We start from the raw sequence: 72,089 nt of genomic DNA on the forward strand, positions 1-72,089 counted from the left end.
CAATTTGTTTCTACCAGTTTTTGATTGTAGATCTCGTTTTGGTAGATGCTTGTAGAGTTAGAAGTTCACAGATTTCACATGAGTAACTTACAAAACTTCCAAGTGCTTCTAAAATGTAATTAGGGTTTTTCTTTTATACCTTGTACTATTGAATTAAAACCCTAGATGTTTTTGTGGGCTTAGGCTTGATTTAAAATTTGTAGAATACAATTTTCAATTGGTCGATCCTATCTTCGATCAGTCGTGCTTCATAGAATCTGAACTCTTCTTTCTACAGCTTGACAGTTCTTGATATTTGACTTGAACAATCGTGAGCAATGTTTAATACATAATCTATACATGCTTTTATTCTCGGTTTGCCAACATACATAAATTTAGAAAACTAAACATTTAATCTTAAGTATTTTGAACCTAACATTATGTGATTATCTCGCATTATATTAAAGAGTGTGCTATGTATGGTATAATTTGACACATTTTCCCTTAAAGTTATTATGACTTTTGAGTAGAGTTTGTGGTGTACATTTCTATTAGAATCTCATCCTCTTTCCCTCCCGTGTGTGTATTTTTATCTCTAAAAAAAATGTTAACGAAAGAGAGTAATTATCTCAAATTAATTAAGAGAGTATATTTTGTGTAGTATAACTTTTTGCTTCCTCCCTTAAAATTTGTGACCATGCTTTTTAAAAAGGAATTCATGGTGTGCCTTTGTGTTAGAATATTATTTTCTCTCCCTTGTGTGTTGGTGTGAGTATATTTCTTAAAAAAAAAAAAAAAACTATGAAAATGAACAAAATACTCAACGAAAAAGTAAAATATATTATATCTAAATAAAACCGCATTAGAACGTGGGCATGTATACTTCTTAACTCTCATACATATCTATTATTTTAAATATATGTTTGGGTAAATTACGTATTTGGTCACTGCCCTGTACACCATATTTCAATTTGATCTTTATCCTTTCAATTGTGTCAATTTGATCCATAAAAACCAAAATAAAAAATTAGCTTCCGTTGATGTGATAATAAACTAAAATTTTATTTTGGTCGTTTGCCATGTTAGTAATTTTCATTTAATATATAACGGTAGAGGCTAAATTGACACAACATTAAAAGGTTAGAGACCAAATTGACACAATTGAAAGATTAGAGATCAAATTGAAATATGGTGTAAAAGATAGGAACCAGAACCAAATATCTAGTTTACCCTATATGTCTTTTACTTTGTTTTAACTAGATTATCTTGACATGTACTTTGTCATTTAATATTTACAAATCTTTAATTATTGCGTTATTCAAGCAAAAAGAATGCCTCAATCATTCATTTTTTAACTAGTATGTAACCCACGCGTAAGTTGTAGTGGCACTATTAATGTTAGCTTGAGTTATTAAACATATAGAATATTAGTTCATCTAGGATATTTGGAGATATTAAAATGGTTTTTCTTTGCAATTTTCATGATATTGGTTATACCAAGTTTCTTGGTACAATGCTATTACATATATAATTTAAAAAATCACTATTAGATACTACATATACAATATCAATTCACAATCATTGTCCATGAAATTCTACTAAATACAATACAAAATAAAGGAATAAATTGGTCCAATAGTATCTCCTAAATTGAATAGAGATAGGTGCATGAGATCGTTTTGCTCAATTACAATTTGTTATGTCCAAGATCTTCGCATATAAAATATTAGAATAAAAACAACATAAAAAAATATATGCTCATTAGTTCAAAGAAAAAAACAATAGCGAAAATCTAATTTGTATGTAAAGCTAACTAAAGAAAAGGCTAAAAGAAAACTATCTAAGCTATCAAGATTTAGGCTTGAAGTTGTTGTATTTACCACCTGCTCGATCATCATCATAAGCTTGAAATCTATGCCACCAATTGAAAAAACATACCAAATAATAATGCCACAATTAAAAGATAAAAAAAAATACGATGAATATATATTTACCACAATTGACATCTTGAATAGATGACTTATGAAGTCACTTAAGTCCATTGGTCTTTATAAATCATTTGAAAGAATATTCATGAACATTTTTTAAGAAATAAAAGAAAAGAATTTTGTATTAACGAAATTGTTCCATAACAAAGACAAAACGTTTTTGCTAGTAATTATTCCAAAATTACATGCATCACTATGTTTCAACAATTTTTGGAAAGAAAACCACAAAAATTTCTTTGGCCATCCCTATTCAATCAAACCAAACACAAACTATTAAAAGAACTAAAAGATCAGCAACCTTTTCCAATAGCTACACTTCAACATCCATCTGTACATACAGCATTTGATATGGCTTTAAAAATATATTCATCACAAACATGACATGCCCTAGGAAATCATTCATGCTTAAAAAACGTACTTATTCTTATTGTAAACAGATATGGATATCATAAGTATGTTTTAGGCTGAATTGAAATCATGAAAACAAACCAGATATTGATGTGAACCGTTTGGTTTTAGTCAAAGTATGTCTACCAAACCACTTCTAGAATGCAGGTTTATAAATCAAATCCTATTTTTTGTTACATGGTGCATATTTAGATGATTACATTCTTCAATCATATTTAGTCTCTTAGTTCTAAAGGGTCATCTAACAGTCAACAAATCCAAACAACTAAAGGGCTATGATTATGGAATAAAAATTTAGGAGAAAGAAAATTCGAAAAATTACTCAAGGTGAAAGTCAGTACCAACTGAAGGTAAATTTTAGTTAAGTCAGACATACCTTTACCATTTCCTAGCTCAAGATGTATTTGGCTTCAAGCCTTCAAGGTTCTCATTTTGGATGAAATTTGCAAATAATGCATCAATTGATTATTAAATCTTAAAGTAAATAACAATCTGAGCTATTTTCTTGATCCTACTCCTGAATGAGAAATAAATACTATCAATCTTAATTTATGAGTTTATATAATGACATACCAAATCAATCAAAGCATCCATCACGCCTCCAACAATTACACCATCAATTATGCAGCTACTTTAGCCTCCAGCAGCAGCAGCACCAACACCAGTTATGTAGCAACTTAATTTGAGCATTATCGCCACCAACCATGAGCATTGGTTCAGCCATCATAAATCCTGAACATTAGTCTCATTCTGGTAAAAACCAGAACATAGAAAATCATTGCCAAACTCAAGGAGAATATTATGTAATAATAAATCATGACAGATCATAGTTAACCCGTGCATCAAAACTTTCCTTGTACCTGGTATAATCCTACTTGTACAGCTATAAGTAAATATCAATGATAGTCATTCCAATATGGAGAATTATTTCCAAAAACCTTGTAATTTGATTTTTTGTATTATACATAGTTGAGAAACATTTAAAACTCTAGAATTTTATCTTAGCTTATTTTCCTTCATTTTCTCAATTACTAAACAATAGGTAAAAAAAAAAGGAGTAATGGATTATATTAAAATATAGTAAGCTATTTTATTACTTAATAATATAGAATATGTTAAGAGTCATCAAGCAACACCTGTGATGTTGCTGCTGAAGTTGACTTGCTGCCATAGCTGTCCTAAGCCGCTGCATTAGAGTTAAGGAATTGTTAGTCTTTTACCACGGAAACTGTTAACATCTATTAGTTGCCATCAGTTAGTAAGATAGGTTGTTAGAATGCAACATATATGGCTTTACTTGGAATAGCTTTGAATACTCAAGAAAACCGGATATAAGTGGTTTGCTAGAGTGGTGATTGTAAGGACCATTGAATGAAATAAGCAACATTATCCCTCCTAATCTTCTCTATTCTCTTTAAACCTTATTTCTCATTCTTGGAGGTCAGTTGCCTCGAATTCTCATAGAATCTACTCACTCTTGGGTAGATTCTTATCAAAATAGCTTATATTTTGACCATGTTGTGTGTTTGGAGTTAATGGAATTCTTGAAATAATCAGATATGAATCACATATTATGTTAAAGCTCTAAGCACAAAAGTTTGTGGGTAGTAAAAGAGACAATAATAATGAATTGTTATAAGGTTAGTCCAAATGGTTTGACAGTGTGTAGTAGCTAATATTTATTTGCACATAAGCTATTAGATTTTCTACCAGACATTTCAACAATCATTTGGCATTCAAATATGCTTCAAAACACGGTTCTTATACATGGATAGGAGACGTTAGTTAAGAACTCAACTATAAATACCTTTTATTTATTTTTATTTTTTGTGAACACGCGGAAGAAGAACAATTGAATGCATGAGGAGTGGGCACTATTTTCTATGATACTAATCAATCAATATATATATAAAAGCAGAGACCTCAACTGAGAGAGCATGAGGTCCTGCCAAGTGGCACCCTTCTTTGATTTAGCCATTCAGTTTTATTTTTTATTTTTTTTACTTCCATCTCATCATTTAACACTGCTACTCTATGTTTCTCTCAACTCTTCCACTTCCCCATTAATTCCATAGGCTATTTAGAATTCTAAAACGTTTTTTTAGTTCTCTAAACTCTTCCACTTCCACGGTTATAAAATGCTCTCAGCAGTCTCAATGATGATGCAAAGCACGCCGCATTATATTTACGAGCATGGAAGTCTAAGCACGTCAGGTGTGAAGTTAACAAGGCTGCACACCGAATGGCAAACAAGGTTGCATTGTTTCTGGGTAGTCCTTCCATTTGGTTTTAGGATGTGCCTGATTGTATTGCTAATATTGTTAAAGTCTAATTCTCATCTGTAAGGACTAATTCGTAGTAATAGAATGCCCTCTTACCATCACTTCTATCTTCTTTTTAAGTTTCTCCTTTTTATATTTATTTTTTTCCCTTTCTAAAATTTTTAGTTTGTCAATGCCATTGCTAGCTTTGCATGATTAATCACAAGTATGCTATAGTGGTGATTCAAAAACATTGTTTTTATTACTCACAGTTTTATAACTTAACATTTTGCTTGTGTAGGCTAGATAGTGCTCTAAATGTGACTAAATTCAAACATGGCAAGGGTTTAAAATATTGTTCTTTTTTCCCTTTTCGGAGAAGGCGTTGCATTCTTGGGTAAGTAAGAGGAAACACAAATACAATAGTTTATCAAATATGAACTAAATTTATTTATGATATAAAATTTATCTATATAAAACCAACAAGGAATTGGTCATTGAAGAAAAAAAAAAAAAAACAACACATGGTTAGGGTTTTGTTGTGTTGATATTAATGTAAGAGAAAAGTTAACGAATGCCTTAAGGGCTTTGGTTTATGATATATATATTTAAAAAAAAAATTATAAGAAAAGAAAAAAGTAACTACTTTCAATAAAATTTTGCATTAGAATTTTCGTAAATCCCATTGTCCATACCCTAAATCTAATATATAGTTTACAATTTAGCCGTGTTGGGTGTTTTGTTGAATTACAGTCAAAAGAATAGGCATGTATATATATATATATATATATATATATATATATATATATATATATATATATAAAAGGAAGTGACTTATGAAATCCCATAACAAGGGCAATAGCGAGAAGTTCAAGCATATCAAAGTCCAATTATTCTCTCTCACTCTTTCACCAAAATTGCCTAAGTATCATCACAATTGAATTTTCCCTTTGAAGTCAAGCTTTTCTTTTATATCTTTCATTTTTATGTTCTTCATCAACTATCATATGTCAATATCGATAGTTTGTGACTAATATCCTTTTGCTGGTTGGTTAGGATTTGGTTTGCTTGTGATGAGAATGGGTGTTTGGGATTTTTAAATCTCTACAAAGTCCATAGATTTTTACACTTTTACTAGCAAACTTAGTAGATTTGGTTTTTAATGATAATAAGATTTGGTTTGTCTATTATTTTACACTTATATTGGCAAATTTCGTACATAAACTATGACTATTGTAACTAAGAATAATAGTATTGATGAATCCAATGAGTTATAAGATAATTTCTTATAAAATATTTGAAAGAGACCTCATATGAGAAAGCATGAAGTTTTGCGAAGTGGTGTATTCTATGTAAAGAGAATTGATATTTTCTCAATTGTACCACATCCAAGATAAGAATAAATTAATGGTCCGTTTGAATTGAGGGGAATGGAGGGGGAGTAGAGTATAATAGAGTAGATTTAGCACAAAATTAGCTTATTTTTAGCCAAATTTACTCTACTCTCCTCCACTCTCCCTCCTTCCCCCCTCCATCCAAACAGGCCATAAATATTGATTTTTTTTATTATTTGATTCAATGTTTCAAGAGTTTTCTAATTAAAAAATAAATATTCTTTGTATTATTTGGTTCAATGTTTCAAGACTTTTCATTCCTTACGCATACACACAACACTCTTTAATTTGCATTTTAATTCATTATTTTTACTTCTTGCACTTCTACCCCTTTATATATACCTACTATAACCTTTCATGACATCCTACGTCAAATACACACAGACAAAAAACAATGTCATTTTCCTTCAATCTTTCAACTACACCTACCTAGCTCTAACATTGTGTCTCATCTAATCCTAACCCGTATAAGTTGGCTACAACCAAGGAACATGGACTTGCATTTTATATTGAGTAACAACGACAATTACGATTTTTATGTTAATGTCGGATGTTGTGGATTTGTGAGTTTTGTAAATGATGTGATTAACTGTGGATGTTTAAGATGTGTATTTTGTTTTAGAATTAATGAGAAAGAGAAAGACACATTTTATATCAAATTTTATTCTATCATATTCCTCCAAAGTTTTTTTTTCCTCATTACTTCAATTGAATAATTATAATAGATATGTGTGTGCAATTTATAATTGTTGTTTTTAATGATGAACTCATTATTAATAAATTTCTATAACAATTATACTATAATAATTATACAACATTTTCTAAAACTATCTTACATAAAATATTACAACATTATCCGTGCATCGCACGGGTAACTTACTAGTTTACTATAATGCTTTATGCTTGCTGTGAAGCAGGTTACTCAGTACATATTTGATGAGCCACGAGAGAGGTGCTAATCTCCAAAGTTGTGAGAATGTCCCTGCAATATCAAACCAAAGTATTTTAAAGATGTTGACAATACTATTGGAAAGTGAAATAGATTATAACTAAAAAAGTAATTATTGCAAAAAATAAAAAAATTTCAATTCCAAAGTGAAAAGGCAACCAAAGGAAAAACACCCACAAATACAATCCCACCAAAATTTATACTCTTTTAGCTGTCTCTCAATAGGTCCATGCATTAGTAGTTTATAAACTCTCGGTGATCTCTCAATTTCTCATCCTTCACTTTTAAGTTTCATCTTTTGACGCATTCGAATTTGACCCCTCGAAATTGACAATTTCACAGTAATGTAATTTTCGCATCAAATATTTTGACACCTCGGAAACACTATAATTTAATGAGAACGTACACTGTAAGGATAATTATATGTGGTTGTTACATAAATTTAGATTAATGGAGAAAAATTGGAATCCAATTTCAGATAACAATTAGAAGAATAATTATGGTGTTGTTTTCACATAAATATAGACACATGGCACAAAATTAGAATTCTAATTTAAATTATATATATATTTGTTGGCAATGTTATTTAATGCAATTCAACGGTTATGTACATCATCAAAGGGCATAGTCTTTTTTTTTTTTTTAGAAGAATCAGAGGGCACAGGGTCTGTTTAGGATCTATTTATTTTGTTAAAACTGAAAATTTTTTGCTAATAGCACTATAGATAAATATAAAAATTAGTTGAAATAGTAATATGAGATCCATAAATAGTACCAAAAAATGCAGTGAGATAATAAATAGTAGCAAAAATAAATTAAATAGTAAGATAAGTTGACAAAAATAATTTTTATCAAAACACACATAATGTCTAATGTCTAGTAGTACATAGTCCCTCTAGATCATTAAAAAAAACTATGTTTTTTCTCTCTTTGACAGACTCTAATGCATGAAAAGATGAAATGGAAAAAGTAACCGAAATGAATGACAGAATGAGTGACAAAATATTTATAGACAGAATGACAACTGTTCAAGGTCAAATGTGTTTAAGGTGAATATTTGCACTGTTCTAGAGAAAAGTACACAACAATAGACACATTGTTCTGGACGAAAAAAATAATTAAAAAAACTATCAGAATTGGATAGGCCCAACCCACATAAGCGTCGATCGAGGACACACTTGCACCCCGAGAGCTAATAGTGACTCTGTGATTTTCATATCAAGGTATATTTGAAGATACATTATCATGAAGCCAGGAGAGAGAGAGATATTTGGAAGAAGAGCGGAAAAGAAATAGAATGTTGAGAGGAAAAAGAAAATTAAAAGAGTGAATGTGAGAGATTTTTTTTTTTTAAAATTTTTTATAAAAAAATTATAGAATGAAGTAAAATACATTATTCAAAACATTTATTTTTTCTTCTCGAATTTGACTAGAGATGCCAAACACACTTCAGTTAGAGCACTGGGATTATTATTATTATTTTTTCAAATGAAAAATACTTCTAAGCTGCCAAACATAGAAATGTAGAATATATGTTTATCAAAAAAAGAAAAAGAAATATAGAATATATATTTTTTTTTTCTTTTTCCTTTTTTTTTATGGAGAAAAAAAAATGTAGAAAATGTAGTTACATAAGCAATGCTTTGTAAATAAAAAATTTGATAACATTTTTTTTATACAAGTTAGGTTATAAATTTGTACACACGTACATATAAATTAGATTAGAGTAGATTTCAATCTCAAATTTTAAAAAATTACTAGTTCCTTTTGGGTTTACCACTCACATTAATTTTCTACTATATCAACAAACATCAAATCTGTTGTGTTTCTAGACTTTGCCTAACAACATGGGTGATAGTATTAATTTGGCAGCTGGCAAAGCAACGCAAAGCATGGTCGTGTGTTTTTCCGCAAGGACCGGATACATTTTATAATATTTTTACAATACTTTTATAACAAATCATTATTGATAAGTTGTGGATAAAATTTATGTACAGTACTTAAATACTGTTTCTAAAGTTATCTTTTTAAAATTCAGTCACGTAGCAGTACTAAAGATATATTTCTATCTCATGAGAAAAAAAATCACGATTGAATTTTAAAAAGAATATGTAAAAAATATCATACCGTATCTAAATTTTGTATAACAAATTATTATTAGTTATAATTTAATCCATAATTTAATTTGCGTTTTTACCAGCTCATAATCAGGAATAACAACTTGCTGTTGCGACATTTCTCTCCGATAATAATCAAAACCAGATAACGCCGCCTTAAAGATTAAAAGAAAAAAAAAACCCGTTGGCTTCGCGGCTTTCCTCTAACGGCTTGTAATAAAATTCTAACTATCAATGGCTTTTCTTTTGGCATTATCTTCTTCTTTTGGCATTAATCTCTCTCTCTCTTTCTGAGGGTATCGTAAATATTTCTTTTTTGTCTGGTGGGATTTGGCCTTAAAGGTCAGTTTTTTCTACATGGGTTTTGTTTGATTTTGCTATTTCTATCCTTGTATGCATGAAATTTTAGTTTAATTTTTTTGGAGTTTTTTTTTTTTGCTATTAACTTGTTCAGATTGTTGAAATTCTGGTCTTTGATGGGAATTTTGATTTGGGTTTATTTTGTTACGTCTTTTTCTGCTTTTGGTTTCAATAGATGCGTGCAAAATCTATTTTTTGAGGTAGAATTCTGATTTGGGATTGATGATCGATAGCTTAGTTTGATTATGCATTTCAATTTTGAAATGATGGATTTTGCAATAATAAAAATGATTAAAAAAACAAGAAATTATGTATTTTAATTTTGTAAATTTAGATTTCTAAGAGAGGACCCACTTATTAGCAACTCGTTTAGAACCCTAAATTCAAAATTTTGACTACCATTTCTGTTCAAATTTACCATTGAAAGACTGATCAAGTGTCTTGGAACTTTCTTTGTATAATTCTGATCTTCTTTTGGGATGTTCATAATGTGAGCATTGAATTGATTGTAATTATGAATTTTCTTTTCCTGGTATTTAATCTCACCCAATTGTTGAATATTTAATAGGAAAAAATGACAGAGCCTAAACCAAACACCCCCTTGATCTCGCCATCAACATCACGAAACCTCCCTGATTTCAACAAATCTGTTAAACTAAAATATGTGAAGCTTGGTTACCATCACCTCATCACCCATGGAATGTATGTCTTCATCACCCCTCTTGTATTCATAATTGCCGTGCAGCTCTTGACATTTTCATTACAAGATCTTTATGATCTTTGGGAGCATCTCCAATACAATCTAATCTCTGTGATCATATGCTCAGCTCTCCTTGTTTTCTTGTCCACCGTGTACTTTGTCACTCGTCCTAGTCCTGTATACCTTGTCAATTTCTCCTGCTATAAGCCTGAAGAGTCTCAAAAATGCACTAGAAGGATGTTTGTTGATCAATCTCGGTTGACTGGTACATTTACAGAGGAGAATCTTGCGTTCCAGCGCAAGATCCTCGAGAGATCTGGCCTTGGTGATTCTACTTACCTGCCAGAGGCTGTTTTAAATATTCCTCCAAATCTATCCATGAAAGAAGCTAGAAAAGAAGCTGAGGATGTGATGTATGGTGCTATTGATGAGCTTTTTGCCAAGACTGCTGTCAAGACCAAAGACAATGGCATTTTGGTTGTGAATTACAGCTTGTTCAATCCAACCCCATCTCTTTCTGCCATGATTATCAATCACTACAAGCTTCGGGGAAACATAGTTAGCTACAATTTAGGTGGGATGGGTTGCAGTGCAGGTCTTATTTCAATTGCACTTGCTAAAGATCTTCTTCAGGTCTATCCCAACTCCTATGCATTGGTTGTCAGCATGGAGAATATCACATTGAATTGGTATTTTGGAAATGACAGATCAAAGCTCATTTCGAATTGCTTATTCTGAAAGGGAGGAGCAGCAATACTGCTTTCTAACAAAAGCTCCGATAGAAGAAGATCCAAATACCAATTGGTACATGCCGTCTGTACCCACAAGGGTGCAGATGACAAGTGCTTTGGCTGTATCACCCAAGAATAAGACTCCACTGGGAAAGTTGGTGTTACTTTGTCAAAGGATCTTATGGCAGTTGCTGGTAATGCTCTAAAGACCAACATCACCACTTTGGGGCCTCTTGTTCTTCCAATGTCAGAGCAGCTGCTATTCTTTGCCACATTGATTGGGAAAAAACTATTCAAGATGAAGGTCAAGCCTTATATTCCAGATTTCAAACTAGCTTTTGAGCATTTCTGCATTCATGCGGGAGGAAGGGCTGTTTTGGATGAACTGGAGAAGAACTTGCAACTATCTGATTGGCATATGGAGCCGTCAAGAATAACACTTCACCGATTTGGCAAAACATCAAGCAGTTCTCTATGGGATGAATTGGCTTATACAGAAGCAAAGGGGAGAATGAAAAAGGGAGATAGGACATGGCAAATTGCTTTCGGTTCAGGGTTTAAGTGTAACAGTGCTGTTTGGAAGGCTCTAAGGACCATAGACCCAGCAAAGGAGAAGAACCCTTGGATGGATGAAATTCATAGCTTCCCAGTGGATGTTCCAAAGGTATCGTCAATCTAATAAAAGAAAAATGTTAGATGTTGGGAAGTTATATTTTGGCACTTGGTGCTGGCTTTCACAAATGGTGAAATTTTTTAAATTTTTTCTTCATTAACTAAGGTGTTGGATTCATTCCTGCTTCTCATAGAGTACATTTGAATATATTTATTGGGTGAATGATGTTCATGGGGCTAATTATGTTTTGGTTATTTGGCCAAGAGCTGAAATTTCTTTACTTAAAGGAGGCAACAATTGGGTTCAAGGTTCATTTATAAGGTTCAAAACATTCGGCAATACTTATCCCCCAATCAAATAATCTTTTAATATTTTAATCTCTGTATATTTCAGAGATGCATCATATACATCTTATGAGTTGGCAAAATCAATGCTAATTGATTCGCTTTTCAAACCTTAGTAACTCAGAAACTATTAATCAGGGAAAATTAGTGAATACTTTGAGAGTACCATAAATATGTACTCTCTCATTTTACATAAATTGTGGGTCTTATTATAATTTAATTAGTGAGACCCACAATTATGTGAAAGGAGGGAATACGCATTTATGGTATTTCAAGAGTATTCAATAATTACCCATTAATTAGTATATTTTCCCATTTCTTGTGAGGTAAGAAAGTAACTTTCAATTGTGGGAGAAATTATCCAGTACAATTGGAGGGCCATGTTAATAGTGTCTAGTAGTTCCCTGACCAATAAAATGCTGCCATGTGTTTAAAAAATTATATTAAAGTCACAAAAAAGAAAGGGAGGAACCGAGGAACCATTGATTCTGAATAGGGAGAACTTGAATATAGGAAAGAAAGCAATTGGAATATTTATAAAATTTATAAAAAATTTTGAACCTTAATCGTCTTAATTAATATTTATAAAAAAAAATTTATCCCTAGAAGTGGTTTCCGACTATTGGTTGGATTTGCTATACTAATTTTAGAAAATTTGCCTTTTAAATTAACAAAATAAAATTTAGAGGAACAATATACTTTATAAGAATTAAAAGCACAAAACACGATCATGTCCTATTGCGAAAATTGAAGCAAGCTCCCAAAAGATCATGTTCTACTATCATAAAGAAAAACTTCTAAAAGATCTCACATGTTTATAAATTTCATATAAAATAGCTTAATGCATGTGCAAGTGCAATACAATACATTACTATCAAAGAAAAGGTAAAAAATAGAAAAGAACAACGAAGAATATGTAAAAAAAAAAGGCGTAAATGCACTTTTAGTTCCTACATTTTGGGGTTTTTTCTATTTTGGTCCCTACATTTTATTTTTACCACTTTTAGTCTCTAAACCAATTAATGCATGACATTTAAGTCCTTACCGTCACCCAACTAATAGAAAATGCTGACGTGACTAACGGCACAGTAAAATAATAATTAAAAAAATCTATTTTGACATTAAAAAATTGCCACATCAGCATTTAAATTAATTTTAATTAAATAAAAAAATTAAAAACAAAAAATTGAACATGAACATGAACAACGAACAACGAACAACAAACCCAGAATGAATATCAACAACGAACAACAAACAACAAACCCAGAATTAAGAACATGAACAATAAACCCAGAATCAAGAACAAGAACATCAACAACAACAAAATAGATTAGACCGATCCACACCCAAACCAACAACAACAAACCCACACCGATCAGACCAACAACAACCCACATCGATTAGACCAACAAACCCACACCGATCGGAAAAGCTTCGTTGACGCCGTCGAAGCGCTTGAACAAATCACAGAGATCGTATTGGCTTCGCTTTGAGTGAGAGAGGCGGAGAAGCTCTAAACCCACACTGATCAGACCAGCAACAAACCCACACCGATCAGACCAACAAACCCACACTGATCGCAAAAGCTTCGTTGACGCCATCTAAGCGCTTGAACAAATCACAGAGATCGTATCAGCTTCGCTTTGTGTGAGAGAGGCGGAGAAGCTCTAAACCCAGATCCGATCAAACCCAGTGGCGGCGGCGTGTTGAACTCTCCCTCTTCGTCGACGTCGTCAAAGCGCTTGAACAAATCACAGAGATTGTATTGGCTTCACTTTGCGTGAGAGAGGCGAAGAAGCTCTAAACCCAGATCCGATCAAACCCAGTGGCGGTAGTGTGTCGAACTCTCTCTCTTCGTCGACACTGTCGAAGCGGTTGAACAAATCACACAAATCAACAAAGATCTAATTTTTTCTAACCTTCAATCTTCGACCTAAACCACAAAAATCCTCCACTTCATTTTTTTTTCTTTTCTCCTATTGTTTGGTTTCTCTCATCTGTGCAAATCTAACGGAGCGAGCACCGCACCACCACAATTAGATCCAAACCCAAGAGTGCTGTGATAGCATGAAAACCGGATCTAGGTTGCAACTGTACTGGGTTTGCCATATGGGTAGCTGGGTTAGTTTTAGTTGCGATAGATCTTAATTTGTATGAAAAAATTTAGGGTTTGTTAGTGAGTTTTGATTTTGATGCATACGGAATAATTTTGTTTCTAATTTTTTTATTTAATTAAAATTAATTTAAACGCTGACGTGGTAATTTTTAATGCCAAAATATATTTTTTAATTATTAATTTACTCTGTCGTTAGCCACATCAGCATTTTTTGTTAGTTGGGTGACGGTAAGGACTTAAACGTCACGTGTTAATTGGTTTAAGGACTAAAAGTGGTAGAAATAAAATGTAGGGATCAAAATAGAAAAAACCCCAAAATGTAGGGATTAAAAGTGCATTTATGCCAAAAAAAAAAATGGAATAAGGGATGAAGGTTGACAAAACAATATATATGTTGCCACAATGACATAACCATCAAATTAAAACTCCAAAAGTCCATAAAAGGTTCTTTGCAATTTCACCCTTTTGGCAAAAAACCAGTCACACATCATTGTAAACCCAACACAAAAACTCTACAAGAAAAACCTCAAATAATCAAAGACCCATATTCAATCACAACTCTCACAAAACCCACAATGACCTTTGACCTCCACATCAAAAATACAAGTTGATGTCACAAAATCAAACCATAAGATCTCTTCTGTGGTTGAAGGAAACTCATACATGTTAGGATGAGATGGGACGGCATGATGTCTTAGACAGCTGTAGTTGGTGGGTTGAAGCTAAAGGACATCTTTCCTGGTTTGTAGAATTACATAAGTTTATTTGAGTTGGGATGATGTGAAGGACTATAGGCAAGTATATATAAAGGAGCAGAAGTACAAGAGATGAAAACCAAAGTGACACACAGAGAGAGAGAAAAAAAAGTCTTGAAATGATGTAAGAGAAAAACATCAATGAGGGGGAGGGGGAGGGGGAAGGACATATGCATAGATAGCGAAGAAAGCCTGAATCATGGTGAGGACTAGCAGCAATGTGGCTGCTAAGGCTGATATGAAAGACCAAGGAGTATTAAAATAGGTGTATTTGAATTCCGCCCATCTTACATGCCATTGGTTCCTACAATGCTCATTCACATCCTCAAACAACTTGAACAAATAGCTTTGTTGGAAATCAAAGGTCACGTCTTTGCTAATGTTACTAAAGAAACGAACAACTTCCTTGTCTGTTCCAAAATCGTTCTCGATAACATTTTGATCACTTAGAAACCCAACATCACTTGGTTTATTGATGAGGAAAGACATGAATGTAGTGTAACTCGTTATGTGTTTTGAGCAATCACTGTAACATTGTTCAAAAGCTACACAATTGAGAAAAAATGAACTGATAGAGTCATCTATAGCTAAGGGTGGAATTTCTAGCACCCCATTATCAAATTTAATGTCTAACAAGCTGACGCTGTCACTCTTCCTTGGCTTGAATTTAATACCTGCTACATGAAGCCTCTGAGCTGATGGGATGGTTGTAGAGACAGAATCTTTCATTCCACCGTGCAAATAATTTTTTTCATTTGAGCCATTAGACTGGGGTATGAAACTTAAGCGAAATAAATCAAGCAAATGAACTGCTTTAACATTGTAATACCTCTGTAGCACTTCAGTTGGTCTTTCTATGACATAGTCGAATGAATCCAAGGCAAGCTGTGCCAAGGAAGGACCTTCTTTATCTAAAGCTGTCATATACATATCAAACAAAGTTTGAAGAACAAAGAATGGAATTTGATTCTCAAGCCTTAGAAGATCTCTCATGAGAAAAGGAAACACCCATAACATGTTAAAGATAGGATCTTTGGGATCATTCTGTACTATTTTTCCAACTATGCATAAAATTTCAACGATAAAACACCCATCAAGCACCATCATCTCAACAAATTCATTGCTGTTGAGATCAATTGCCTCTGAATAAAACTCTCTAATGCTTTCCTCTTTTGATGCTATGGCTTTGAAATAGTCATCAAGGCATACACCTTGATTTTCGGTTCGAGCAATTAGAGTGTCAAGAAATCTCCATTTGTGCTCTTGGATCATCTTGAGGTGATCTTTTCCATGGTGGTAGGGGCCAATTGAAATTATATCTGGTTGGTAGGCTTTCTTATTGATTTCCACAAGACTTTGAGGGACTCTAAATATGCAACAAGAAATATTACCTGCTGATTTCCTTAGAAGCCTTGGCTTTTGCTTGCGTTTCTTTTCCATCAAAGTTGACCAATTGCTTTCCCCCTCCACGATTCTGATAGCATGAAAATCTGCTTCTTTTTCCTCCTGGTTTTGGTTGCTAAGGACTTTCATCTCTTTCTCCATTTGATTCTAGTTTTCCTCAACTGTTTTTCAATACATCCCAGGTAAGCAATAAAGAGTTTTTAAAAAAAAAAGAGATTGAGAGTTTGAGACATTAAATTGAGCAAAAAATTATATATTGAGACATTATATAGATGCTATGGAATCTTGGATCGACAGCTAGGAAGGAGGAAAACCTTCACTTAAAAAGTAGTAGTCTTTCATGTATACTAGTCGCAGACCCGCGCGTTGCGCGTGATTATTTTGTAATGTGGTCTCATTATTATTATTATTATTTTGTAATTTGAACTAATTTAATGAAAAGTAATGTATTTCATAATCATATTTATCACAAGATAATTTTTTGAGAAATGATATATTTACAACATATTCTAAGTGACAGGTTGTTACTAGTTGTTATTGTTGGGGCAAAAAAGTAATCTTAGTATTAAGTTCAAATTTGAATGAATAATAACTAACCACCTATGATTTGTTGTGAAAATGTTGTAAAAATATTGTGCACGTAGCATTTTTTTTATATTATTATTATAGAATTGTTTTATTTAAAATTTGAAACCTTAATTCTACCATAGTCGATTGACTAATTTTTACATCTCTAAGTCTATTAAACACATTTTCCATGCTACATGTTAACCTTATTTTCCATAAGGGTTGAAATAATGTGGGTAATATTTTTTTCTATGGAAGTTAAAAAAAATTAAAATTCACCTTGTCTTGATGTTTTCTAAAAATTAAATTTGGCAATTTTCTTTCAATAATTGTAAAAATTCCAAGCAATAATTCAGAGGGTAATTCATGTTACATGTTCAAGCTTTGATTGTGTAATTTTATGATTGATTGGGGTTGTAATTTATAAGTTGATTATGGTGGTGTATATCTAAAATAGCCTAACTCTGTAGTTTATGTAATTAGATATAGTGTTGTGTGTGATTTAAAGAGTAGCGATGGTTGTAGTAATTAAAAATTGGTTTTCCATTGTCTTTTAAGTTAATAAAAACCTTACATATACTTTTTTTTTTCAAAAAAAAACCTTTAAATATTTTTTTAACGTGAATCTTTACATATACCTTAATAAGTAAACTCTATTCATTTCATTTTCTTAGATGCATTAAAAAAGACATTTATTCCATAATAATAGTGGCTAATTAGTTTTTTCATGATCTCATTTCACACACACGTATACTTAGATTAGGCTAGAGTAGAATTCTATCTTGTAAAAAAAAAAAAAAAAGTCGTGGTGTGTGAAGAATATAAGCATTTAAGGATTTTTTTAATATTTTATTATTTATAAATAATGTTAAATGAAATGTCAAAAAAATGATTTTGAAAATTTTCATCTTTATTTCTTATATATTTCTATTATTACTGAAGAACGTCTTCCTTTTAGTTTTGATAATAAATATGATTTTCTAGATTAGAATTTGATTAGTTCCAATTTTAAATTTTGTACTATTGTAATTAATTGTTGATTATATGATTTAATTAAGTGAATTTAACGATTTATTTATTTGCATTGTAAAGTTTATGATAACGTTTGTAAGTTCATCTTTAATTAATTTTTTACTCTTTTAGCCGTTAGCCCCTTTGTTTTCTAATTAACGGTTACTAATTAATTTATTTAATTGACGTTTGATTTCTTTTGCTAATCTCTCTCTCTCTCTCTCTCTCTCTCTCTCTCTCTCTCTTTGTTATGTTAACATCCTATTGTTTCCCAAATTTGATGATAATTCTAATGTACTAAATATGCGTATTGTAATGTTTATTTTAATTTCAATTTTATTCCATTTTGCTACCATGAAGTTAGTATATCCATAACTATTAGTTTATTTTATGATATGTTTGGTTTGATATTATTATTATTATTATTATTATTATTATTATTATTATAAAAATTTAGTGTTTCTAAAATAGCATGTGTTTTGTATTCTCTTTTTCTGTTGATGCATTGTAATGTTTTATGGGACTACTTTATAAGAAATTTTTTTTATTCTTTTTTTTTATTAAGTGTTTCTAAATTGATATTTGTTTTGTATTTCATTTTTCCATTGATGCATTGTAACATTTCATGGGAAGACTTTATAAGAACAATTTTTATTTAATGAATTTTAAAAAATTTTATATGTTTAATTTTTTAAAAAATAGAGACAGATTATAAATAATTATGATATGGAGGATGTTGCTAAAGTTAAATGTTGAATAAAATAAGATGAGAAGAAAAATAGTAAAAATGAAATGTATAGCAATAAAGACCATATTATTTTAGTTATGCTATGTAATAAAAATGAAATGTATAGTGTGAGGTTCCAAGGACCCAAGAACCCGAAGACCCGAGGAAAGGAAGGCCGACATGCATTAAGCAAGATGAAGTAAAGGAGTAAGGGAAGTTACCTGGGGATACCCGAAGATGATGTGGCATGGGCACTGCTGACATAAGGGTTACAAATATCCGAAGGTGGCAGGCTGATTTAGAGGGTTGCATTAAATGCCTGGCAACAACCATTCTGGCCGCATTAATTGGAGGATACCAACTCAATCCGTTGCATTAATGTGGATATGACCTGAACAGTGCTGAACGCAAAGTTAGAACTCTGCTCCATTACCGACAGACAGGTGTCAGAGGGAAAAACATAGTAGATTGTGAGGTGTAAGGCCACGATGAAAGGAACAAATGATATAAATAAGAGTCAGGACACTACAGGAGGAGGACTTTTTGTTGTTGAACCCTCTCTACCAAATGTATTGTATGGGGACCTTTAGTGAATAAACAAACAGCGAAGTTTATGCGTTTTTGGTCCTTACATATAGCAATAAAGACCATATTATTAACATTTAAAAACCAATGAGAATAAAAAAAATAATAACATAAAACACAAAACTAAATTGTATCAAGATGGATTATCGGTCAATTCCAATTTTAGCAAACTGATCGATTTCTAGTAGTTTAAGACTGATTTCTGTGATGCATTGGGTGGAGCTCTCAATATTGCATCAATATGTTTTGATGGTCAACTTGTTACACTAAAATAAAATATATATATACCAAAAACTGAAGAAAAAGAAATATATATATATATATATATATATATAGAGAGAGAGAGAGAGAGAGAGAGAGAGAGAGGCTTTTGTGTGTGGAAATATAGAAATTATGCATGGAATAAGAGAGGGAATGACAATTTTATACTATGAGGATAAGAATAAGAAGAGTAAAAAATAAAGGAAGATAAAAAGATAGATTAATAGTAATATTGAGAGTAGTGGGGATATGAAAAGTTAAAATGGAATGAGAAAGGTTGAAGAAAGTTAAGGTGAGAGTAGTGGGGATATGAAAACCTAAAATGGAATTGACAATTTAATAATAAATAAGAATAGTTAATAATAAGATAAATTAAATATGACATTTTGATTGTAATATAATAGAGTATTTAATTCACTTTAAATGTTTAAAAAATGTATAAAAAAATGATAATGGCATGGCTGCTAACATGGCTGTTAACGTGGCTTAACGTGAGAATTACAACATTAAATGCTACGCTTCAGCTTTTAGTGATATATAGATATAGAAGTGATATCAATTTTTTTAAATGGCTTAATTATTAACAGATACCTTAATAAAACACTTCATAAAGTTTAAAATTTCTCTAGCATCTCTATTATCCAACTACCCTTTATATCCTTTTATGGGGACCAATTTGTGAAGAATTTTCACACTTGAAAATGAAAGAGAGATATGGAGAGAGGTAAGGTAACCTCCACAATTTCCTTATACCCTCCATCCTCTTTACAACCATATATTTATGCTGCTTTATATTCAAGTTGCTTTTAACTTGCCATTTGACTTACAAGAATCATCACACACCCATATTGACTTACAACAACAACAAACGCAAAGTAGAAAATCAAATCGTTACGTTGAGATTCAAATTAAAAAAAAAAAAAAAAACAAAACAAAAAGGTAAAATATTTAATTTTTTGATGGGTATGTCTCTCATTGTCCAAGAGTGACTCCGTCAATGTACACAAAGGAAAAAAAAGAAGTTATAACATAAAAGTACACCACAAACTTCACAAAAAAAACCATGATAATCATGTATTAAGTTGATTGTATTTGCAAATAGTTTTAAGGTAGAGAGTAGTGGGGATATGAAAAACTAAAATGGAATTGAAAATTAAATAATAAATAAGAATAGTTAGTAATAAGATAAATTACATATGATATTTTGATTGTAATATAACAAGTATTTAATTGACTTTAAATGTTTAAAAATTGTATAAAAAATTGGAAAAAAAATGATAATGACATGGCTGCTGACGTGGCTTAACGTGAGTATAGTAACATTAAATGCTACACTTCAACTTTTAGTAATAATATATAGATATAAAAGTGATTGATGGAAATATGCATGTGCGCAGCGGAAAAATAACGGATCTACTTCATTCATAAATGTTAACATTGTACTATATAAGTTTTAGAATTTGCGAACAAGAGAGTGTACCTTGGAGCGGTGAATTTCAAAACCGAAGATCAGAAGTACTTGAGAACACTTTCAATCTTCACTCCAATTCCACTAATGCCCAAGATGTGTGGTCTCTCAATCAGTTCCAAAGGGAGAATGTCAAAAAGTGTCTAACACTTTTTGCACCACTTCATAATAGTTCTTACAAAATTCTCTACAGAAAATTTTGTATGTTTCTCCCTTTGTGTCTAACTGATTATCTAATTGGACTGGCCTTTTAGGCCTTTCCAATTAGGCTTAATTGTATGGTTTAGAGTGGGACCAAAATGGATCAATACGACACTAGCTCCAATGGGCCTTGGGCTTTTCTGTCAACTCTTGACAAGTCTAAAGTTACTATTAATTATATTTAATACTACTATATAAATATAGTTGCACTCTGGGTCTTATTTATAAATTATATCCCAATACTTTATTGTACATGCAACCCCTTCATGAAAACATTCGTAGTAACACAAAATTATGAATGTAGACTGCCACTTTGTAAATTACTACATCTTATCTTTGAGTACCCAGTTTAATCATTTAAAATTATTCATTATATATTTATGAAATCCAATTCCATAAATATATATACTTTAGTAGCTCCTTACTAAAGTGGTTAGACCTAACTCTTGAATAACAATCCCATTAAACTTATCTCAAGGAAATATTTTGTATCTCCGTTAAGAGATAATGAATTCCATGTTGAGAATATATGTTCTATCAACACTAAATGTAGTTGCTCAACATACTGAGGTTTTGACCGTTACTCTAGATCTCATTACCGATATATCAAAGTAACCTACACATCATGATTAAGTCCATTATTCTCTTAGGATTAAGAGTTCATGCAAATATAAGTCGTGAGTTTATTGTTCATTTGAAAGTTGTTGGAAGAATAATAAATCTCTCATAGTCCAGTTCAATATATTTTAACTCTTAAAATATATCAACATACCAACTAGAAATCTCTATTTCCATGATCAAGACAAATTATTTTAGTTGATATGTTATAGTCTTCACAGATGAAATGCCCAATGTTCATCACCGACTACAAACTACATTTTGAGTTTACAAGGAACTTGTGATTTACATCTTCTGTGACTAAATCACACAAATCACATACAATGCATCTCATGGACTATATGATAACGTCTCAATATTCATGTTATCATTATTTTAGATAATAATAATTTTTTTTTATTAAACACAACATTAAGTCATACATAATGTCATAAATAATAAAATACATAGTATCATACAATAGGATTTAAAGGCACACATCCTAACAGTGATATCAATTTTTTTAAAAAATAATTTATTAACAAATACCTTAATAAAACACTTCATAAAGTTTAAAATTTCTCTAGCATCTCTATTATCCAACTACCCTTTATATCATTTTATGGGGACCAATTTGTGAAGAATTTTCACACTTGAAAATGAAAGAGAGATATGGAGAGAGGTAAGGTAACCTCCACAATTTGCTTATCCCCTCCATCCTCCTTACAACCATATATTTATGTTGCTTTATCTTCAAGTTGCTTTTAACTTGCAATTTGACTTACAAGAATCATCACACACCCATATTGACTTAAAACAACAACAAACGCAAAGTAGAAAATCAAATCGTTATGTTGAGATACAAATTTAAATTAAAAAAAAAACCAAAACAAAAAGGTAAAATATTTAATTTTCTGATGGGTATGTCTCTCATTGTCCAAGAGTGACTCCGTCAACGTACACAAAGGAAAAGAAGAAGAAGTTATAACATAAAAGTACACTACAAACTTTACTAAAAAAAACCATGATAATCAAGTATTAAGTTGATTGTATTTGCAAATAGTTTTAAGGTAGAAATTAGTGGGGATATGAAAAGCTAAAATGGAATTGAAAATTTAATAATAAATAAGAGTAGTTAATAATAAGATAAATTAAATACGATATTTTGATTGTAAGATAATAGAGTATTTAATTCACTTTAAATGTTTAAAAATTGTATAAAAAATTGGAAAAAAAATTGTAATGACATGGCTGCTGACGTGGCTTAATGTGAACGTAGCAACATTAAATGCTACGCTTAAGCTTTTAGTAATATATAGATATAGAAGTGATATCAATTTTTTTAAAATGACTTATTAACAAATACCATAATAAAACACTTCATAAAGTTTAAAATTTCTCTAGCATCTCTATTATCCAACTACCCTTTATATCCTCTTATGGGGACCAATTTGTGAAGATTTTTCACACTTGAAAATGAAAGAGAGATATGGAGTGACTTCGTCAATGTACACAAAGGAAAAAAAAGAAGTTATAACATAAAAGCATACCACAAACATCACTAAAAAAACTATGATAATCATGTATTAAGTTGATTGTATTTGTAGATAGTTTTAAGGTAAAGAGTAGTGGAGATATAAAAAGCTAAAATGGAATTGAAAATTTAATAATAAATAAGAATAGTTAATAATAAGATAAATTAAATATGATATTTTGATTGTAATACAACAAAGTATTTAATTCACTTTAAATGTTTAAAAATTGTATAAAAAATTGGAAAAAAATTTGATAATAACATGGCTGCTGACGTGGCTTAACATGAGCATAACAATATTAAATGCTACACTTCAATTTTTAATAATATATAGATATGGATTAAATTAATATTGTTGCGTGAGGTGATAATTGATGCAAAATCAGAGACGCATATACATATATACTTATTTTGTAGTCCGAACAATTGTTTCGTCTTTGTGTTTCCCACCTAATTGTTGAGCAGCTTTGCTCTTTTTTTTTTTTGAGCACAGCTGTGACGACAATGACATAAATAAAAAATGCAGCATTCATACTTTGAAAGTCCATTCAGGTACCCAATTAGAAGGTGCCAAAATCATATACTCACCTCAAAAAGTTATAAACAGGGACTCATGTCATGTGATTTGTTGGATTTGAGAGCATTCATGAGGCAACAAAATTGTTGATATAATATTACTTTCATATGATTACCGATAAAATGGTTTTTATTAAACAATTTCATACATATCGATCCATTTAGCTCTATTTTTAAACTATGTAGTAAAATACTATTGTTTTGAAATTTGACGTTATTGATGTCAAGATTTAGATAGAATTCTATGTGAATTTTACTAAATTTTTATTTTTCTATATTTTGAACTTTAATTCCACTTAAAAAATGCATAGAACTTGATATTACTAATGTTGAGTTCTAGTCAAAACTCGACATCAATAATGTTGAGTTCCATTCAAAACTTGACATCAACAATTTCAAATTCCAACCAAAAGAGTAGTATTTTGCAAAATTGTTTGAAAAGAGGGTTGTTAGTTTGTGAGATAATGGAAGGGTTTGGTTTGGTTACCAGATGAGAGATATGAAAAGCATCGAATCCGAATGTAAACGAATTGGGTCGGGTATGGTGTGCGAGCAGAGCCTTCGAAAGTAGCAAAGAAAGTAAGAAAGAAAAAAACATGTTAGTTTCAAAATTAAGACTATTAGCCATTTTTCCCTTACTGGTACTCCCATTTTTTTTGCCTTTTTACTTTATATTTACAATGGATATTAATCCCAATAACACTAAATATGTGGGGTAACTTACAAGAGACTAACAACCACAAGCAATAAAAAACACAAACTAGCAATCTAGCATCCAAAATAATAGCCTGAAAAACTTGGTGTCTTTATATAGCACTTTTGCATGAATTTTAGAGGTTCCTTTTTCACAATACATGATAGATGTGAGCATGCTTGTCAAAATCGCGACTTGGATCGTAGAATTGCACAATTTTACGATCCCATCTCACAAAAACATTTAGAATCACACTAGAATCGTAAAAATGGTAGGATTGTATATAGGGTCGTGTAGGATTGTATGAGATCCTACTGATTCTACCGAACCTACCAAAACATCAGTTTTTGGTTTTTTTTTTTTAAGGGATAAATTTTTGGTTTTGATGAAACTTTAAGGGTTTTTATTTTTCTATGTTGTGATGGTATGACTTTTATTTATTTATTTATAAAATTATGTTAACATAAGCAAATGTTTTGTAGTTTTTAGTTCACTTGTAATCAAAATGAAGGAATGCTTCATCATTCTAAATGAAGAATTTATATTGGCTTTGCTACTATAAGGACACAGTTTGGTTCCTAAGCCCAAAAGATAAAAGGATCTAGGCCCAAAGAGCCCAATACAATGAATTTGTAGAGAGTGGGCTAGAAAACTAGGCTTTAATGAGTTAGATAACAATTATAGTGGGTCCAGATGACAAGAAAACAAGAAAAAACTGGTTTTGCCCAAAGAAAATCGTCCTCGGCACAGTCTGAGAAGATTAGTTTGTTAGGATTTGTGCTCTTAAATCCTATTGTATGATGCTATGTATGATATTATGTATGACATTATGTATGACATGATGTATGACTTAATATTGTGTTTGATAAAGTTATTTTATTATTATCTAAAATAGTGGTAACGTGAATATGGGACATTATCATACAGTCCATGAGATGCATTGTATGTGATTTATGTGAAAAGTCACAGAAGATGTAAATCACAAGTTCTTTGTAAACTCAGAATTTATAGTTCGTAGTCGGTGATGAAATTGGGCATTTCATCTGCGAAGACTATAACATGTCAACTAAGATGATTTGTCTTGATCATGGAAGTGGAAACTTCTAGTTGATATGTTGATATGTTTTAAGAGTTGAAACATATTGAACTGGACCGCTGTGAGATTTATTATTCTTTTAACGACTGTCAAATGAATAATAAATCTCACGACTTCTATTTGCATGAACTCTTAATCTTGAGAGAATAATGGACCTGATCATGAAGTGTAGGTTGTTTTGATATATCAGGAGTGAGATCTGAAGTGACGGTCAAAACCTCAGTATGTTGGGCAGCCACATTTAGTGTTGATGGAACATATATTCTCAAGATAGAATTCATAATCTCTTGATGGAGATATAAAATATCCCCTTGAGATAAGTTTAATGTGTTCAGTTATTCAGAGAGTTAGGCCTAACCACTTTAGTAAGAAATTACTAAAGTATATATTTATGAAATTGGATTTCATAAATATATAATGAATAATTTTAAAGAATTAAACCGGGTACTCAAGGATAAGATGTAGTAATTTACAAAGTGGAAGTCTACATTTATGACTTTGTGTTACTACGAATATTTTATGAAGGGGTTCCGTGTATAATAAAGTCTTGGGATATAATTTATTAATAAGGCCTAGAGTGCAATTATATTTATATAGTGGTATTAAATATAATTAATGGTAACTTTGGACTTGTCAAGAGTTGACGGAAAAGCCCAAGGCCCATTGGAGCTAGTGTCTTATTGGTCCCTTTTGGTCCCACTTCAAGCCACACACTAAAGCCCAATTGGAAAGGCCCAATAGGCCAGCCCAATTAGATAATCAGTTAGTTATAAAGGGAGAAACATACAGAATTTTTATTAAAGAAGAGATTAGAAAAGAAAAGGAAACGGTGTGTGAGAGAGTGTGAGACACACTTTCATTCTCCCTTGAAAACTGATTGAGAGACCACACATCTTGGGCGTAAAGTGGAATTGGAGTGAAGATTAAAAGTGTTTCCAAGTGCTTCTAATCTTTGTTTTGAATTTCTCCACACCAAGGTACGTCATCTTGTTCTTAAATTCTGAAATTTACATTGTGCACGTTATCAATCATGAATGAAATAGATCCTACTTCGTTGCTTCCGCTGTGGGTTTTGCATGAAATGCAAAACCAGAATTTTTCCTTCAATTGGTATCAGAGCCAAGTTTTCATATCATGATTGTATAGCGTGTGATTGAATTTTAGAATTTAAGAAAACCGTTATCTTTGTGTTTTCAAATTTCTACATAAAGATATTGTTCAATAAATTTTGTGTGCATTGATAAATATATGTGATATATTGTTATGCAAGTGCACGGATTGGCCATTTTTTTTTCTTTGGAAAAGTGAATCCGTAAGGATTCTTACTTTTGACAATCCGTAAGGCCATGTCTTAATAGTTATTGAGATGGGCAATTATTCTCCTGACCGTAATATATGGATGTAACTACCTTTATTTGCACTTGGATATAACTACCTTTTGCACTTGATTTCTATTGCACCGTTTGACTTTGGATTCTAATTGCATGGCTTGGACATTTATGGCATGTTTCAAACTTTAATTGCATGGCTGAGATTTTTTTTTATGCCATGGTCTGTACGGAATGTTTAATATGGAGTTATATATATATATATAATAGTTGACTTGGTCATCTTGCATGCATTAAAGTAAGAGTCCACAGTAAGTTTTATATATATATATATAAAGTAATAATTATATATTATATATATTAATTTGTATATTATATATAATATAATATAATATAAATTTTTATATATAATAAAGGTTTTTATTAAGTTATATATATTTATATACGTTAATGCTAGTTTAATGAAATTTATTCCTAATGAGATTATGATTTTTTTTTTTACGTGTCTAGCATTATTATCATTCTTGATTTTAAAAACCTTAATTTAAAATATCTAGTGGGAGAGAGATTCAAGGGTTGGATCTCACGGCCTCCATTGTTGGTTCATAGTAGTGTGAAATATATACTTTGTCTTTGCTTCGAGCTTAGCATTCCATGCGGAGAGTATTTATTTCATGGTCCTACAAGATTGAATTTCTCGGTTTATAGTGGTTTGATAAACACCTTGTCTTAGCTTCGAGCTTTGCATTCCATGCGGATGGTGTTTTATCATGGTACTACAAAATAAGCCTGTTAAAGGGATGAGATGTGGTTACACATGATTCTAGACAATGTTATACACTAGACTAAGTGTTTTAGTTTCCTCTATGCTGAGTTCTTACTATTATTACTTAGAGGTTAAATATCAAACGGCATATTATTAGTGTTTGATAAGAGTTATCATGATAACACTAATAATGAGAATAGTTTTCAATCAATCATAGTATTTTATGTTCACTCTATGCTGAGGGATATTGAATATGAGATTGGGTTGTCGTTGCATATATTATTTTATGGTTTTATTAAGGTTCCATATTATATGCTTTTATGCTAAATTGATAATGTCCAATTTACTTATTATATTCATGTTTATTATTTTCAGATTTTGTCATGGCATCATTTAGCCCACTTGTTTCTATTCTTAACCAAAACAAACTGACTGGATCCAACTATGTTGATTGGAAAAGAAATTTGGACATTGTTCTTACTGCTGATGAGTACAAATATGTGCTTACTCAACCATGTCCCACCTTTCCTTCATTAGATGCTCCTCTTGAGGAAAAACAACGATATGATCGTTGGCAGAAATCTAATGAGATGGCCAAGTGCTACATCCTAGCATCTATCTCAAATGTTCTACAGCATCAAATGCAGGATGTAGAACTTGCTTCGGACATAATGCATAGTCTGAAGGAGATGTTTGGTGTGCAAGGCCGTTCTGCAAGGCAAGAAACCATGAGGCAAATTTATAATACCAAAATGGCTGCAGGAAGTTCAGTGAGAGAGCATTGTCTTAGGATGATTGCTAATCTGAACACATTAGAAGTTTTAGGTGCCGACATTGATGGAGAATCCCAAGTGGATATGATACTCCAGTCACTACCAGAATCATTCAAGGAATTCAGACTCAATTATAATATGAACAAAAAGATTTATTCTTTGTCTGAATTGATGAATAAGTTAGTGGCGGCGGAAGGCATCCTTGGTACTTCTAGTGTTGAAGCCAATGTGGGTGAAGCTTCTACTTCTCAACCTAAGTCGAAAGGCAAGGGTAAGAAGAAGAAGAAGAAGGACTTCACTAAGAAAGATGGTAAACAAATTGCCTTAGGGGTTGCCAACAAGGGAAAGAAAACCAAAGGAAAGTGTTTCCATTGTGGTGAGAAAGGACATTGGAAGAGGAATTGTCCAACATTCAAGGCTGCCAAGAATAAAGGTATGAAAAGTTCATTTCTTCCTGAAATATGTTTGGTACAGAATCCAACAGATTCCTGGTGTGTGGATTCAGGTTGTACTAATCATATCTGCAATTCTTTGCAGGGGTTCCAAGAGACCAGAAAGTTGAATGAGGGAGAACTATTTCTTACTTTGGCTGATGGGAGCAAGATTCCGGTTGAAGCTGTTGGAGTGTTTAATTTGTGTTTTAAGTCTAGAGTTTTAATATTGGAAGACTGTTTGTATGTACCTAATGTTCGTAGGAACTTAATTTTTGCAACTTATTTAAGTAAACATGGATATTGTGTTATCCTAAAAGACAATGTTGTAATAAAGAAGGATAAAGTGTTTATCTGTTCTGGCAATATTGTGGATGGTCTTTATATTTTAACTCCTGATAAGCATGAATTATACAATTCTGAATTAGATAGTAACTCTCATGTGAAATCATTAAAGAGAAAGTTTCCTTCTACTAGTGATGCATATCTATGGCACTTGCGTTTAGGTCATATTAACTCAAGTAGGATTCAAAGACTCATCAAAGATGGACTTTTACAGCCCATGGATTTTGATGGTTTTCCAGTTTGCGAATCTTGTTTGGAAGGTAAGATGACCAAACGACCTTTTAATGCAAAGGGTAGAAGAGCCCAAGATTTGCTAGAACTAGTACATTCAGATGTATGTGGTCCTATGTCAATCCAAGCAAGAGGTGACTATGAATATTTCATTACTTTTACTGATGACTACTCTAGATTTGGTTATGTGTACCTAATGAAACGGAAGTCCGAAGCCTTTGAAAAGTTCAAAGAGTTTAGGGCTGAAGTTGAAAATCAATTGGGTAAACACATAAAGGCCATTCGATCTGATCGAGGTGGCGAATACCTTCTTGGTGATTTTAAGGATTACTTGACTGAAAATGGGATTATATCCCAGTTGACTGCTCCTGGAACTCCACAACAAAATGGTGTAGCAGAAAGAAGGAATATGACTCTTTTAGATATGGTTAGGTCCATGTTGAGTTATTCGACTCTACCAATTTCTTTTTGGGGATATGCCTTAAATACTGCAATGTATCTTCTGAATTTAGTACCTTCGAAGTCTATTCCTAAAACACCTGTAGAGTTGTGGAATGGGCGTAAGCCTAGTATGAGACATCTCCACATTTGGGGTTGTCCAGCACATGTGTTGAAAGGAAAGTTTGACAAGTTACAGTCTAAAACAGAAGTGGTATTTTTTGTAGGGTATCAAAAAGGAACAGTTGGAGGTTTATTCTATAGTCATAAGGATAATAAAGTGTTTGTTAGCACAAATGCCAAATTCTTGGAAAATGACTATATGAATAATTTTACTCCTAGAAGTAGAGTTGTCTTGGCTGAAATGAATGAACCGATAGTTGAACAACTAATGGATGAAACTAGGGATAATGTGACTGTATTAGATACACCACAAGATACTACTCATGAGATGTCTAGTACACAGGTGCCTCGTCGTAGTGGGAGAATTGTTCGGCCTCCTATAAGATTCATAGGTTTGGGAGAGACTTATGAGGCTATCTCAGAAGAGGCTGAATCGGATCCTTACACTTATGATGAAGCAATGAATGATATAGATGCACATCATTGGGTCCAAGCTATGAAATCTGAATTGGATTCTATGAATTCAAATCATGTATGGGATCTTGTAAAGGCGCCTAACGGCATTAAACCTGTTGGTTGCAAATGGGTTTACAAGAGAAAGAGAGGGATAGATGGAAAGGTTGAAACCTTTAAAGCAAGACTAGTGGCGAAAGGGTATACACAAAAAGAAGGTATTGATTATGATGAAACTTTTTCGCCAGTGGCCATGCTTAAATCCATCAGAATTCTTTTATCCATTGCTGCTCATTATGATTATGAGATTTGACAAATGGATGTCAAGACTGCATTTCTTAATGGCAATCTTGAAGAAGAAATATACATGTTGCAACCAGAAGGTTTCATAGCAAAGAACCAGGAGCATATGGTATGCAAGTTGAATAGGTCCATTTATGGACTTAAACAAGCATCTAGGTCATGGAACATTAGATTTGATCAAGCAATCAAGTCATTTGGTTTTGAACAAAATCTTGATGAACCATGTGTGTACAAAAGGCATCGAGACAAAGTAGTAATGTTCCTAGTGCTTTATGTTGATGATATTCTACTCATTGGGAATGATGTAGGGGTAATGTCATCGCTTAAAGTTTGGTTGTCAAGCCAATTTGATATGAAAGACTTGGGTGAGGCTAACTTTATTCTAGGGATCAAGCTTTGGCGAGATCGCAAGAATAAGATGTTAGGCTTGTCACAAGCTGGATATATAGATAAGGTTCTAGAACGGTTTAGCATGCAAAACTCCAAGAAAGGATTGCTTCCTTTTAGACATGGAGTTCCTCTGTCTGATGACCAAAGGCCTAAGACTCAAGAGGAAGAAAATATGATGAGACAAGTTCCCTATGCTTCTGCAGTGGGAAGTCTCATGTATGCCATGCTTTGTACTAGACCAGATATTTGTTATTCAGTTGGCATGGTCAGCCGATATCAATCAAATCCAGGACCAAAACATTGGCAAGCTGTAAAGCATATTCTCAAGTACCTTAGGAGAACGAGAGATTATATGTTTGTTTACCATAGTGAGGATTTGATTCCCATTGGCTATACAGATTCATATTTTCAATCGGATCTAGAGTTCAGAAAATCCACTTCAGGATGTGTTTTCATCTTGGGAGGTGGAGCCATAAGTTGGAGGAGTGTCAAGCAATCTTGTATTGCGGACTCCACCATGGAAGCCGAGTACGTTGCTGCTTGTGAAGCAGCAAAGGAGGCTGTTTGGCTCAAGAAATTCCTTTCTGATCTTGGTGTAGTGAGAATGGAGCAAGTTCCCATCACATTATTTTGTGACAATAGTGGAGTGGTTGCACAATCCAAAGATCCAAGGAATCACAAGAAAGGAAAGCACATTGAGAGGAAGTACCATATCATTCGAGATATTGTTGCTCGTGGAGATGTTGTGGTAGCAAAGATTGAAAGTGCAAATAATCTAGTAGATCCCTTTACCAAAGCCTTGCCTCAAAGGACTTTCGAGTCACATTTGGAGGGAATGGGAGTTAGATTAGTGTACAATAGTCTTTAGGGCAAGTGAGAGATTGTTAGGATTTGTGCTCTTAAATCCTATTATATGATGCTATGTATGATATTATGTATGACATTATGTATGACATGATGTATGACTTAATATTGTGTTTGATAAAGTTATTTTATTATTATCTAAAATAGTGGTAACGTGAATATGGGACATTATCATATAGTGCATGAGATGCATTGTATGTGATTTATGTGAAAAGTCACAGAAGATGTAAATCACAAGTTCTTTGTAAACTCAGAATTTATAGTTCGTAGTCGGTGATGAAATTGGGCATTTCATCTGCGAAGACTATAACATGTCAACTAAGATGATTTGTCTTGATCATGGAAGTGGAAACTTCTAGTTGATATGTTGATATGTTTTAAGAGTTGAAACATATTGAACTGGACCGCTGTGAGATTTATTATTCTTTTAACGACTGTCAAATGAATAATAAATCTCACGACTTCTATTTGCATGAACTCTTAATCCTAAGAGAATAATGGACCTGATCATGAAGTGTAGGTTGCTTTGATATATCAAGAGTGAGATCTGAAGTGACGGTCAAAACCTCAGTATGTTGGGCAGCCACATTTAGTATTGATGGAACATATATTCTCAAGATGGAATTCATAGTCTCTTGATGGAGATATAAAATATCCCCTTGAGATAAGTTTAATGTGCTCAGTTATTCAGAGAGTTAGGCCTAACCACTTTAGTAAGAAATTACTAAAGTATATATTTATGAAATTGGATTTCATAAATATATAATGAATAACTTTAAAGAATTGAACCGGGTACTCAAGGATAAGATGTAGTAATTTACAAAGTGGCAGTCTACATTTATGACTTTGTGTTACTACGAATATTTTATGAAGGGGTTACGTGTATAATAAAGTCTTGGGATATAATTTATTAATAAGGCCTAGAGTGCAATTATATTTATATAGTGGTATTAAATATAATTAATGGTAACTTTGGACTTGTCAAGAGTTGACGGAAAAGCCCAAGGCCCATTGGAGCTAGTATCTTATTGGTCCCTTTTGGTCCCACTTCAAGCCACACACTAAAGCCCAATTGGAAAGGCCCAATAGGCCAGCCCAATTAGATAATCAGTTAGTTATAAAGGGAGAAACATACAGAATTTTTATTAAAGAAGAGATTAGAAAAGAAAAGGAAACGGTGTGTGAGAGAGTGTGAGACACACTTTCATTCTCCCTTGAAAATTGATTGAGAGACCACACATCTTGGGCGTAAAGTGGAATTGGAGTAAAGATTAAAAGTGTTCCCAAGTGCTTCTAATCTTTGTTTTGAATTTCTCCACATCAAGGTACGCCATCTTGTTCTTAAATTCTGAAATTTACATTGTGCACGTTATCAATCATGAATGAAATAGATCCTACTTCGTTGCTTCCGCTGTGGGTTTTGCATGAGATGCAAAACCAGAATTTTTCCTTCAATTGGTATCAGAGCCAGGTTTTCATATCATGATTGTATAGCGTGTGATTGAATTTTAGAATTTAAGAAAACCGTTATCTTTGTGTTTTCAAATTTCTACATAAAGATATTGTTCAATAAATTTTGTGTGCATTAAATCCTATTGTATGATAATAAAGATATTGTTCAAATCCTAAATTGAAGGAAAAATTCTGGTTTTGCATCTCATGCAAAACCCACAGCGGAAGCAACGAAGTAGGATCTATTTCATTCATGATTGATAACGTGCACAATGTAAATTTCAGAATTTAAGAACAAGATGGCGTACCTTGGTGTGGAGAAATTCAAAACAAAGATTAGAAGCACTTGGGAACACTTTTAATCTTCACTCCAATTCCACTTTACGCCCAAGATGTGTGGTCTCTCAATCAGTTTTTAAGGGAGAATGAAAGTGTGTCTCACACTCTCTCACACACCGTTTCCTTTTCTTTTCTAATATCTTCTTTAATAAAAATTCTGTATGTTTCTCCCTTTATAACTAACTGATTATCTAATTGGGTTGGCCTATTGGGCCTTTCCAATTGGGTTTTAGTGTGTGGCTTGAAGTGGGACCAAAAGGGACCAATAAGATACTAGCTCCAATGGGCCTTGGGCTTTTCCGTCAACTCTTGACAAGTCCAAAGTTACCATTAATTATATTTAATACCACTATATAAATATAATTGCACTCTAGGCCTTATTAATAAATTATATCCCAAGACTTTATTATACACGTAACCCCTTCATAAAATATTTGTAGTAACACAAAGTCATAAATGTAGACTACCACTTTGTAAATTACTACATCTTATCCTTGAGTACCCGGTTTAATTCTTTAAATTTATTCATTATATATTTATGAAATCCAATTTCATAAATATATACTTTAGTAATTTCTTACTAAAGTGGTTAGGCCTAACTCTCTGAATAACTGAACACATTAAACTTATCTCAAGGGGATATTTTATATCTTCATCAAGAGACTATGAATTCCATTTTGAGAATATATGTTCCATCAACACTAAATGTGGCTGCCCAACATACTGAGGTTTTGACCGTCACTTCAGATCTCACTCCTGATATATCAAAGCAACCTACACTTCATGATCAGGTCCATTATTCTCTCAGGATTAAGAGTTCATGCAAATAGAAGTCGTGAGATTTATTATTCATTTGACAGTCGTTAAAAGAATAATAAATCTCACAGCGGTCCAGTTCAATATGTTTCAACTCTTAAAACATATCAACATATCAACTAGAAGTTTCCACTTCCATGATCAAGACAAATCATCTTAGTTGACATGTTATAGTCTTCGCAGATGAAATGCCCAATTTCATCACCGACTACGAACTATAAATTCTGAGTTTACAAAGAACTTGAGATTTACATCTTCTGTGACTTTTCACATAAATCACATACAATGCATCTCATGGACTATATGATAATGTCCCATATTCACGTTACCACTATTTTAGATAATAATAAAATAACTTTATCAAACACAATATTAAGTCATACATCATGTCATACATAATGTCATACATAATATCATACATAATATCATACAAGAGGATTTAAGGGCACAAATCCTAACATAGTTCTTGTACATATTTCTTTTGAATTTGATTACAAGTCCAGTTCTTGTTACTACAATCTTTTTCTCTCAATTCTTAGATAGATCCCCTTGTAAGGGGCTTCTTTCTCCTCAGCAGGTTTATATAAATCTTCAACTAGGATGACCCGAGGTAAACTATGAGTCAAGGAGGTTGCCAACGTGGCCAGAGAATTAGCATGCATATTTCTGCTTCTAGGAATTTGCTGTAAAAAAAAAAACTCAAACCCTGATTGCAAATGCCTAACTTAGTTTAAGTATTCTTGAATTCTAAGATCTCTGGCTTCCAACTCTCCCTCTACTTGTCCAACAATTAGCCTTGAATCTAAAAACACTTCCACCGCTTTTCCTCCCAATTTTTGAACCATAGCTATACAGAACGCTATTCTTTTGTAGGCCCAATACTCACAAAACCCATCACAATAATACCGCGTATACAAGGCCCAAAACTCGTTGGGCCTTGAGTCCTAAAATATCATGTACAAAATCACATACTCTATCAGGTCCACGAACACGGTCCAGATGGTCCTCGGCACCCAACTCAAATCCGGAGAACGCTATGAGGCTAGTTATGATATAAACTGTAAAGGTGAGATCCTGCTTGCTCGGGGAATGCGTTTCCTCGAAAAGATGAGTCCCCTATAAACACAGTGAAGCCTAGGGAGTATCGTTATCGGGCAGTCCATCCAGTGGTGGAACCAGTTCCAATGCCACTCTCACCTCTTCCCATTCCCAACTAAACACCCACTTAAGGGTAATGGCATTGGATCTCTCCTCCTACTCACCATGAAAACAATCATAATCTTTCCACTAACCTTAGGCTATAAATAAGAGATGAGAATTGGAGAAAGAAGTTGGCAATTTGAGGGGAAAAAGGCTGAAAAAGGAGAGTGATTGTTCTGGGAAAGAAAGGGAGAACAATTTCGAGAGTATAGAGAGCAAACGCTTTGGGCTGCCAAGCATAGAACCACCCATTGTAGGAAATCCAAAAGCCCATAAAATAAATAGATTGTGAGCTCAGATAGAAGTTGGGCCCAAGAGCTCCTTTTGGGTACGCACAATTGGCGTCGTTTGTGGGAAATCTCCTACGTAGCTGTGGTTCTATCGTGGCGCACCCAGGAAAATGTTTGGGAGCCGACTAGGGAGTTATGTTGAAAATGGTTCTAGAGGGTCTTCACGGGGATCCACATGGCGAAAGAGAAGGCAGAAAAGGCGGGAAGATAGGCAGCGTGAGGAAGTAGAGCAATTCGTGCTCGGAGAAAGATCGTTTCAAATGTCCTAAACAGCGTCCAACACCTCAGGGCGCAACCGCGATAACGAAAGGGATCGGGAGCTTGAACAGAGAGACCAGGAGCTCGAGCGTCTACGTGGGATGGTGAAAGATTTGGAACTGGAAGCAAGAGGTAGACTTCGGAGGAGGGACCATGAGGAACGAAGGGAAAGGTCAGCTGGTGTGGGGAACCGTCGTGCAGTAGGCTCCTATCAATTCGGGTCTCATCAACACCACGATCGTTCAAGGGAGTATGCGGACTGCGATTCAATTTCCCCAGAGGGGAGATGACATCGAAATATGGCCCTGGATGTGATGAGCTGGGCATTGCACCAAGCGGCTCGATCACTGTTCTAAAGAGATATTGAAAGTGTACCTATGCCAAGCAGATTCACACGGCTACCGTTCAACTCCTACAACGGAAAGACAGACCTGGTGGAGAAGCCACTACATTCAAATGATGTCTCTACATGCTCAAAATGATGCGCTGATGTGTAAGGTTTTCTCTTCAAGCCTCGGGCCCATTGCCCTGAGGTGGTTTAACGGATTAAGGAAATGGTCGATCCACAGCTTCTCCGAACTAATCCAGGAGTTTGGTGTAAGATTCATGACTTGCAGCCGAATCCTGCAGCATGTGGACACGTTGTTGTTAATAAAAATGGGGGCTGGGGAGACTCTCCGCAACTATGCTAACCGATACTGGGAGTTGTATAACGAAATCGGAGGTGGGAATGAAAGAATCGCGGTGAGCACTTTCCGCATGGGGTTGCCCGAAGATTTCGGGCTAAGGGAATCATTGACAAAGCGACCTCCCGAGGATATGAGGTAGTTGATGAGGCGTATCGAAGAGTATAAGCGATTAGAAGATGATTGGTTGTAGAGCAAGGGGAAGGCCTCGATCATAAATCAACCTCGAAATGTCGATTTCCAACCTAGACCTTGGAAGGATATGAGGATTTAAGAGTCCGGGTCGGGAATTGGAGAAGTTAACGTGGCCTTCAAGGAGCCGGTGCACATGTCATCGATTGAATAAAAAATGAGTCGTATTTTAAGTGGCCGAACAAGATGGGGGGCGACCCATCGAGGAGAAATCAGAATTTATATTTTACCTACCACATAAATAAAGGCCACACCACCGAGTAGTGCAGAGTATTGAAAGACTATCTAGAACAGTTGGTGAAGGCAGGCCATCTGAAGGAGTTTCTGGTAGCAATGAGGAATCAGGAGACCGGGCAAGCAGACCGGCTGCGCAAAAACCCTCTCCCACCCCCTTTGGGAGTTATAGAAGTCATCCATGTAGTACCAAAGAGTGCTCGAGCATCTACAATAAGGGGGATATTGGCCGTGGTACTGGCAAAAAGTTGCACGGGCAAACATTCTCTCGGGAAGAAGCTGAGGTACATTAAACAACCCATTGCATTTGATGATGATGACATGGAAGGCACCACTCAACTGCACAACGATGCCTTGGTAGTCACGGCTCGTGTAAGGGGTTTCATAGTAAAAAGAATAATGATAGATCAGGGGAGCGGAGCAGATGTAATGTACCCCGACATGTATAGGGGGCTTGAGTTGAAGAAGGGGGACTTGTCCAAGTATGATACACCATTGATGGGGTCTGATGGGCGTATGGTAATTCTAGAAGGACAAATTTCACTCCCCGTTAGCATGGGAGGTAAGGAGGTAACTGTAACATTCATAGTGGTTACTTCTTTTTTGCTATATACGGCAATCCTTGGAAAGCCATGGATTCATGACATGGGGGCTGTGCCGTCTACCTTGCATGTAAAGGTCAAGTTTCGCTCCAAGGATGGAATCACGGTGATAAGAGGCAATCAGTAGGTAGCCAGACAGTGCTTAGTGGCCGCAGCCAACCAACAGACTGATCAAAGGGAGTCCACCAAGAAGACACCCTTATAGCAACTACAGCAATCCCGAGAGGAGGTGGGGGCCAGCTGCGCCGAGGATCTAGTGAAAGTGAAGATTCTGCCGAATTGTGAAAGGAATTTTCTAATAAGGGCAAGCTTTAAGGACGAAGATAAGGTGGGGTTGTTGCTTTTTCTTATACAGAACGTGGACATATTCGCTTAGAGTCCATACGAGGTTCCCGAGGTTGACCTCGAGGTTATTGTACACAAGTTGAATGTGGATCCTTTATGCCCTTCTAAGAAACAGAGACCGAAAAGATCGGCCAAAGAGCATGTCGAAGTCGTCAGACAAGAGGTTAGGAAGCTGAAGGAAGCAGGGGCCATAAGGGAAACATTCTTTCCAGAATGGCTTGCAAACACTGTGGTAGTAAGGAAGAAGAACAGTAAGTGGACGGTCTGTGTTGACTTTATTGATTTAAACTGAGCATGCCTAAAGGATCCATTCTCGATGCCAAAAATTGATCAGTTGGTAGACGCGACATACGGATACCCAAGGATGAGCTTTCTGGATGCTTTACAGGGTTATCACCAAATTGCCCTAGTCGCCGAGGATCAGGAAAAGATTGCATTCATAACACCTGATGCTAACTATCATTATACCGTGATGCCGTTCGAATTGAAAAATGTGGGAGCCACTTATCAGTGAATGATGGCGAGGGTGTTTAGGGATAAGATTGGGCGTATGGTTGAGGTATACATTGATGACATGGTGATAAAAAGCAAGCAGGAAGGGCAACATATTTACGACCTTAAAGAAGTATTTGAAATATTCTAGCAACACCAGCTGCTTCTCAATGCCAATAAGTGCGCTTTCGGAGTAGGGTTCAGCAAGTTCCTGGGCTATTTAATCACCAAACAAGGAATCAAAGTTAACCCCGATCAGATTAAAGCCGTGAAACGTCTCAAACCATCGAGTAATCTGAAAGAGGTTCAAAAATTGACCGGTATGTTTGCTGCCCTTAACCGATTTATTTCCAAGTTCGCTGATCAATGCCGACCGTTTTAATAGCTTTTGAAAAAGTGGAAAGGGTTCTTGTGGGATGAGGAGTGTGATAGGGCCTTCCAAGACCTAAAGGACTATCTTGGGCGGGCACCAATGTTAACGGCCTCGGAACTAGGAGAAGACTTGTATATGTATCTTTCGGTGTTCGAACATGCTGCGAGCGGAGTGCTGTTGAAGGACAATGGTGTACAACTACCAATTTACTACATAAGCAAAACATTTTTTGATGCCGAGATGAGGTATTTGCCACTGGAGAAATTAGTGCTGGCTCTCGTGCACTCCACCCAGAAATTACCCCATTACTTTCAGGCTCACACCATTCAAGTTTTGACTGAGTACCCTTTACAGTCATTATTGAGGAGATCTGACTTTACGGGGAGAATAGCTAAGTGGGGGCCTTGGCTGGGTTCCCTTGACATTAGATACAGGTCGAGGAACTCGGTGAAGGGCCAAGTACTCGCAGACTTCATTGCCGAGTTTTCGCCGAAAAGTACGGAGATGATTTGCCTCGTAGGAGCCAACCCGTGGAAAGTATTTGTGGACGACGCTTCCAACGCGGCAGGAGCAGGAGTTGGAATTATGGTCATTACCCTGGAAGGAATAAAGTTGGAACATTCGTTTAGGTTAGGCTTTAGAGCCTCTAATAATAAGGCCGAGTATGAGGTTCTGCTGGCCGGACTAAGAGTTGTCTCAGACTTGGGAGCTAAGGAGGTGGAGATATACTCGGACTCCCACCTAGTAGTTAACCAAGTAATAGGGAGTTTTGAGGCCAAGGATACCAGGATGGTTAAGTATCTGCAAGTAGTGAAGAAACTATGGGCTATTTCTTAAGTGTGAAGGTAGAGCAAGTTGCTAGAGGGCAGAACCGCCATGCCGACTCCCTGGCCACATTAGCGTCATCAATAGCCAATGGGGTATCCCGATTGATCAGGGTGGAATTGGTAAATGAGCCGAGCATTAGTTTGAGGACGAGAGTCTCACAAGCCAACACTGCCGGGAAGTGCTGGATGGATCCTATAGTCGAATTTTTAGTCGAGAACCTGGTGCCGGAGGATGAGAAGGAGGCAGCTAGAGTTCGATGAATTACTTCTCGGTATTGGCTATCTATAGATCGAAAGTTATACCAAAGGTCTTTTAAGGGCCCATACCTACAATGTTTGCACCCTAGCATGATCGAAGAACTTCTAGCCGAACTGCATGAGGGCGTGTGTGGCAGTCATGTTGGCGGACGTTCATTGGCTAACTAAGCAATGACTCAGGAATTTTGGTGACCACAGATGCGGAGGTTCGCCCTCGAATATGCACAAAGGTGCGAGAAATGTCAAAGGCACGCCCCAGTGATCCACTAACCTATTGGAAACCTGAATCCTATTAGTAGCCCGTGGCCTTTCGCTCAACGGGGGCTGGACATAGTTGGACCTTTTCCTCGGGCGACAGGCAACTAGAGATTTGTATTGGTAGCAGTGGACTACTTCACAAAGTGGGTAGAAGCGGAGGTGCTGAAGAACATCCGAGACGTTAACGTTAAGAAGTTTGTATGGAGAAACATTATAACGAGATTTGGGGTGCCAGAGTCTCTTGTGTCAGAAAATGGTCTACAGTTCGACAGCAAAGCTTTCCGCGAGTTCTACAGTAACCTCGGCATCAGAAATCGGTATCCTACACCAGCATATCTGCAGAGCAATGGCTAGACCGAAGCCATCAATAAGGCCATCGTTAATGGATTGAAGAAGAGGTTGGAGGGCGCCAAAGGTAAATGGGCCGAGGAATTGCCAAGCATCCTATGGGCATACCGGACAACCCAGAGGGGATCCACGAGAGAAACACCATTTTCTCTAACTTTCGGAGTAGAGGCTGTCATCCTCGCCGAAGTGAACCTATGCAGCGCCCGAGTCACAGGATTTGCTCCAGTCGAGAATGAAAAGCTGATGTTCAAACAATTAAATTTGTTGGAGGAGCACCGCGAAGCGGCAACCATTCGGCTAGTAGAGTATCAGCAAAAGCTCGCTCGAAGATACAACAGAAGCATGAGGAGAAGGGAGTTGCTGCAAGAGACCTAGTGCTTCGTAAGGTCGTAGGGAATACACGAGACATCAGTGCAGGGAAACTAGCCCCATCCTGGGAAGGGCCCTACAGAGTGACTATCATTGCAAGTGCGAGAGCATACTACTTAGAAGATTTGGAGGAAAAACCGCTTCCCCGGCCTTGGAATGTTCACAACTTAAAGAAGTTTTATCACTAACCGATATTACACCAGGGTGTAAATTGAATGTAATTTTACAATATGACGGTATTTATTCATGCAGGTGCATTAATTCCATTACTATTAATTTATTATTGCTGGTCAACAAATACGGAGAGAATTGTGTAGGCCAAGGCAACTAATTCTACGCTAGGGACAGAAACCTGTCCTCTGTTCAATCTTATCACCGAGCAGGTGGAAACCTTAAACCATAATTTTTTAAGGACAGAAACCTGTCCTCGGTTCGATCTTATCACCAAGCAAGTAGAAACCTTAAACTATAATTTTCTAAGGACAAAAACTTGTCCTCGGTTCAATCTTATCACCGAGTTGGTGGAAACCTTAAACCATAACTTTCTAAGGATAGAAACTTGTCCTTGGTTTGATCTTATCACCAAGTAGGTGGAAACCTTAAACTATAATTTTTTAAGGATAGAAACTTGTTCTCGGTTCGATCTTATCACTGAGCAGGTGGAAACCTTAAATAATAATTAAAAGGACAGAAACATGTCCTCGGTTTGATCTTATCACCGAGCAGGTAGAAACCTTAAACTATAATTTTCTAAGGACAGAAACATGTCCTCGGTTTGATCTTATCATCAAGCAGGTGGAAACCTTAAGCCATAACTTTCTAAGGACAAAAACTTGTCCTTGGTTCGATCTTATCACCAAGCAGGTGGAAACCTTAAACTATAATTTTCTAAGGATAGAAACTTGTCCTTGATTCGATCTTATCACTGAGCGGGTGGAAACCTTAAGCTATAATATTCCTATAGAAATCTATCCTCAGTTCAACTTTCATCACCGAGCACACGAAAACCCTAAGCCAAACTGTCCTAAGGGCAAAAAGCTGCTTATCATAAGTGAGAAAGTAAGGTATGGTGAGCAAATTAACCCTAATCATGTGCAAACTCAGTGGCAAACATCAAGCCTTGATATAATTAAAACTAAGGGGTGAGGATGAAAGGGAAAGCACATAACTTCCATTTAAACAAAATCAGTCAAGGCAAACGTTAAATAAATTGTTTCGTCTCCACAGCCCGATGACCTAAGCTTAACCAAGTAGATAACAAAAGAACTTAATAAAAACTAAATTATCATGCGGCAGGATCGGTAGGTTGAAGTGGAGCGACAAGTTGTCCGGTTCTATCCTTGGCTGTCTGACTCATAGTGGGGGTCTGATTTTGAGCATCTCCAACACCGGTGCGAATACGGCTCGTAACCTCTGGATCAACCGTTTCTACGTGAGCATGAATCTCCTGTACTAGATCCCTCATACTCGGATTATCTTCCTCATCTGTGGTGTCAGCTCGACTCCGAATGGGGGGAGAATGGGCTGGGTAAGGGATCTGCTCGGGATTCCATAGGGGAGAATCCTTGGCCACTCCTATTGCTTGAAGGGCGACAAACCACCCTTCCCCGAACCCATGATTCCGAGCTTGGTGAATAATAGGCTCCACGACATTCTCTGCCTCTGAGAAACCTGCGTTGTACCATTTATCCTTGCAAGCCTTAAGAGCATCTTTCAAGCCAACAATTTGGTCGGCTTGGGTCAAATTTAAGCTATCTACAGTGGCTAACTTTAGCTCGGTCTTGTCCAATTTGGTCATCATATCAGTCAATTTTTTCTCTGCCGCTAATTGAGTTCTCTTAGCATCTATTGCCTTTCTTTCAGAAGTATTGGCAGCTTCCTCTTTCTCCTTGGTCGTGGTCTCGACAACGGTCTTCTGCTCATTCGCCCGATCAATAACCTCAGTTGCCTCCTTCAGCCTCCCATTAATAATGCTAGTTAGCTGCACGGCCTGAGAACATAACAGTAATAAAATGATGAAAATGGGAAGATACCTACGTGTTGCAACGCATGAAATAAAGGAAATAGGAAATTACCGCGATGGTGTGCCATTGTAGCCGTCTAGTAAGCGACTTGTCGTCACCGTCTGAGAAAAAGTGAACATTCTTGGGCAGCAAGAGGCCTTGCACCAGACTTTGAGCTACTTGCCCCTCTTCGCCTTTGTTCTATAGCCGAACACTGGCGGTTACCGGTAAAGGCTTATCGCCCAACCGAAAAGCGTGCTGCCAACCAACCTCGGGCTGGGAAGAAGATGCCACGTTGGTCCCAACTTGGGCCACCGGTTGAGTAACACCCAACGTCTCTTGGATCCTAGGCCTGCCTTTTGCTCGGGGCGGGGTCTTTAGCAGGGCATCACCCGAGACGTGGGTATTTTTCTCGGCAGCTCACTTCCTCTTTTTGGTTTCACCAACGGGAAGAGTCTTCCCCTTTCCTTGGGGGGATTAAGGTTGAGCTACGGGGTTGGCCCCGAGCAAAAACCGAGCAAGGGTCATTGTTTTCTTGTTCACCATTTTCTTTGTTGGACCGGATTTGGCGCCCGAAATTTCAATTGGCTCAGCTGCTTCTCCTTCGCCTGTTTGGACTTGGGCTTCGTTCCCCTTAACGGGAACATGTCCCTGCTCTCTGAGAGCCTGGGAAACTCGTTCGGCTGACTCACTCAGCAGTTGTGTAGCGGGGACCAAGGTCTCAACCTTTGCCGGTAGTCAACGAGGGGGGGAGAAATTTGGCGTGTTGAACGTAGATATAAGATAGCAATGGGCTATCAACCAAAAAGGCTTAGCTAAAGGATTGCCAAGTCTTGTACACGAGAATGCAGCCGAGTATGAGGTGTGATGCTCGGAGCTGCCCGTCACTGTGGACGAATATCTCGGACCTAAGCACGAAATTTAGGTCCCTTATATTCACCACTCTAAGATCCTAGGTAAATACTTTACCGTCTGCAACAAAGAATTACAGTGGGTCAATATCCAGATAAAAAATGGAGACAAGGGAAAGACGAATTAGTGATTGGTACGAACCAACTTCGCGCCTTGAGAGGGTGCAAGGGATGTCACTGGTAAACCAGTTGTCGCGTACCAGGACGAACTCTCCGGCAGAATTCCTGTTAGAATTAGGCAGGCATGAAATTAGCCATACCTGCGTATCTCTGACCTTCAAATAATAGTTGGTGTCCTTATTCCCACACAGATTGTACATATAGTTTATATCGTGATGGGTCAATCTCAGACCGTATATTTGATTCAACCTACTAACACAATTAACTACTCGGTAAAAATTAGAAGGGAGTTGGTCTGGGCACAAACCATAAAACCTAAGGGTATCAAGCAAGAATGCATCCATGGGGAACCTAACCCCACCCTCCAAGATTGACATCAAAGGGAAAAAGCAGTGTTAGAACCTCTATAGAGAGAAAATTCGCTTTCATGGCAGTACGCCACATCTACATCCTTAGGGATGTTGAATGTTTGCCTAAAGATGGCTAATGACGCTTCAGTGTTCAGAAGGTGCGCGTAAAATATGGCTAATGACGCTTCAGACTCCAAGACTGAAGAAATAAACTAAAGTAAAAGAGAGAGGTAGAAGACTTACTTTGGGCTCTAAAAGAGAGGGATATTCTAGGCTGAGGGATTAACACGCAGATGAATACTCGGTAGAGAGGAAACTCAGAGAATGGAGATCGTAAAAATGAAAAAAGGATTCGAAGTGACTTATTTATAGGAACCACGAGGGAGAGTATTAATGTTGATTAATAAATGGGAAGCGGGAAATCTTGCAAATCCCCACGTCAACTGCCACGCGCATGCCGCCTTAGTTCACGAACCGTTAGGAAATGATGACAGCTGAACCAGCGGTCACCTACCGCACGACTTTTTAGGAGCACCTTAATGAATCTCCTCAACCACTCTATTTCTGTCCATTCAATGTCTCGGATAGCACGTCTCTCACCCTTAACTCGTGCCCTAGAGCCGGGCACGAATCAAAGGGGGGGCTATTGTACAGAATGCTATTCTTTTGTAAGCCCAATACTCACAAAACCCATCACAATAATGCCACGTATACAAGGCCCAAACTCGTTGGGCCTCGAGTCCTAAAATATCACGTACAAAATCACATACTCTATCAAGTCCACGACCACGGTCCGGATGGTCCTTGGCACCCAACTCAAATTCGGAGAACGCCATGAGGCTAGTTATGATATAAACCGTAAAGGTGAGATCCTGCTTGCTCGGGGAATGCAATTCCCCGAAAAGATGAGTCCCCTTTAAACACAGTGAAGCCTAGGGAGTTTCGCTGCCGGGTAGTCCATCCAGTGATGGAACCAATTCCAATGCCACTCTCACCTCTTCCCACTCCCAACTAAACACCCACTTAAGGATAATGGCATTGGACCTCTCCTCCCACTCACCATGAAAACAATCATAATATTTCCACTAACCTCAGGCTATAAATAAGAGATGAGAATTGGAGAAAGAGGTTGGCAATTTGAGGGGAAAAGGCTAAAAAAGGAGAGTGATCATTCTGAGAAAGAAAAGGAGAACAATTTCGAGAGTATAGAAAGCAAGCGCTTTGGGTTGCTGAGCATAAGACCACCCATTGTAGGAAATCAAAAAGCCCATAAAATAAATAGATTGTGAGCCCAGAAAGAAGTTGGGCCCAAGAGCTCCTTCTGGGTACGCACAATGGCCATCTCCACCAACAAAGCTTCATACTTAGCCTCATTGTTTGTGGCCAAGAAACCCAACCTCAAGAATTTCTCAATAATGATCCCTTCAGGAGATACCATAACCAGCCCTACCCTGGATCCTCTTTGATTAGCAGCACCGTCAACATACACTAGTTAGGATAGAGGTTCTTGTAAGGAGACCATTCCCACTGATTTTCCACCCATGCTCTGCTTTTCTCATTCTTCTTCCAATGCAGGTTCGGCAAACTCAACCACCAGATTCACAAGGACTTGGCCCTTAATAGAGGTGCGAGGCATATACTTAATATCGAAAGCCCCTAGAATCGTACCCCATTTGGCAATCCTTCCTGTGTAATCAGCTCTCCAAAGTAGGGATTGAAGAGGAAGTTAAGTTAACACCACCACCATGTGAGCTTGGAAGTAATGGTGGAATTTACGTGTAGCATGCACCACTGCCAATATGGTATTTTCCAATGGTAGGTACCGAACCTCTGCTTCATGTAAGGACTTACTCACATAATAGACTGGCCTCTGCACCCCATCATCAACTCGTATCAGTACCAAGCTTATTTCATGGGGTGCTACAACAATGTAAGCAAATAGGCCCTCATCTTCCTCAAGCCTGGACATGATAGGTGGCTGAGAAAGGTATTACTTCAACTGCTGGAAGGCTAGGACACACTCTTCGGTTCATTCAAACCCTTTCCACTTATTCAACAACTAGAAGAAAGGTCTGCACCTGTCTGCTGATCGAGAGATAAATCAGTTCATGACAACAGTCATTCCTGTTAATCTTTGGACTTCTTTAAGGTTCCGAGGAGGCTGCAAACTGTTAATTACTTTAATCTGATCAGGAATGATTTCAATTCCATGATGAGTGACCATGTGTCTCAAAAACTTTTCTGAATTAACACCAAAAGTGCACTTAGAAGTGTTAAGGCGCAGCTTGTGTTTCCTCAATATTTCAAAGATATTCCTGAGGTCATCAATGTGCTCAGATTCCACCTTACTCTTCACCACCATATCATCTATGTAAATATCAATATTTTTTCCTAATTGTGGCTCAAACATTCTGGCCATCATTCTCTGATAGGTGGACCCTGCATTCTTTAAATCAAAGGGCATCACCTTGTAGTGGTAATTTCCAGTAGGAGCAATTAGAGCTGTCTTCTCTTGATCATCCAAAGCTAAGGCTATCTAATGGTACCCTTGGAAGGCATCTAAAAAACTCATCTAAGGATGGCCTATAGTGGCATCCACCATCTGATCTATCCGAGGCATAGGAAAGTAGTCCTTGGGGCAAGTTTTGTTCAAATCCATGAAATCTACACATACTCGCTATTTTCCATTTTCTTCTTCACTACCACCATATTGGCCAACTACTTAGGGTAGAACACCTCCTTAATAGCCCCAGCTTGCTTGAGCTTGATCACCTCCTCCTTGAAAGCATCAAAATGCTCCTTAGATGATAGCCGAGGTGGTTACTTTTTGGGGATGATAGCTGAGTTGACATTTAAATGATGACAAATGAAGTTTGGATCCACCCCAGGAGCTTTATAAGCACTCCATGCAAACACATCAATATTCTTTCTAAGAAACACTATCAGCTCCTCTTTCTCCCGAGGAGGCAGCTGAGCTTCAACCTGGAAAAACTTTTCCTCATTATCATCTATAGCAATTTTTTCTAACTTCAAGCACTTTGCCTCTTCCATCACCATATCCACAGGTAACACTGACATTTTTTAATGCTATAAGCCCTTTTCAGCAGAGGCCGAGGACTCAATCCCAGTTTAATGCCTAATTGTAGCCACCAACCACTGCCTAGCCACAGATTGGCTTCCAACCCTTCCTCAACCCGGTCCCCCGATGGGTACTTCACCTTCAGATGCAAGGTGGAAGAAACGGCCCCCATTGCATGAAGCTAGGGTCTCGCCACAATGGCGATATGTAGGGAGTAAGCATCCACAACAATGAAGTCTACCTTGACCACCTCTGAACCTGCTTGGATTGATAGTCTAATTTATCCCATTAAGACAATAACTTTCCCATCAAAACCTACCAAAGGTGAATCATAACATGCCGAATCCTCAAGTTTCAACTTTAGCCCCTTGTAAAAATCAGGATACATGATTTTTGCATTGCTGCCCTGATCTACTAACAACTTATTCACATCATAGCTCCCTATTCTAAGAGTGACCACCAAGGCATCATTGTGCGGCTGTGTGGTTCCAACCTTCTCTTCATTAGAAAAACTCAACGCTGGTTGGACTTCCATCTTACTCCTCTTCGGCTCAAGGGAAGAGTACTCTATGAGTGGTTGAGTTATGGACAGTACCCTAGAGGGGTGGGAACCAGTCCTTCCCGGAGCGGTAAGAATAACGCTAATTGTACCCAGAGGTGGCCTCAAAGAAGCATCTCTATGAGCTCTTGACCTTGCCTGGCCTCGCTGCCCATTGAGGTGATACAAAAATTGCTTTAACCTACCACCTCAAACCAGTTGTTCCAGGTGATTCCATAAAGTATCGTAGTCCTCTGTGGTATGCCCTCGCTCCTGATGGTATTGACAATGAAGGCTTTGGTTGCGCCTCATGGGATCTCCTCCCATCTTATTTGGCCACTGAAAATATGGTTCATTCTTAATTTTTTTTTCTAGGATTTGATGCACTGGCTCTCAAAATACAGTGTTAACCACTTGAGCAGTAGCAGTTCCAGATTGCTTAGCAAAATCCCGCCGAGGATGATTATTATTGTACTTATCCGACTTGAAGTCCCATTTATCCTGAGGGACCACCTTAGCCTTGCCTTTACCTAGTTGTTGGTGCTCCTCGACCCGCTTATACTTGTCAATGTGGTCCATGAGTTGACCCATACTTTTAACAGTTTTCCCAATCAAAGATTTCCTCAAACCGTGCTTGGCAGGCAGGCCGACCTTGAATGTCCTTATAGCCACGTCGTCAAAATTTCCATCTATCTCATTGAACATTTCCTAGTATCGGTCCGAGTACGTCCTAAGGGTTTCCTCCTCTCGTATAGTCATAGACAACATGGAGTCTAGAGGTCGAGGAACTCTGTTGCAAGTTACAAAACGAGAACCAAATGCTCTTATAAGCTCCTTAAAGGAGGTAATAGAGCTTTCCTCCAGACCATTAAACCATCTCATCGCCACGGGCCCCAAACTAGATAGGAACATTTTGCACATCAAGTTTTCATTCTTGGAGTGAACAGTCATCCTCTGGTTGAAGTGGCTCACATGCTTCACAGGGTCTATCCTGCCATTGTAGATAGTGAATGTTGGCTGAGTAAACCGCCAAGGAAGCTTCCCCCTCTCAATCTTTCAGGTAAAAGGTGACTTAGAAATCTAATTCAGGGCCTTGCTCATAGCATCATTGCCTAAGCCCCTATGAGACGAACTTTTCCCTCTCTGCCTATAATAGTGCTCCTCATCACATGAAAAAGACTCACTGGGGGGAGTCATTGACCTTGGCTGGTAGCTATTATTACTATCACCGCCAGGAGAATGGTCAGAACTCAAGGGAGTTCCCCTACGTCGCTCACGGCATAACCTCCTTCTCAACCGGTCAATCTCCAGCTGCATACTTCGGGTATTTTCCTCATGGGAGATGTGACTCCTACTTTGAGATTAACTCCTACTAGTGTGTGAGGTGTGCACACTAACCTCTTGATTCCTTCTTTGTTCAAGATTAATAAAATGATATTGACGTTGGGACCCAATAGACTCCTCTCGGTTTGGCCTAAGTGTACCATAATTGAATGTTGATCTTACCAAAGTTTAAGTATTTCCCATAGACGACGCCAATTGTAAGAACACAATTTGGATTCTAAGCCCAAAAGGTAAAATGATCTAGGCCCAAAGAGCCCAATACAATGAATTTGTAGATAGTGGGCTAGAAAACTAAGCTTTAATGAGTTAGATAACAATTTTAGTGGGTTAAGATGACAAGAAAAAACTGGTTTTGCCCAAAGAAAATCGTCCTCATCACAGTCCGAGGAGATTAGTTCTTGTATATATTTCTTTTTAATTTGATTACAAGTCCAGTTCTTATTACTATTGTCTTTTTCTCTCAATTCTTAGATAGATCCCCTTGTAAGGGGCTTCTTTCTCTATTATATATTCTTCTCTTCTTTATCTTCACCATCCACGTGTAGGTCAAGTTATTGGCTTTGATCCTTATCCTATCAGCACATTTCTGAAGTCTTTGGAAATAGCTGTAAGGCTGCTTGTCACTGTTCAGGTATCACCTCAACATTAATGCGGCTAGAGTGTTAGCTGTAGAGCATTCAATGCGGTGGTAGCAGCTTTCCCTTAGATATTTCTTTGCTTTCCTTTGTCCTATGTTTCCCTGATATTTATCCTTATCAATAGAACCTTTCGAAGTGTTGCTGTCTGCCGACCTCTGCTTTGCTTAGCCGAGGAGGCATTCCTCCTCGGACTATCTTCCCAAACCTTTGCAGTCATAGTTTGTAAGTGGCACGTTGACTTTTACGTCTTCCCTATCGTCTATATGTCCGCAGATCACTAAGTGTCATTAGACAAGGCCTACGGCCTAATATATACTCTTGGACCCTTTATCCCTGTAGCTACATTTTAAGCTATAATGTTGTTAAATTTGTTTAATCAATATATTAATTTATGTTATAATATTTCTAAAATGTTTTTTATATATATAATTTTATTAGTATGCTTGTATTTGTATATTGATTGATTGATTTTTTTGAGCATACTCTATAATTGTTGTTGAGTGGTATAACTTGAATAGTTGAGTGTGAAATTATATCTTGATCTCTTTTGCAGCTCCGGTATACAAATATACAATGTCTACATAGATGAAAAAATGGATGATGATGATTAGGACAATGGTCATAAGAACCATAAAATGAGAATAATTAAATGTTCACTTTACCTTATTATTAATCTTGCTTTTGGATTTCATATTTTAGTTAGCTAGTTTATATTTGATAACTTATTTTGGATTTTAAACTTGGAGCTTGGAACCTAGAATTTGGACAAATTTTCATATGTGTTGATAAATATTTTGAAATTTGGTTGCTAATTAAACATTTATTGAACTTTTTAGATACATTGGATCAAAACTTAAATATATTTATTTCGTTAGTATAGATGTAGCAGTGTATGACATGCGAATTACATCATATAATGCAAATCTTTGTTTTTGTTTTTTATTATTATTTATTTTTATGGATAAATTCACAATTTACGTGATTTTTTAACATACTAAGTCATTATCAATGTGTTTTTTGCTTTAAATATAAAAATATGTAAGATCTTACGATCCACGATCCCACTTACCTCTCACGATCCTATATAGGATTCCGATTTTGATAACCTTGAATGTGAGAATCACTATCACAGGCCTAACAATATAACGTTACAAAATTCTTTTTCAGGTTGTATAAAGGCTTCATTTATAGAACAATTTCTCTATACAAAGAATTATTCCCCAGCACGTCGAGGTCAATTGGCAAATAAGTTGGGTCTATATTTTTCGTTTCACTAAGTTCCCATACCTATTTTTCCGGCCAAAAGAATATATATAATCATTCTCTTACGATAATTTATTACGTACTTGTATACGTTCACTTTTCATGTTTTAAATGAGGACAACACTTTTTTACCCTTGCCCTTCACACTCTACAAACATTTATACTTGTGGAGTAACCATTGCACCAAAGGTATGTGGTGGTAAGGACAACATTTTTATGTGTTTTAAAATGTGTACATTAGGGCATGTAATTTAAAGCTTAATATCTTAGTCACTCTATAACATTTACTTCATAATAATTGTTTTTTTGGTAAATTATACATTTGGTCCCTAACCTTTACGTTATATTTCAATTTGGTCTTTAACCTTTTAAATATGTCAATTTGGTCCTTAACTTTTAAGTAGTGTGTCAAAATGATCCCTACCGTTAAGTGATAGACAAAAAATACTGACATGGCTAACAACTAAAATTGAAAATTAATTTTTATACAGCTATCATGCCACGAGGACTAAATTAAACCAAATAAAAAATAAAATAAAACTCTCATGTGGCATGAATCTGGAATTTGGCACTCAAATTTAGACTAGCCCTTGCTGTATGTGGGCGAAAATAGCAAATTAGCTATAGTTTCCAAAGAATATAATTAGTAGTTACGGTTTATAAACTATATTTTTTATTAGCATCTCGAGTTTAAAAGACTCGATTTTGGGCTTAAAAATCGAGTCTTTGAGGGTCGATTTTCATAGTCTGCTCATGTCTGATGTGGCATTTTTTCCACGTGGCATCTACCTGAAAATCGAGTCTTAGAGACTCGATTTATAATGTTTCAAAATCCCCAAAATCCTAACAGCTATCAGAATCAGAAGAAAGATAGAGAAAAAAAAAAAAAAAACACACCCACAGCACAGTAGTCATCACCTGAAATTTAACAACGCCAAACCCAAACAGACAGAAAAAAAAAAAAAAAATACAACCACCACCACCACCACCACCACCTAAAATCCAACAACACCAAACCCAGACAGATCGGAGGATCCGCCACCAGAGAAGAAAGATAGAGAAAAAAAAAAAAAAAAAAAACTCACCGACGACAATCGCGATCCACGGCTGAACCCGATCCATGGCCACCTACTCTGATCGAATCCGCCGCTCCCAGGTCGCGCGACCCAGGCCGCAGCCATGGATCTGAGCTTGCTGGCGTTGGGTTTTTTTTTTTTTTTTTTTTTTTGCGCTGAGTTTTTCTCAGATCTTCCTACAATGGATGGATTTTGATGTGGGATTTTCCCACGACCCAGGCCGTAGCCATGGATCTGAGCTTGCTGGCGTTGGGGTTTTTTGTTTTTTTTTTTTTTTTTTTTTTTGCGCTGAGTTTTGCTCAGATCTTCCTACGGTGGATGGATTTTGATGTGGAATTTTCTGGGAATGGATGTTAAGATTGAGAGTAAAATTTTTTTGGCTTGTAAATCGAGTCTTAGATATTCGATTTCCAGGTAGGCTCCACGTGAAAAAAATGCTACATCAGATGTGAAAATCGACCCTCAAAGACTCGATTTTTAAGCCCAAAATCGAGTCTTTTAGACTCGAGATACTAGTAAAAAATATAGTTTATAAACCGTAACTACTAATTATATTCTTTGGAAACTATAGCTAGTTTGCTATTTTCGCCTTGTATGTGTGAAAGCCACACACTTTGGCCCACCATGTTAGAATTTAGAAATATCATCTCAAGGCTCACCAATCAAGTTTAGACCTTGACAATGCAGTCAATTAATTTTTGTTCTTTTCTCTTTTTCTCTATGTTTTGCCATTGGATCTCATCTGTGTTCTCAACCACAAAAAGTCATTCATATGCAAAATCATTTTTGAAAAGTTTTTTGCGTCACCAGTAGATCAGCGTCAAGTCAGGTTTTGCCACCAGTCTTCACCATCGGATTATGATATTGAAGCTGTTGCTTCCTGGTGAATCGTGCATTTGTGCTACTATGTTTTAGGGATTTTGATCCTAATTTGAGCCTCACGTGTTTGGACGTGAGCAACTCACTAAGCTGGGAGTTTTTTTTCGTTAAGAAAAAGTTTATGTAATGTTGACATGGTAGTTCAGGTGGCAGTCATACATGACATTAAACAAATGTTTTATTTTTTCCGTTAGTTACATCAATATTTTCCATTCACCATTTAATAGTATGAACCATTTTGACAGAATACCAAAAAAATTAGGGATCAAATTGATATATTTGAAAGGTTGGGAATCAAATTGAAAAATGGTATAAAGGTTAGGGACTAAATGTGTAGTTTACCCTTGTTTTTTTTATCATTTGGTCAACCTGCAAAAAAGTGTAGGATAACACCAATTGGTTTTTGGTAGAAGTGAGAGATCATATTGAATTAAACTCCAAACCTTTTATTCAATGATAAAAAATTTTATCAATTAAACTGAAAAAGTTCAAAATCCACAATGATATGCATATGATATAATACTATTTATAAAACAATGAATGATACTAGATATTTCCACTTTCTGGAGGTACTAGCTAGGCTACCACCACGACCTGCCCAAAGATGCAACAAGCTGATTTGGGCTTAGAATGGTTTGGGCTCACCGCGCAACCCAAGTTGGGATAGGATGTGATCTGATATATAGACTAAGCCCTTGTTCAGTTCTTTGGTACGATTTTCTGTTGACAATTGGACCTTCTGAACCAGCCCAATTATTCAATTGATCTCAAAAAGAATGGATCAGGTCCCACTTTGTTTAAAAAGCAGATCGTAATCCCAGCCCAAGAAAAGAGGGGAACACGCTGACCCTTTCAAATCAAAGACCAGGACACTTTTTCAGCAAGCTTTTGACTCTCGAGTCTTTTTAGGTCATCAAGGATAGTATTGCCCACCCAAAAGTTTTAGTTGTATATATTATGGAAGTTTGAACCTAATTTTTTTAGAAAATAAGATCACGCAATATCATCATATTTCAAGAATTTTTTGGTGTAAATCAAGTAATGCTTTAAAAAAATATAGTTATTATTAAGATAATAAATTTAAACATGTAATTTCTATTCTATGATAATTACTCTTTATCATCAAGTTAAAATAGTTTTTAGTATAAGTAAAATTAATTCAAACCCAAAATTTCTTATTTATTTTTGAAAAAACAGAATATCAAAAATCTCTTACCCGACTATAATAGAAACCCACTTATTGCTTGAGATTAATATAACCAACTTTCATAGCTTACCAAAAATAATATATATATATATATATATATATATATATATATATATAATTTAACAGTTACAATAAGAGAGAAAATATTTAAATCGCGAATATTTCCATTAGAAATATAAAAATTTAAAAATTAAGTTACATGTCTTTCGGTAATAAAATTTAAATATATGATATTTTTACAATTATTTAAACTTATAATTAATAATAATAATAATTGTCTAGGTGGAACCATAAACAACTCAATTTTGTTGAATGTCCATGCTCATGCCTAGGAAAAGTAAACAATACTATTAAGGAAAAATTGTAGCGAGAGTTTTTCAAACTTATTTTTTGGGATCAAAAGGAAGGAATCTGTTCATCTTCTCCTTTCCGAAGTTTCAAAGCCATCAAGTTCTTGGAGACAATGAGGAAGTTTCTGTCATGTTTAGTTGTGGCCAAGGTGGGAACAGTACTGTTGGCTGTGTCGGTATCAGAAAGCTATATATATATATATATTTGACTGTAGAGACCGAGTTTGTTTGTTAGGAATTTCATGTGTGGTTCGATATAAAGAGAAACATATTTCAACACAGGGGTTGGGTCCGTCGGGTACGATAGATATAATGCGGCCACAGGCCCACAGTAGTCCTAACAAGAAACCATGTTTAACATGCATGCTGCTAATGTGTTATCATGTAAAATGTTGAAGAAGGAATCTAATAATGTCGAATAGAAATAAAACTTGCTTTCTTTCTTTTTTGTATTGACAAGGCTAGCTTTTGCTTCACAAATCTCTTTTTCTTCTCTGTTAGATCAGTCTTGTGCTTCAATATGTGCACCGCGTTGATTGACCTAATTTTTATGCGTCTCCCAATATGAACAACACCATACTTTTAGGATACATCGCAGTGTAAACAACATAGATACTCTTTCTCTCTCTCTCTCTCCGAAAGAGAGAGACAGAGAAAGGGAGTTATGATTGCACAAAAGAAAATGGAAGAGGGAGTAATTTTATCACTTTTCTTGGTTAATACAGAGACTCTTTTTAAAAATATAAATAAAAAATTTAATCGCAAAGTTAAAAGATACCTGGTTATATATTGCCCGTAGCTATAGGTGAACACATTTCTTTATGTTTTAATATTTAATCCAAACTCTCATTTTATGATCTTAGCAACAAAAAAAAAAAAAAACACTTTACCACAAATTTTTATTTGTTTTGGATTAATCATGTAATTCAATGCAATTTGAATTACTTATAGGACAAAATTTAGGAAGGTATTGTTTCTTAGGTTTTTATTTTAAGATTCAAACATGTGGCCATTTAATTAAAAAATATACTTTTATCTTATGTGAAAAAATCTATATGGTAGAATCTTAATATGGGAGCCTAAGAAACAACACCTAAGTTATTTACCTAAATCTTGCCCTTACTTATAAACACTGTTTTCAGACCCGGACCGGACCAAGAGGTTTGATTGTGAAAATCGGGATGAAAACTGGTTTTTTAAGCATAAATAACCAGATTTTTTGCTAATTCCATGAGCCCCTAAAACCAGGGTTGGACCGCATGAACCGGTGGCAAGAACCGTGCGGTCCAACCCCTTAGCAGTTATTTATTTATTTATATAAAAACAACTTAACAAAATTTTATTCTACTTAATTAAATTATCCATCTCTTATAAGGAATATAAAAAAAATTATAATTAAAATCCTTTAAGGATATTCAATTTTTCTTCAAAAATTAATCAAAATTTTTAATGTTTTCATGGTTATTGTAAGGTCACAATTTATACCTAAGCCCAATAATAGGAATGGTATAGGCCCAAAGAACCCAATACAATAAATTTGTAGAGAGTGAATTAGAAATCTTGTTTCTAATGTGCTTAAATAACAACAACAGTGATCCAAGATCACAAAATGATAAGTATTGACTAGTGTGTATGATGAAGATTGTCCTCAGACTCAAGCCGAGGAGCTGATTCTTATACTTTTTATTTCTTAAAGATTGATTACAAAAATTCAGTCTACAATGTCCTCTCTCCCTTTTCTTTCGATCCCCTTTTCTCCTAGACCTTCTTTCCTCTTATACTTCCTTCTTCCTCTCACTTCTGCTCTCCATGTGTAGGTCTAGACTGTTAATGTTGATACTTATCCCATCAGCACACTTCGGAAGTCTTTAGGTAATAGCTGTAAGGCTGAAAATCACTATTCAGATATCACTTCCTCATTAATGAAGCTAGAGATTTAGGTACAAAGCATTTAATGCGGTGATAGAAGCTTTCTTGTAGATATTTCACAATTGTCTGTGCTCTTTGTGCCCTGTGAAACATATCTTCATTCATAAAACCTCCTAAAAGATCATTCTGGACAACATGACATACCATCTGATCCTTATTTCGCTTAGCCGAGGAGATTCCCTTCATCGGATTACTTCCCTTAGCTTCTTTTGTCACAATTTGCTCGTGGGTCTCTAGGTCTGACATCTTTATCGCAATCAATCCGTATTCGGACAAGTAAACAACCTCGGACAAAAGCCCATGACCCAAAAATGCACCTTGGGCCTTTTATCCTTACAGTTATTATTTTATTTTATTAACTTTCTTATTTAATTATTAAATATATGCTTGAAAATTATTAAATTTTCTTCACATATATAGATATATTAGTTAATTTTTTTAGTGTTATAAATTTAATATCTATATTTAGGCTTTAATTAATTATTAAATTAATTATGACATCATCACGGTTCGACCCCAGTTCAACCTCGGTTCGACCTCAAAAACCTTGAACCTCTCCCTTTTACGGTTCAATAAACAATTTGAGTTTCAAAATCATGCTTATAAATTAGAGTTACTTCTGTTTAACTTTTTCTTTCCACATTTGATAGTTTAAGCAATACTTTTTGGATAGTAATATTCTAATCATAGATTCAATTATTGGAAAAAAAAAATAGAAAGATATTTTTTTTCCTAAAGAACCTAAAAAAGTGATCCACAAATAACTTTATCCACTTATTCAGGTTTTTGTCTTTGTCCATGTATTTCAATGAACGCCCTAAGGCTTGGAGTGTAAACCTTATTATAGAGTCTGATTGGGATTCACTTATCTTGCTGAAACTGAATTTTTTTTGCTAAAAGTATTATAGATAAAAGTAAAAGTTAGTTGAAATAGTAGTTTGGAACTCATGAATAGTACAAAAAAGTGTAATGAAATCCATGAATAGTAGCAAAAATAAGCTGAATGGTAAAAGAAGTTGGCAAAAATAATTTTTTGCTAAACCAACACTAAAGTAACACTTATTAAAAATCAGTGATGGAGCATTAAATTAATCATTAAATTAAAGTTTCTTCACATAATGAGCCTCACTTCAAATATTTGTCCATGATAAATTACTAAATTTAGAGCATCCACATTCATTATTTCAATTCTATCCTATTTTACCATCTCAAAAAGTCACTTTTTCAATTATATAATACCATTTTTCACTACACCCAACATCCAAACTTCTATTTTACCATTTTCCTCATTAAAATAATATATTTACACATTAAAATATATAACCAACAAAATGCATCTCAGAGAAATCATGTTCCAAAAAACAAAAACCCAGAAATCCACCTTGCCACCACCACGCCACCGGCCAGCAACCACCACCACAACCAAACTCCACACCAACAACAACCACAAGAACCAACCACCAAGAGGAAAAGAAACACAAAAAATTGCCAAAAACTACCACCACCGATCGAGAAAATTGCCAAAAAATTGCCAAGAAACACAAGAAATGACCAAAAACACACTAAGAGAAAAAACCACTTCAAACCCAAGAAACCACTTCAAACCCACTACGCTGACTCGCCGATCTCCACCACCACCAAGCCACCGATCAGCAACCCCAAGCCACCAATTAGCAAACCCAAGCCTCCGTATGCCAAACCCAAGCCACCGATCAGAAACCCACGTCGCCAATTTGAAACCCAGGCCGTCAAAACCCATGCCACCGATCTCCACAAGTCACCGATTTGAAACCCACGCCATCACCAATCAACAAACCCACACCACCGATCTCCACAAGCCACTGATCTCCACAAGCCGCTGATCAGAAACCCACGCCACCGATTTCCATAAGCCACCGATTTGAAACCCACGCCATCACCGATCAGCAAACCTACACCACCGATCTCCACAAGCCACTGATCTCCACAAGCCACCGATCAGAAACCCACGCCACTGATCTCCACGAGCCACCAATTTGAAACCCACGTCATCACCGATCAGCAAACTCACACCACCGATTTGAAACCCACACCATCACTGATCAGTAAACGCCATCACTGCCATGCCTTCGTCAGACCTTGCTTCGGCCAACAGTGAGTCAGAGAGTGAGAGAGGGTAGATGAGAAAATAGGAAGAGTGAGTTGAGAAAGAAAGAAAAAAAACTTCTCAGCCCAGAGAAAAGAGAAAGAAAAGACAGAGGAAAGAGAGAGAAAGAATAAAAATGATTAAAAAATTTATACCATAGTGCTACAGTGCATTCTACTTGTAGAATAACACTGTAGCAATATTGTAAAAAATTTTACAATTGGAAAATTTTACAACATTCGATGGAGCCTCTTTTTGGGCTAAAAATGAAAAAAATGGCTTGGCCTTGACATATACCATGCTCAATGCGGATGCTCTTAGTTAGAGAATTTTTGCTTTTTTTTAGAACCAACTGGAAACTAACTTAGCATTTCTCTAATGTCCAACCACCATTGTCAACATGTCAATGAATAACCATTAAAATAATAAAATATAATGTCAGAGTTGGCCTTTTCAAATCACTGAAATTGGAAAAGGCCAACTCTGAAGGTGAGAGCTCCGTTGGCTTCTCCCGGTCTTCGTTGACTTTGTCGAGGAAGGTTTCAGATGTATTGAATTCTTTGGAGTATATTGATAAGATTGGTTTTTAATGTGGTTGTAATTAAGTGTGTTAATTCAAATTCTTTTATTTGATAAATAAAATCCAAATTTATAAGAATGTCATGTACAGTCAGTATTTCACAAATTAATGAATATGTAGTGTCACATACAATCAATAGTCAGAAAAAATTACCGCACATTCTTGGCGTGATAGTCATTCCACAAGTATAAGTGCTTGTAGGGTATAAGTGTAATGACCCTAGGTTTTTTGTTCGCACTTGCTTAATTAGAGGTGGTCGGAACCAAATGTCTGGGTGGTGATAAAAGCCTAAGAGTTCAGATACAGCGTGGTGACCTCTAGTGAGTGGCAACCACGAGCAAGAGTTGCTCAACCATGGTGTTTACGTTCAGAGAAAGAGAAGGCTTCTTGGGTATTAAGGAGGAATTATTGTACGTTGCAATTTCCATTCATTTATCTGTAAATTGCTAAGATGACAAGCTTCATTTGGAGGGTCTAAATTAAGGATTTCACACCAAATCATTATGAAATTTAAACTCATAAAAAATAAAAATCTAATATGCCGTTGGTATAAATAAGGGATTTTACACCTAATCCTTCTTGAATTTAATCTCACAAAGATTTAATGAATTCAATAAAACAAAAATGATAAAAAAAAAAAAAAAGAAGAGGTTATTCCCCCAATTTAGAATTTTACAATTTCATTGTTGAAAAAAATTAAGGCGAAAATACCATTTTGGTCCCTACATTTTGAAGTCACGGTCAATTTGGTTCCTATATTTTAGTAGCAGTCAATTTGGTCGTTGTTATTTTGCACTTGCAGTCAATTTAGTCTCCATTGTTAACTCATTAACGAAAAATGCTTATGCGGCACACGGCATTCATAGTCAGCACACCTAAAGCCTATGTGGCTACTAAAATTAAAAAAAAAAAATTATTTATCATTTAAAAATGCAATTTCAGCATTAAATAAAAAATTAAAAAAAAAAATCCACATCAGGCCAAAAAAAGAAAAAAAAGAAAAAAAAAAAAGAGTCCCCGGTTGTTCTTGCTCTTTCTTGACAGCCAAACACAACAACCTAGAAAGACAAAAATCAACTCAGAAAATTCATAATAACCAAATCCACGTCAACGAAGGCATTAGTGGAAGTAATCTTTTTCCTCTTGAGAAACTTCTATAGAGAGAATAGTGGCGGTGGTGGCTATTTGCTAGGGTTGAATCCAATGGCTCAAAAACTCTACAGTTTGATTGGGCCACGTTGTGTACCTGCTTGGGTTGAATCCAAGAAAGCCAAGGAGCATAAAGCCATAGCCTAATGCTTTTAGGAGACCACCTTCTCACCCTCCTTACGAAGAGGCATTGTTGTAAATTGTTGTGTAATTGTTTATTTGAATCCAAGTTTTCTCAAATTTTGAGACAGATCTGTGTGTGTTGTATTGTATTAATATTGCAGATGGTTAAGGAGGAGAAGATAAGTTCGAGTTAGTATGTGAACGCCAAGTTCATTTTCTTGAAACAAAATTTGGTTAGTGTGAATTTTTAGGATTGAGTTTGATTTTTGTGTTTTGGGTTTTTGTGTTTGGCTGCCAAGAAAAACTAAGGAATTTTATAAAATAATCCATTCAAAATTTTTTTTTCTGCTTTGGATTTTTTGTTTAATGCTGACATTGAATTTTTTAAATGATGAATAATTTTATTACAATTATTTTCAGTAACCATGTAGGCATTAAGTGTGCCTACTATGCATGCCGTGTACCATGTAAGCATTTTCCGTTAATGAGTTAATGATAGAGACCAAATTGACTGTAAGTTCAAAATAATAAGGACTAAATTGACTGCTACTAAAATGTACGGACCAAATTAACCATAACTCCAAAATATAGGGACCAAAATAGTGTTTTCGCCAAAAATTAAAAGATATGAATCTCATCCTAATTAATGTCAAAGTCCTATTAAATTTAGAGCATTGTTTATTATACATACTGGCCTATTACATACAAAGTACACAAGTTTAAAAAAAAAAAAAAATGAAAACGTGACTTCAATTCAGGATTTCAGTTCAAAGAAAAACTTATATGTATAATGTGTGTAACAAGTAGTGTACATTAACAATTAACCTTAAATTTATATCAAGCTATCTCAACTTGTTAATGTGCCATGTCAGCACTCAAGTTTGTCATGAATATTATATGCACGCGAGTAGATTGACATAAGAACAAAATCCATATTTCTAAAATTACTAAAGAAACAAAATTCCAACTTCTTTAATTAATTTGAGAATGAAAATTGAATTTGGACCAAATTTTTTAGATGAAATGTATACTTTAATATTTTATCCTTAGAAAAACAACAAAATTTTGGTTCCAATCAAGTCTTAATTATTTTGTTAACAACAACAAAGATTGTAATTATGCTTATAATAGGAACATTGAAAGGCCAAATCTCAAACCGTAATAATTTAGCAAAAAAAAAACCCTCAAACTGTAATACAATCAGTTGAGGAGCACGCTTTCTCTTCGTTCCCCATCTCAATGGATAGTGACAAAACTATGTAGAAAGAGACCCAAGGAGACACTCCGCCCCACCATGCACCCTGTACATAAAACACAAACACTCATTTTAATCATGCAAATCACCAAATCAACCAATACTTAGTCTATCACTATGACACCCCTCCAAACTCAAAACAACACAACCTATATTTGTATCATATGAATCACCAAGTCAGTAAATAAAAAATACCCATCTTTACTTAACAAATCCCCAATATATATATAAAAGAGCATTAGCATCAGGTATTGTAAAAAACTGCAATTTTAATACACCACTTTATGGTACACTCTACATCATATATTCTATTTCTTTTACCACTTTATTTAAATATTCTTCCTTTATTCTTTTTAATTAATTTTTTTATTCTTTTTTTATTAGGGAGATACAGTCAATATTGGAGGGGTGAGAGAATGAATCTGATGGTGAGAGGATGAGTGGCTGTGTAAGAGAGAGAGACTCTGAGGGTGAGTGGCCGTGAGAGAGAAAAGTAAAGATATTTTACTAGAGCAGAGAGAAAGTTGATTAAAAAAAATAATAAATATAAAATATGATTGTACCGTGTCATAGATAGAATTGTATTGTAGCAAATGCTAAAAATATTTGGCACTTGACTCAAATCATGAGGGTTGGTTTTTAGTGTTTGGTGTGTGCCAAATGCCAAAAATTTAGTATTTGACACACTTGATACCAATGTTCTAACTAGGGGTGTCCAAACCAACTCAGACCCAACTAAAACCGACCGGACCGACTTGACCCAGTTAGATATGGGTCAGCTCCGAATAAGCTTAGGTTCGCAATGGGTTTCGGTCTTCTACAATGTCAACCCGTTATAACCGATCCGATCGATTAGTGTGAGATAAATAACTCTTTTTACATGTAAAATGTGTCTCTACTTGATTGGCTTTTAAAATTCTTTCCCCTTTGCATGGCTGACATGTACTAAGCCTTATCTCTTTCACTCCATTTTTCTATGCAAACTTATCTCTTACTTTTTAAACTTATCTTCTATCCATATCAAACGTTACCTCTAATATGAGACTTGACTCTTGGGATTTCTCTTTGAAATCAAAAGCTGAAAACCAAATTCATCTCATTGCAAGTGTGAGTTCCTTCTGCCATCATTCTCTTTGAAATAAAACATAACTCATCCCTTTGTCACTTACTCTTGCTCAACCCTTCTGCAATTTTTTGGATTTGTGAGTGGCAGAGTGCAACAGTTGGGTCATGGGTAATATGAGTATGGTGAGGTGGCTATGGCAGTGATTATGATGCGATTTGATGTTGTGCGTTCTATTGTGATTCGGGGGCATTTTGTGTGGTTGTAGATCTAAAGCCAACTACAAGTCCAATTGAACCCCTCTGTAAACCCGAAGGCAAATAGCGGTCGGAGACCTGATGATTGTTGGTCGACGATGGGTGATGTACTCCAACACCCGATGAGTCGGGTCAAGTGACGGGTTGACCCTCAACCCGAGTCCAACCTACCCGTGGACACCCCTAGCTCTAACATTCCATTTAACTCTCTGTTTATTTCAGTAATAATGTTTTCTAGAAAATGAATCATTTTTCAAAAAATATTTTCCATAAAATTATCTCATTTTCCTATGTTTGGTAGCAACCTTAAACGAGTTGAAAAAAAAATCTCTTAACTTCTCTTATTTAATTTGCTGTGAGATAATGTTGCTTTTCAAAAAAATTTATTGAAAAACAATCTCTAAAAATAAACTTTGCTTTTTTTTGTTGATCAAAAATAATTTTCCTTTGACTCATTTTTTTAATACTACTAAACACTAAAAATACGAAAAACTATCTTCACATAATATTTTCCATCGAAACAAACAGAGCAAAGCGAGCTACCCAATTTCTTTAAAAAGAAGAATCTCCACTCTCACCGCATCAAACAACATCTTCAAGATTATAAATAAAATGTAAAGCCTTGAAAACTATCCGACTTGATTGCCCAATTGCAAAGCAAATTATATATATAAAACCCAAATTACATTGAAATATAAGAAAATCCAATAATAAAAACCACTCTTCTTATCACATTCTTGTTACCTCTTGTCCCCGGTAATAGTTATCTTCAACTGCAGCCTCACAACCTGAAGCTCGCCAATGATCCTGTCCCCCTGTCCCCTTGCATTGATGGTCATGACTCACGAAGCCTGTTAAAAGAAAAAGAAAAAAGAGTAAAAAGCACCAAATGATCAATGAGACTAGTTTGGATTTCTTATGAAATTTTTTATTCATTCTAATCCATAGTCTAGGGTAGCTGATACCCCACCCATATGGGGAAACATGATTTCCATGAAGAATTAAAAACTATAAATAATGTTACATGAAATGGTTCAAGACCGAACGGTCAAAACCTCTTTATCTAGAAACTGGTTAAATATTAAAATCGACATAGTGGGTTAAACAATACATAAATTGTTGCTTTCATCATTAATCTACACTATTGTTTTCTTTATATGCAGATCTTCATTTCCTGTGTTCTCTCACAATGTTTACCTAAACAATTGATTAACTAGTCAGTCCATAAAGTCAAATCCAAGCACAACCCAAATTATCCCAATCAAACCCTATTTGCCTAGCTGGTGGTGTTTCTATAAATTAATTGAGGAAAGAGTCGCTTTGAAAAGAAAGTGGGGTTTATGACTGAAAAAAACACAGAGCTCTATAATTATATAAATATATTGTTGGGATTTGGGAAGATGGGGATTTGGAGAACACGTGAAACACGTGAGGCACAAAGCACTTTGTCTACGTGGCAAAATGATTGAGGTTTTGAAAAAGCACGTGTGAATGTAGTGGCAGAGCTCGAGCCAGGGAAGCTGTGGGGGCTTTGGCCCCCAGAATTTTTAAATTTTCCATTAATAGGTGAAGAAAATCATGAATAATCTAAAATGTTACTTATTTGGCTCTCCCTAAGATGTTGAGGAGAAAAAAATATTGGAGTAATACTAAATTAATTAATTCCTCCCAAAATTTATTTTGGCGGTCTCTTTAAAATTTTAAAATGCAAAGAACCATTAAAAGTAGCATTTAACCCATTATATAGTCTATAATCTCTCAAAATTCAATTAGAGAAATAACTTTACCAAATTCCATGTCACCAAAAAAATGAACCCAAATCTGTTTAGATCAAATGTTTAATGTAAATCAAGACCTTTTCATCCAAATAAAAAAGGAAAAAAAGAATTAAAACTCTTGCATGATCATCAGGGGTTGGTGTGGCTCAGAGAAGGACGATATTGGCCTTAGTGGGGCTGGGTAAGCTTCGCATGGGTGGACGTGGACAATCTTTGCATGGTTTTACCAGGCGGGGGTGTAGTGGGAAACCAACAGGCAAATTTTGCTTTAAAAGGGATTGGTGATGTGATGTTTCCCTGCTTTTTGTTTGTCCTAGGTGTCAGGCTAGGCTATGTAGGCCTGAAATGACTTAAGACCCTTTCTTACTCTTGTAACTTGTCATTGTTTTAATATAAATTCTAACTTTTCAGTCAAAAAAAAGTATTTCACTCAAAAAATATCCTCCTTACCTCTAAAACTAAAAGCATGCTGAAACTGTGCAAAATTAATAAAATCTCGTTGTGTGGCCCGATTTTTTGTTGTTGTGTTGCTCAAACTAGCCTCGATTTTGTGCAAATCCACCCTTGGCCCTTGTCGTCTGTTCAACTCCTCTGTATGACTCTCTCTCTCTCTCTCTCTCTCTCTCTCTCTCTCTCTCTCTCTCTCTCTCTCTCTCTCTCTCTCTCTCTCTCTCTCTGCTAATTTGTTGTGAGTATTGAGAATGCATTTGATTGTAGTTGGTTGGATCTAAGTTCCTATTCTTAGCTAGTGGCTTGCAGTTGATTTGCAATACTGGCTTAGGAACTTGATAAAATATAATTTTAATGAGACCATTCAAATGACATTGCAAAACCCAACTTCTACTATTTTTTATTATTTATAATCAACTTCTATTATATAGTTAACTTCTACTATTTTATTTTATATTAAGTTTATAGATTGTTTAGGTTTTTTTTTTAATTATTTATTTACAGTACATGTTATACAGTTTATTCACTTTATTGTTTACATTTTCTTTTAAAAAAAAAACTAGATTATAAATTATAAGTTTAAGTTTTTAAAGTGTTGGTATTTTATGAGGAAATCATTCACAATTGTTATATATTTTAAGAGAAAATTTGTTTAAGATTAAGATGTTACTACTCAAAATATAAGTCAGGATTAAACAATGAATTTCGTAGCTATAGTTTTACCATGTAAATCAAAAAAGAGTTAAAAAAAAATTGAGTTCAAAATAAATTTTACCACCATGAAAGAACGTAGAGCACAACGAAGTCGAGCTATAGTTTTTTTTTATAAAAAAAAAATTAAGAACCTTATTATATTTTGCTTGGTTCCCCTCTGAAAAAAAAATCCTGACTCTACCATTGTGTGAATGTAAAACACAGAGAAAGCACGTACAGAAGCCAAGAGCACAAAAACGGTCCCCTCTATGAGATTCCACAAATTAATAGAATGGAAGTTGACAGTGACATGACTTCAATCCAATAGTTTGGATTGAATAATATATATATATATATATATATATATATATATATATATATATATATATATATATATTTTCTATGTGTTCATTTAAGAACAATTTATTCAGTATTTTACTAAAAAATGTTTGTTGAAAGTGATAAAAGCTAAAAGTTAAATAAAATAAATTACCTATTTTTTATTCTTTTGTTGAAAAACCTCTAGCAAAAAAAACTTGGGAGAGACTTGCAAATAGTTCCAAAACAGGTTGGAAAATAAGCTACCAAAGCAAAAGCGTAAAGATAATAATAATAAAATAAAATAAAAGCTGCTTTATCGTGGGATTCACAAATAGTATGAAAAGGAAAATGTTAGAAATACAATTTTTTTTTTTACAAAAAATATTATAAACTATTAATGTGGTGAACGATTATTGGTAATTCAAAAAATAATATTAGTGGTAAGCTTAAATAAGAACTAATAAAATGTTTGCCACATCAACCAATTATCTGTAAAAATATAATAAAATAGTTTGTGTCTGTAGCATTACTAGTATAAAAAATAAACAAAAATATTATTTATAAATTAAAGTTTTGTAAATAATTTATTTTAAAAAAGTTTTGATATCACTTTTATGAGAAATAGAAAAAAAAACTGTTAAAAAATTAATTACTTTTTTTTTCCACTCCTAAAATAATTTAATAACAAATGTCCTTAGGATTTAAAATATTCGTTAAATTTTCCCATTATTTTATTTGAAAAGAAAACTATATATCAATACGCGATTAGAATTATAATCTTTCAATATGATTTCATATGATATTATAAAAAGTCAACTAATTTAGGAAGGTAATTAAGTAATTTAATATAGTCAGTATTTTTGTTTCCAAAATTTTTAGAATATTTTCCAGAAAAATTACAATATATATTTTGATTGTGATAATTGTATTATCATATATACTAAAATAATGTGGACAACAAACAATCACTTTAATGTATAAGCGCATTCATATTAGTCTCATTAATTTAATATTTCAACAAAAATTTATCTAAAATTTAATACTGAGATTTTCAACGATGAGGTAATTGTAAATCACTTCATTTTAGATTTTTCATGCATATATAAATTTCTAATCCAAATTCATCTTATTAATTCTAGCAAATTTTTTTTTTTTTTTTGCCACACTTGAATTCAACTTTGAAATTATTGATGTCAAAAAAATGGGAGTAGCAGCCTATTACGTTTTCCAGGCCCCTAAACATGTAAGGCTCTTCTGCTATCAATGAAACCGTAAGAACATTTTATTTTCCCTTAATATATGAAAAAATAATAATTCACACATAATCAATTAATCTAATTTTTATGAAATAGGAGAATGTCTGACTGACACCACAAATGGAAATTTTCTTCTCACACTTGTTATTCTTGTAAAATTCTCTAATATAAAACCTAATTCACTTCTTAATTTCTTATTAAAGACATAAAGGTTTCATTTAAAATTCTATACCTAATATTCCAAGCATTATTTATTTAATTTTTAAAATATACTAGTTTGTAACTTTATGCATACATATGTGTATCTCTTAAAAATAATCACAATTAGATACAAATTAAATTTTTTTATCTAAGATAGATTTTGTAAATATTTGTTTTTGATTTTTTTCTCAACCCTTGAAAAAATCTTATAAGAATATCATTTGATAGAGAATACAAATTATTCATTCTTGATTGTTATTATTATTTTTTAAATGGCTCGTTATTTTCACCTCCATTAAAAGATATTTTATCTTTTATTTTTTTGGGTTTTCTTCTTTTAGACAAGGGAAAAAAAATGTATATAGACAATTTTAACTAATTTGTTAAGAATTCATAACCAACTTCAAAATTACTATTTTTGTTATTTTAGATATAAGACCACGTTTGGTGTAATTATTGTAATAAATCTTGTAATAAAATATTTATCATGTTTGTATTAACTATTTAGTTATTTGATTGAATCTTTGTTAGAATGAATAGTTAATCTTTAGTAATACCTATTCTTTAAATTAAAGAATAACTATTCTTTTCTAAAATTACAATAATAGTTATTCCTTACTGCAATAACAACTTTTAAAATTAATATATTTCAAAAAATATAAACTTTCCATATATATATATATATATATATATATCATATTTTACAAAATTTTCACATGTAACAACCAAACTTATAAATAAAAATAGTTATTCCATTACATCTTTTATCCTCTCTTTTTTCAAAAAAAAAAAATATATATATTCTAAGAATTAAGAAGATTATTATTCTTAACTTAATCTCCATTCAGTAGATTAAACGTGTTTGACCTATCTCATTGGAGAGACTAACTCCTACCTACCATTTTTTTTTGGTTGCCAATTCTACAGGAGAGTATGAACTTTCCTTCTTATTAAGTAAATTATGGACCCTAGGATCCAAATGATCAGTCATGTATATGTCTCCTGAACATGCATTTTCATCACTAGTTGATTACTACAAGAAGACAACATCTTAATTGTCAACCAACATGAGTTTATCATTAGTTATTTTCATCAAGTGAAGACTCTTTAATCATTATTACTAGCTAGGAACAATGTATTGGTTGCCTATCAACATTGCTAATGGGAATGCTAATACTCTGTTATCAAAAAAAATATATATATATATATATATATATATATGGTCCACATTATTTAAGTCACCAGTCACCATTTGATAGACAGTATAATCTATCAAAAGATATCTCAGATAGTTCAAAGAATGAAAGAAGTAATTTTAGGGGAAGAAATTCGAGTAAATGTATTGCCTGGAGCATTGTTGTCACATTTATTTAAAATTATTTTTTATATTTGTATAATGATAGTTACATTAAGTTTTGATCTGAAGGCTTGAGTGATTTTTTTTTTTTTTTGAAAAGGTCTAACTCTCAGTGTACATGATAATTTTGAAAATTTTGATTTCTGAACTTGAACTCTAAATTAGAGTCCTATTAAAATCATTAAAAAGCTTGAAGTTAACTTGCAAACATTTACAAATTTGATATTTTTGTGATGATTTGTGTCGAAACAAATACAAACACCAGTCGGTTATACATTTATGGTACAGTATTCCTGCACTCAAAAAAGATTAATAACCCGTGCTAATTGCTTCGCTTGTTTTTCTATACTATTTTTAATTTTGCTTGGCAGTGATTCTAAAGGTAGACAAGGAATCAGTAAAAGACAAAACTTGGGTTGTTAACTTAAACCTTTGTTACTTTGTAGTGATCTCATATCATTTAATAGAATAATAGTGAAATAAAGATTAAATTATATATTTCGTCCTTCAACTTTTAAACATTGTTTCCAACTTTTGATATCCTTATATTTTTTTAGTATTTTATTTTAATCTTTTTACTTTTAAAAATATTTTAAAAATGTTCTTGAAGTAATTGATGGATAGAATATGCTACTGCGGTAAATGAAATTCATGTAAATTAGATACCAATTCAGTACAAGGCCTTAGCACATGTCAAGAAATTTAAATTAAGGAGAATAATTATTGTTGAAAAAATAAAAAAGAGGCTATCTCAACCAAGAAAAAAAAAACTTATATGTGCTTATCATTACTCATGAGAGTGAAAGTCTCACATCAAAGAAAAAAAAAGAGTTGGAAACTTAATATAGCAAAACTAAGACTAAACTCATAGGCTTGAATTTTTTAGTTAAGTAGTATTTCTATATGTTATATTAAAACCTTAATTAGAGTCTTCCCAAGTGTTCTCTCCCCAAGAAATAGAATCAGACTAATGCTCTTGTGCAGCAAGGAGGCAATGGTAAATGAGCTTGTAAGGATGGCATGTGATAACATAACTAGACCCAATCTCATATGGGGTCAGGCCATATTGTCAAGCTTGTAATCTTACAATAATGAAAATCATAGCTTGGGGTCAAACTAGCTGAAGTTGAATTGCAAAACGTAGTAGTGGTGGGTGTCTTCGTCATTGTTGCATATAGGGAGGTTGTTGTGCTCAACATTATCGATAAGCTTGAGCATGTCGACATTATCAACGAGGGTTTGGCAGTGATAGCTGGTTGTAGTTGTATTCAAACAGTGTGTATCTACAAGGACAGAGCCAAAACTTTGTGTCACGGAAGCGGCTTTATTGTTAGTTGTTTGCGGTGATTTCAATATTTGATTATGCTACTACTTAGTCATTGAGGAATTTTTTGTGTAAGAACAAAATTATTTTTGTTTAGAATTTTTTAAAGAGTGCGCAGGTGTTTATTTTGGATAAAATTGGTTGATTAAGCTTAATTTTTTTAGTTTTACTATTGGTAATTTTTGATGTTGGGCTATTTATTTATTTATTTTTTGCTTGTATATTTTGTTTTAGATTTTAGACCTATAATTTTTTTTTGGTTACTAAAATGAGGAAAATGCTAGTTACAAACTTGTTAATAAATTGTTGATGTGATAAGTGGTTATTGGTAAGTACAAAAAATGATGTAACTGGTGAGCCTATATGCAAACCAATAAGAATTTCTTACCAAAACAATTTATAAAAAGTTTGTTAGTATAACATTACTTTTAAAAAATCAATGATATTGTTTAAGGGGAGCAAAATCTAATTTTATATTGCTAAAATTAGTACACATATATATACATACATACATACATACATACATATATATATATATATATATATTAAATTTAGGGGTGGTCGTTGCCCCCCTAGTCCAATAGTGGCTCCGTCCCTGTGTATCCTTCACTACATATGGGAACTCGTCCAATAATGTCTCAAATCAAAGTCTAGCTCCCATTCCATATTCTCTGCCCATGCCTTTGGGTTTTGGATTATCTTACTCTTTGGACTTTGGTAATATTGGTATTTGGATGATTAGTCCATCAATTCAAATTGGAATTACATTAGGGAGACAAAAATTTTCACAACATTTTTTATAACTTGTTAATGTGATAAGTTGTGATTGATGCAATATCGCTCACATAGAGCCACCATTCTTATTGTGTAGCAATCAGAACTAATCACATGAGTAGTTGTGAAAAAAAGAATTATGAAAAATTTGTCACTAAATATATTTAAAATGAAATATATATTATACTTGATTTTTAAAAAAAAATTATAGAATATCTTATACTCGAGTTGATAAAATTTTGCCATTGACATTTATCATCTATAATATAATTGTAAAATGAAGTATGTCTTATTCTTGAGTTTTGGTTTTTGTATAAAAACCCCAATTTCATTAACCAATAAGAAGAGGAACATCTTTCCTCAATTGCTCAGAAACAGCAAGATGAAGAGGGGTTTTTTTTTTATTTTTTAATTTTTAAAATTTAATTTTTATTTTTTATGAGACCCAAAAAAACTCAAAGAGCAAAAAGTTTAAC

The 72,089-nt window shown here is 34.7% G+C and overlaps 2 protein-coding genes and 1 pseudogene across 2 annotated transcripts; 1 reads left to right on the forward strand and 2 right to left on the reverse strand.

The window, feature by feature from the left end:
* Nucleotides 1-9,283: 9,283 nt before the first annotated feature.
* On the forward strand, nt 9,284-11,803 carry LOC142607009 (3-ketoacyl-CoA synthase 11-like; annotated as a pseudogene).
* A 3,050-nt stretch (nt 11,804-14,853) lies between these two features.
* LOC142606387 (UPF0481 protein At3g47200-like) lies at nt 14,854-16,260 on the reverse strand. Its single transcript, XM_075777749.1, has one exon. It carries the CDS (start codon nt 16,258-16,260, stop codon nt 14,854-14,856), a length of 1,407 nt encoding a protein of 468 aa, XP_075633864.1.
* A 31,703-nt stretch (nt 16,261-47,963) lies between these two features.
* LOC142606388 (uncharacterized) lies at nt 47,964-48,926 on the reverse strand. Its single transcript, XM_075777750.1, has 2 exons — nt 48,624-48,926; nt 47,964-48,389 (listed from the first exon to the last, which is right to left on the reverse strand). Exons 1-2 carry the CDS (start codon nt 48,924-48,926, stop codon nt 47,964-47,966), a joined length of 729 nt encoding a protein of 242 aa, XP_075633865.1.
* Nucleotides 48,927-72,089: the final 23,163 nt, after the last annotated feature.

This window comes from Castanea sativa, chromosome 8 (assembly GCF_040712315.1).
Source record: "Castanea sativa cultivar Marrone di Chiusa Pesio chromosome 8, ASM4071231v1".
Lineage (NCBI taxonomy): Eukaryota > Viridiplantae > Streptophyta > Magnoliopsida > Fagales > Fagaceae > Castanea > Castanea sativa.

Excerpts from the sequence above, each read along its gene's own strand:
- LOC142606387 (XM_075777749.1), bottom strand. The coding sequence starts at position 16,260 with ATGGAGAAAGAGATGAAAGTCCTTAGCAACCAAAACCAGGAGGAAAAA.
- LOC142606388 (XM_075777750.1), bottom strand. The coding sequence starts at position 48,926 with ATGTTCAATGAGATAGATGGAAATTTTGACGACGTGGCTATAAGGACA. Across the intron at positions 48,390-48,623 it reads CTGCTCAAGTGGTTAACACT|CGAGGCCAGGCAAGGTCAAG; the intron begins GTATTTTGAGAG and ends CTCAATGGGCAG.